General features: G+C 48.3%; 1 protein-coding gene across 3 annotated transcripts; it reads right to left on the bottom strand.

The window, feature by feature from the left end:
• Positions 1-45,512: 45,512 nt before the first annotated feature.
• LOC131696540 (FK506-binding protein-like) lies at positions 45,513-54,561 on the bottom strand. Of its 3 annotated transcripts, XM_059011022.1 has the most exons (5): positions 54,406-54,561; positions 52,012-52,228; positions 50,881-51,030; positions 49,661-49,972; positions 45,513-48,540 (listed from the first exon to the last, which is right to left on the bottom strand). In XM_059011022.1, the coding sequence occupies exons 4-5, from the start codon at positions 49,943-49,945 to the stop codon at positions 47,965-47,967; spliced, it is 861 nt and encodes a 286-aa protein (XP_058867005.1). In that variant the 5' UTR covers positions 49,946-49,972; positions 50,881-51,030; positions 52,012-52,228; positions 54,406-54,561; the 3' UTR covers positions 45,513-47,964. The 3 variants fall into 3 exon arrangements, with proteins under 3 accessions (XP_058867005.1, XP_058867006.1, XP_058867007.1); XM_059011023.1 differs by lacking the exon at positions 50,881-51,030; XM_059011024.1 differs by lacking the exons at positions 50,881-51,030; positions 52,012-52,228.
• Positions 54,562-72,089: the final 17,528 nt, after the last annotated feature.

Genomic DNA, 72,089 nt, shown 5'->3' with positions numbered 1-72,089 from the left:
AGGGACAGTTTAGCGAGCCGCTGGGACCGGTGCGCGCGCTGGGGTGTAGCCAGGGGCCATTTGGCAAGCTGCTGGGACCCCGCGCTGGGTCGCTGGGCCCCGTGCGCACACTGGGGAGGTGCCAGGGACCATTTGGCGAGACGTTGGTACCCTGCACAGGGTCGCTGGTGCCCGTGCGCATGCTGTTGAGGTGCCAGGGACCATTTGACGAGCAGTTGGAACCCCGTGCGGGGTCGCTGGGGCCCGAGCACGCACTGAGGAGGCACCAGGGACCATTTGCCGAGCCACTGGGATCCCGTGTGGGCCCTGTTCGCACGCTGGGAAGGTGCCAGGGACTGTTTGGCTAGCCGCTGGGACCAGGCGCGGGGTCGCTGGGCCCCATGCGCGTGCTGGGGAGGGGCCAGGGACCATTTGCGAGCCGCTGCGACCCTGCGTGTGGTTTCTGGGCCCTGTGCGTGTGCTGGGTAGGAGCCAGGGAGCATTTGGCGAGCCACTGGGACCCAGCACGGGGTCGCTGGGCCCCGTGCGCGTGCTGGTGAGGTGCCAGGGACCAGTTGGCGAGCCGCTGGGACTCCGTGTGGGGTGGCTGGGCCCTGTGCCTGCGTTGGGGAGTCGCCAAGTACAGTTTAGTGAGCCGCTGGGACCCAGCGTGGGGTCGCTAGTGTACGTACGCGCGCTGGTGAAGTGCCAGGGACCGTTTAGTGAGCCACTGGGACCCAGCGTGGGGTCGCTAGTGTACGTACGCGCGCTGGTGAAGTGCCAGGGACCGTTTAGTGAGCGGCTGGGACCCAGCGTGGGGTCGCTAGTGTACGTACGCGCGCTGGTGAAGTGCCAGGGACTGTTTAGCGAGCCACTGGGACCACGGGCGCGGTCGCTGGTGCCCATGTGCATGCTGGGGAGGTGCCAGGGACCACTTGGCGAGCCGCTGAGTCCCAGCACGAAGCCGCTGGGACCAGTGTGCTCGCTGGGGAGTCGCCAAGTACAGTTTAGTGAGCCGCTGGGACCCAGCGTGGGGTCGCTAGTGTATGTATGCGTGCTGGGGAGGTGCCAGGGACCGTTTAGCAAGCCACTGGGACCACGGGCGCGGTCGCTGGTGCCCATGTGCGTGCTGGGGAGGTGCCAGAGACCACTTGGCTAGCCGCTGGGACCCTCCGCGTAGTCGCTGCCCCGTGCGTGCGCTGGAGAGGCGCCAGGGACAGTTTAGCGAGCCGCTGGGACCCGTGCGCGCGCTGGGGTGTAGCCAGGGGCCATTTGGAAAGCTGCTGGGACCCCGCGCTGGGTCGCTGGGCCCCGTGCGCACACTGGGGAGGTGCCAGGGACCATTTGGCGAGACGTTGGTACCCTGCACAGGGTCGCTGGTGCCCGTGCGCATGCTGTTGAGGTGCCAGGGACCATTTGACGAGCAGTTGGAACCCCGTGCGGGGTCGCTGGGGCCCGAGCACGCACTGAGGAGGCGCCAGGGACCATTTGCCGAGCCACTGGGATCCCGTGTGGGCCCTGTTCGCACGCTGGGAAGGTGCCAGGGACTGTTTGGCTAGCCGCTGGGACCAGGCGCGGGGTCGCTGGGCCCCATGCGCGTGCTGGGGAGGGGCCAGGGACCATTTGCGAGCCGCTGCGACCCTGCGTGTGGTTTTTGGGCCCTGTGCGTGTGCTGGGTAGGAGCCAGGGAGCATTTGGCGAGCCACTGGGACCCCGCACGGGGTCGCTGGGCCCCGTGCGCGTGCTGGTGAGGTGCCAGGGACCAGTTGGCGAGCCGCTGGGACTCCGTGTGGGGTGGCTGGGCCCTGTGCCTGCGTTGGGGAGTCGCCAAGTACAGTTTAGTGAGCCGCTGGGACCCAGCGTGGGGTCGCTAGTGTACGTACGCGCGCTGGTGAAGTGCCAGGGACCGTTTAGTGAGCCACTGGGACCCAGCGTGGGGTCGCTAGTGTACGTACGCGCGCTGGTGAAGTGCCAGGGACCGTTTAGTGAGCGGCTGGGACCCAGCGTGGGGTCGCTAGTGTACGTACGCGCGCTGGTGAAGTGCCAGGGACCGTTTAGTGAGCCGCTGGGACCCAGCGTGGGGTCGCTAGTGTACGTACGCGCGCTGGTGAAGTGCCAGGGACTGTTTAGCGAGCCACTGGGACCACGGGCGCGGTCTCTGGTGCCCATGTGCGTGCTGGGGAGGTGCCAGGGACCACTTGGCGAGCCGCTGAGTCCCAGCACGAAGCCGCTGGGACCAGTGTGCTCGCTGGGGAGTCGCCAAGTACAGTTTAGTGAGCCGCTGGGACCCAGCGTGGGGTCGCTAGTGTATGTATGCGTGCTGGGGAGGTGCCAGGGACCGTTTAGCAAGCCACTGGGACCACGGGCGCGGTCGCTGGTGCCCATGTGCGTGCTGGGGAGGTGCCAGAGACCACTTGGCTAGCCGCTGGGACCCTCCGCGTAGTCGCTGCCCCGTGCGTGCGCTGGAGAGGCGCCAAGGACAGTTTAGCGAGCCGCTGGGACCAGTGCGCGCGCTGGGGTGTAGCCAGGGGCCATTTGGCAAGCTGCTGGGACCCCGCGCTGGGTCGCTGGGCCCCGTGCGCACACTGGGGAGGTGCCAGGGACCATTTGGCGAGCCGCTGGGACTCCGTGTGGGGTCGCTGGGCCCTGTGCCTGCGTTGGGGAGTCGCCAAGTACAGTTCAGTGAGCCGCTGGGACCCAGCGTGGGGTCGCTAGTGTACGTACGCGCGCTGGTGAAGTGCCAGTGACCGTTTAGCAAGCCACTGGGACCACGGGCGCGGTCGCTGGTGCCCATGTGCGTGCTGGGGAGGTGCCAGAGACCACTTGGCTAGCCGCTGGGACCCTCCGCGTAGTCGCCAAGTACAGTTTAGTGAGCCGCAGGGACCACGCGCGGGGTCACTGGGCCCGTGCTCGCGCTGGGGAGGGGCCAGGGACCATTTGCAAGCCGCTGGCACCCCGAGCAGGGTCGCTGGGCCCAGTGCGTGCGCTGGGGAGGTGCCCAGGACCATTTGGCGAGCCGCTGGTACCTTGCGTGTGGTTGCTGGGCCCCGTGCGCAAACTAAGGATGGACCAGGTACCATTTGGTGAGCCGCTGGGACCCCGCGCGGGGTCGCTGTGCCCAGTGCGTGCGCTGGGGAGGTACCAGGGACCGTTTGGCGAGTCGCTGGGTCCAGTGCGCGCACTGGAGAGGTGCCAGGGACAGTTTGGTAAGCCGCTGGAACCCCGTACGGGGTCGCTGGGGCCCGTGCGCGTGCTGAGAGAGCTGCCAGGGACCATTTGGCGAGCAGATGGGACCCCGTGTGGGGTCGCTCGGCTCCGTGCGCGCGCTGGGAAGGTGCCAGGGACCATTTGGCAAGCCGCTGGGACCCCGCGCTGGGTCGTTGGGGCCCGTTCGCTCACTTGGGATGTCTCAGGGAGCGTTTGGCGAGCCGCTGGGACCCCACGCGAACCCGTTGCGGTCCGTGCGTGTGCTGGGGAGTTGCCAGGGAACATTTGGTGAGCTGCTGGGACCACGCGCGGGGTCTCTGGGCCCCGTGCGCGCGCTGGGGAGGGGCCAGAGACCATTTGACGAGCACTGGGATCCCGTGTGGCCCCTGTTCGCACGCTGGGAAGGTGCCAGGGACCGTTTGGCTAGCCGCTGGGACCAGGCGCGGGGTCGCTGGGCCCCATGCGCGTGCTGGGGAGGGGCCAGGGACCATTTGCGAGCCGCTGCGACCCTGCGTGTGGTTTCTGGGCCCTGTGCGTGTGCTGGGTAGGAGCCAGGGAGCATTTGGCGAGCCACTGGGACCCCGCACGGGGTCGCTGGGCCCCGTGCGCGTGCTGGTGAGGTGCCAGGGACCAGTTGGCGAGCCGCTGGGACTCAGTGTGGGGTCGCCTGGCCCCGTGCATGCTCTGGGGAGTCACCAAGTACGGTTTAGTGAGCCGTTGGGACCCAGCGTGGGGTCGCTAGTGTATGTATGCGTGCTGGGGAGGTGCCAGGGACCGTTTAGCAAGCCACTGGGACCACGGGCGCGGTCGCTGGTGCCCATGTGCGTGCTGGGGAGGTGCTAGAGACCACTTGGCTAGCCGCTGGGACCCTCCGCGTAGTCGCTGCCCCGTGCGTGCGCTGCAGAGGCGCCAGGGACAGTTTAGCGAGCCGCTGGGACCCGTGCGCGCGCTGGGGTGTAGCCAGGGGCCATTTGGCAAGCTGCTGGGACCCCGCGCTGGGTCGCTGGGCCCCGTGCGCACACTGGGGAGGTGCCAGGGACCATTTGGCGAGACGTTGGTACCCTGCACAGGGTCGCTGGTGCCCGTGCGCATGCTGTTGAGGTGCCAGGGACCATTTGACGAGCAGTTGGAACCCCGTGCGGGGTCACTGGGGCCCGAGCACGCACTGAGGAGGCACCAGGGACCATTTGCCGAGCCACTGGGATCCCGTGTGGGCCCTGTTCGCACGCTGGGAAGGTGCCCTGTGCCTGCGTTGGGGAGTCACCAAGTACGGTTTAGTGAGCCGCTGGGACCCAGCGCGGGATCGCTAGTGTACGTACGCGCACTGGGGAAGTGCCAGGCACGAAGCCGCTGGGACACACGTGCTCGCTGGGGAGTCGCCAAGTACAGTTTAGTGAGCCGCAGGGACCACGCGCGGGGTCACTGGGCCCGTGCTCGCGCTGGGGAGGGGCCAGGGACCATTTGCAAGCCGCTGGCACCCCGAGCAGGGTCGCTGGGCCCAGTGCGTGCGCTGGGGAGGTGCCCAGGACCATTTGGCGAGCCGCTGGTACCTTGCGTGTGGTTGCTGGGCCCCGTGCGCAAACTAAGGATGGACCAGGTACCATTTGGTGAGCCGCTGGGACCCCGCGCGGGGTCGCTGTGCCCAGTGCGTGCGCTGGGGAGGTACCAGGGACCGTTTGGCGAGTCGCTGGGTCCAGTGCGCGCACTGGAGAGGTGCCAGGGACAGTTTGGTAAGCCGCTGGAACCCCGTACGGGGTCGCTGGGGCCCGTGCGCGTGCTGAGAGAGCTGCCAGGGACCATTTGGCGAGCAGATGGGACCCCGTGTGGGGTCGCTCGGCTCCGTGCGCGCGCTGGGAAGGTGCCAGGGACCATTTGGCAAGCCGCTGGGACCCCGCGCTGGGTCGTTGGGGCCCGTTCGCTCACTTGGGATGTCTCAGGGAGCGTTTGGCGAGCCGCTGGGACCCCACGCGAACCCGTTGCGGTCCGTGCGTGTGCTGGGGAGTTGCCAGGGAACATTTGGTGAGCTGCTGGGACCACGCGCGGGGTCTCTGGGCCCCGTGCGCGCGCTGGGGAGGGGCCAGAGACCATTTGCGAGCCGCCACCAACTGGCAATGTGACAGGTTGTTTGGCGAGCCGCTGGGACCCCGCACGTGGTTGCTGGGGCCCGTGCGCGCCCGGAGAATATGGCAGGTATCGTTTGGCGAGCCGCTGGGACCCCGCACGGGGTCGCTGGGGCCTGTGCACATGCTGGCAAAATGGAAGGTATCGTTTGGCAAACTGCTGGGACCCTGCACGGGGTGGCTGGGGCCGGTGCGCTCACTGAGAAGGTGTCAGGTATTGTTTGGCGAGCCGCTGGGACCCCGTACAGGGTCGCTGGGGCCTGTGCGTACACTGGCAAGGTGGCAGATGTCGTTTGGCGAGCCGCTTGGACCCCGTACAGGGTCGCTGGAGCCCGTGCATGTGCTGGCAAGGCAGCAGGTGTCATTTGTCAAGCCGACGGTGCTCCGCACGGGGTCGCTGGGGCCCATGCGCTCGCAGGCAAGGTGGCAGGTGTCTTTTGGTGAGCCGCAGGGACCCCGCACGGGGTCGCTGGGGGCTGTGCGTGCTCGGAGAAGGTGGCAGATATCGTTTCGCGAGCCGCTGCGACGCCGCACGAGGTGACTGGGGCACGTGCGCGCCCGTAGAAGATGGAAGGTATCATTTGGCGAGCAGCCAGGACCCTGCATGGGGCCTGAGCGAGCCTGGAGAAGGTAGCAGGTATCGTTTGGTGAGCCACTGGGACCCCTCACGGGGTCGCTGGGGGACGTGCACGCTGGCAAGGTGGCAGGTATCGTTTGGCGAGCCGCTGGGGCCCGTGCACACACTGAAAGGTGGAAGGTATCATTTGGCAAACTGCTGGGACCCTGCCCGGGGTGGCTGGGGTCGGTGCGCTCGCTGAGAAGGTGTCAGGTATTGTTTGGCGAGCCGCTGGGACCCTGCATGGGGGCTCTGGGGCCCGTGCGTACACTGGCAAGGTGGCAGATGTCATTTGGCGAGCAGCTTGGACCCCGAACAGGGTCACTGGAGCCCGTGCGCGTGCTGGCAAGGCGGCAGACATCGTTTGGCGATCCGCTTGGACCCCGAACAGGGTCGCTGGAGCCCGTGCACTCGCAGGCAAGGTAGCAGGTGTCTTTTGGCGAGCAGCTGGGACCCCGCACGGGGTCACTGGGGCCCGTGCGCACCCGGAGAAAGTGGCAGGTATCGTTTGGCGAGCCGCTGGGACCATGCACGGGGTCGCTGGGGCCCGTGCGTACGCTGGTAAGGTGGCAGGTATCTTTTGGTGAGCCGCAGGGACCCCGCACGGGGTCGCTGGGGGCTGTGCGTGCTCAGAGAAGGTGGCAGATATCGTTTTGCGAGCCGCTGGGACGCCGCACGGGGTGGCTGGGGCACGTGCGCGCCCATAGAAGATGGAAGGTATCATTTGGCGAGCAGCCAGGACCCTGCATGGGGCCCGAGCGAGCCCGGAGAAGGTAGCAGGTATAGTTTGGCGAGCCACTGGGACCCCGCACGGGGTCGCTGGGGCCCGTGTGTGCTCAGAGAAGTTGGCAGGTATTGTTTGGCTAGCTGCTGGGACCCCGCACAGGGTGGCTGGGGTACGTGCGCTCCCGGAGAAGGTGGTAGGTATCGTTTGGCGAGCCGCTGGGACCCAGCACGGGGTCGCTGGGGCACACAGGGGCAGTGGCAAGGTGGCAGGTGTTGTTTAGCGAGCAGCTGGGACCCCGCACGGCATTGCCGGGGCCGTGCGTGCGGCAGCAAGGTGGCAGGTAATGTTTGGCAAGCTACTGGGACCCTGCACAAGGGTCGCTGTGGCACGTCCATGTGACGACAAGGTGGCAGGTATCATTTGTCGAAATGCTGGAACCCCGCACGGCGTCTCTGGGGAGCGTGCGCGCCCGCTGAATATTTCAGTTATCACTTGCCGAGGAAATGGGACCCCGCACGGGGCACGTACGCACCCAGAGAAGATGGCAGGTATCTTTTGGCGAGCCGCTGGGACCCCTGCACGCGCTGGTGATGTGGCAGGAATCGTGTGGCAAGTCGCTGAGGCCCGGGCGCGCACTGGAACGGTGGCAGGTATCATTTGGCGAGCTACTGGTACCCCGCACGGGGTGGCTGGGGTACGTGCGCGCGCGGAGAAAGTGGTAGGTATCATTTGGTGAGCCGCTGGGACCACGCACGGGGTCGCTGGGGCACGTCCGTGCGACGACAAGGTGGCAGGTGTCCCGTGCACGCGCTGGTGATGTGGCAGGTATTGTGTGGCAAGCTGCTGGGACCCCACACGGGGTCGCTGGGGCCCATGCGCACATTGGCAAGGTTGCAGGTGTTGTTTAGCAAGCAGCTGGGACCCCGCACGGTGTCTCTGGGACCCGTGTGTTCCCAGAGAAGGTGGCAAGTATCGTTTGGCGAGCCGCTGGGACCCCGCACGGGGTCGATGGAACCCGTGCACATGACGGGGATGTGGAAGGTGTCATTTGGTGAGCCGCCGGGAGCCCGCACGGGATCGCTGTGGTCCTTGACCACCCGGAGAAGGTGGCAGGTATCGTTTGGCATGCGGCTTGGACCCCGCATTGGGTCGCTGGAGCCTATGCGCGTGCTGGCAATGCGGCAGGTGTCATTTGTTGACCTGCCGGAACCCCGCACGGGGTCGCTGGTGCCCGTGCGCGCGCTGGCAAGGTGGAAGGTGTCGTTTGGTGAGCCACTGGGACCCCACACGGGGTTGCTGGGGCCTGTGCGTGCGCTGGCAAGGTGGAAGGTGTCGTTTGGTGAACCACTGGGACCCCACACGGGGTCACTGGGGCCCATGCTCGCCCGGAGAAGGTGACAGGTATCGTTCTGCGACCCGCTGGGACCACGCACGGGGTTGCTATGGCCTATGAGCACCCGGAGAAGTTGGCAGGTGTCGTTTGGCCAGCCGCTTGGACCCGGCACGGAGTCGCTGGAGCCCGTCCGCGTGCTGGCAAGGTGGCAGGTGTCATTTGTCGACCTGCCGGAACCCCGCACGGGGTCGCTGGTGCCCGTGCGCGCGCTGGCAAGGTGGAAGGTGTCGTTTGGTGAGCCACTGGGACCCAACACGGGGTTGCTGGGGCCCGTGCATGCGCTGGCAAGGTGGAAGGTGTCGTTTGGTGAACCACTGGGACCCCACACGGGGTTGCTGGGGCCCGTGCGCGCGCTGGCAAGGTGGAAGGTGTCGTTTGGTGAACCACTGGGACCCCACACGAGGTTGCTGGGGCCCGTGCGCACGCTGGCAAGGTGGAAGGTGTCGTTTGGTGAGCCACTGGGACCCCACACGGGGTCGCTGGGGCCCATGCTCGCCCGGAGAAGGTGACAGGTATCGTTCTGCGACCCGCTGGGACCACGCACGGGGTTGCTATGGCCCATGAGCACCCGGAGAAGTTGGCAGGTGTCGTTTGGCCAGCCGCTTGGACCCGGCACAGAGTCGCTGGAGCCCGTCCGCGTGCTGGCAAGGTGGCAGGTGTCGTTTGGTGAGTCGCTGGGACCCCGCACAGGGTCTCTGAGGTCCGGGCAAGCACTGTCAAGGTCGCAGGTATCGTTGGGTAAGCCGCTGGGACACCGCACAGGGTTGCTGAGCTGACCGTGCGCGGGCTGAGAATGTGGCAAGGTATCGTTTGGCGAGCCGCTGGGATCACGCACGGGGTCGCCGGGGCCAATGCACGCGCAGAAAACGTGGCAAGTATCGTTTGCGAGCCGCTGGGACCCCCTACGGGGTCGCTGGGGCCCGTGCGCTCACTTTCAAGGTGGAATATGTCATTAAGTCGAGCCGACAGGACTCCGCACAGGGTCGCTGGGGCCCGTGCGCAAGCTGGCAAGGTGGCAGGAAACGTTTGGGGAGCCGCTGGGATACCGCACGGGGTCTCTGGGGCCCGTGTGCGCACTGGCAAGGTGGTAGGTGTCGTTTGGCGAGTAGCTGGGACCCCGCATGGGGTCGTAGGGGCTCATGCGCGCTGGGAAGGTGGCAGATATCGTTTGGCGAGCCGCCGGGACCCCGCACGGGTTCGCTGGGGCCCGTGCGTGTGCGGCGAAGGTGGCAGGTATCGTTTGGCAAACCGCTGGAACCTCGGACGGGGTCACTGGGGCCCGTGCGCACGGTGGTAAGGTGGCAGGTATCCTTTTGCGGGCTGCCGGTCCACCGCACGGGTTCGCTAGGGCCCGTGCGCGCTGGCAAGGTGGCAGGTATCGTTTGTGGAGATGCCGGGACACCGCACATGATCTCTGGGGCCCGTGCCCACGGTGGCAAGGTGGCAGGTATCGTTTGGCGAGCCGCTGGGACCCTGCACAGGGTAACTGGGGCACGTGCGCGCCTGGGTAAGGTGGCAGGTATCGTTTGGTGAGGCGCAAGAACCCTGTAGAAGGTCGCTTTGGCCCATGCGCGCGCTGGCAAGGTAGCAGGTATCGTTTGGCGAGCCGCTGGAGCCCGCACGTCGTTCTGGGGCCTGTGTGCGTGGTAGCAAGGTAGCAGGTATCGTTTGGCGAGCCGCTGAGACCCCCCGGAGAAGGTGGCAGGTATCGGTGGGCGAGCCAGTGGGACGCCGCACAGGGTCGCCTGCACGCTCTGGCAAGGTGGCAGGTATCGTTTGGCGAGCTACCGGGACACCTCACGGGGCCCGAGCGCACCCAGAGAAGTTGGCAGGTATCGTTTGGCTCGGACGGGGTCGCAGGGGCCCCTGCGCGCTCTGGCAAGGTGGCAGCTATCATTTGGCGAGCCGCTGGGACCCTGCACAGGGTCGCTGGGGCCCGTGCGCGCCCGGAGAAGGTGACAGGTATCGTTTGGTGATCCGCTGGGACCACGCACGTGGTTTCTGTGGCCCGTGCTCGCCCTCAGAAGATGGGAGGTATCGTTTGGGGGGCAGGTAACGGTTGGCAAGCCACCGGGAACACACATGGGGTCGCTGGGGCCCATGCGCACCTGGAGAAGGTGGCAGGTATCGTTTGGCGAGCCGCTGGGACCCTGCAAGGGGTCGCTGGGGCACGTGCGCGCCCAGATAAGTTAGGTATCATTTAACGAGGATCAAGGACCCCATTGTGGGTCACTTTGGCCCATGTGCGCGCTGGCAAAGTAGCAGGTATCGTTTGGCGAGCCGCTGGGAGCCTGCACGGGGTTCTGGGGCCTGTGCGTGTGGTAGCAAGGTAGCAGGTATCGTTTGGCGAGCCACTGGGAGCCTGCACGGGGTTCTGGGGCCCATGTGCGTTGTGGGCACAGAGTCGCTGGGCCTCGTGTGCGCTTAGAGAAGTTGGCAGGTATCGTTTGGCGAGCCGCCAGGACCCCACAAGGCTCGCAGGGACCCCTGCGCGCGCTGGCAAGGTGGCAGATATAGTTTGGCGAGCCGCATGATCCCGCACAGGGTCGCTGTGGCCCGTGCTCACCCGGAAATGGTGGCAGCTATCGTTTGGCGTGCTACCAACACTCCGAACAGGGTCGCTGGGTCCCCTGCACACCCTGAGAATGTGGGAGGTATCGTTTGTCGAGCCGCTGGGACCCCGCACAGGGTTGCTGGGGCCCGTGCGCGCCCAGAGAAGGTGACAGGTATCGTTTGGCGATCCGCTGGGACCACGCACATGGTCGCTGGGGCCCATGCGCACTCGGAAAAGGGGGCAGGTATCAGTTGGCGAGCCGAATGGACCCCTCACAGGGGTCGCTACGGTGCGTGCGCGCCCGGAGGTGGCAGATATTGTTTGGCGAGCCACCAGGACCCCGCACGGGGCCCGTGCGCACCCGGAGAAGGTGGCAGGTATCGTTTGGCAAACCGCTGGAACCTCGGACGGGGTCACTGGGGCCAGTGCGCACGGTGGTAAGGTGGCAGGTATCCTTTTGCGGGCTGCCGGTCCACCGCACGGGTTCGCTAGGGCCCGTGCGCGCTGGCAAGGTGGCAGGTATCGTTTGTGGAGACGCCGGGACACCGCACATGATCTCTGGGGCCCGTGCCCACGGTGGCAAGGTGGCAGGTATCGTTTGGCGAGCCGCTGGGACCCTGCACAGGGTAACTGGGGCACGTGCGCGCATGGATAAGGTGGCAGGTATCGTTTGGCGAGGCGCAAGAACCCCGTAGAAGGTCGCTTTGGCCCATGCACGCGCTGGCAAGGTAGCAGGTATCGTTTGGCGAGCCGCTGGAGCCCGCACGTCGTTCTGGGGCCTGTGTGCGTGGTAGCAAGGTAGCAGGTATCGTTTGGCGAGCCGCTGAGACCCCCCGGAGAAGGTGGCAGGTATCGGTGGGCGAGCCAGTGGGACGCCGTACAGGGTCGCAGGGGCCCCTGCACGCTCTGGCAAGGTGGCAGGTATCGTTTGGCGAGCCACCGGGACACCTCACGGGGCCCGAGCGCACCCAGAGAAGTTGGCAGGTATCGTTTGGCTCGGACGGGGTCGCAGGGGTCCCAGCGCGCACTGGCAAGGTGGCAGCTATCATTTGGCGAGCCGCTGGGACCCTGCACAGGGTCGCTGGGGCCCGTGCGCACCCGGAGGTGGTGACAGGTATCGTTTGGTGATCCGCTGGGACCACGCACGTGGTTTCTGTGGCCCGTGCTCGCCCTCAGAAGATGGGAGGTATCGTTTGGGGGGCAGGTAACGGTTGGCGAGCCACCGGGAACACACATGGGGTCGCTGGGGCCCATGCGCACCTGGAGAAGGTGGCAGGTATCGTTTGGCGAGCCGCTGGGACGCCGCAGGGTCGCTGGGGTACGTGCGTGCCCGGTGAAGGTGGCAGGTATCGTTTGGCGAGCTGCTATGTCCCCACACGAGGTTTCTGTGGCCCGTGCTCGCCCTCAGAAGATGGGAGGTATCGTTTGGCGAGCCGCTGGGTCCCCGCACGGGGTCGCTTGGAACCGTGCGCGCGCTGGCAAGGTGGTAGGTATCGTTTGGCAAGCCGCCGGGAAACCGCACGCAGTTCTGGGGTCCGTGCGCGTAATGGCAAGGTGGCAGGTATCGTTTCGCGAGCCGTTGGGACCCCACACGAGGTCGCTGGCATCCGTGTGTGCGCTGGCAAGGTAGCAGGTATTGTTTGGCAACCTGCTGGGAGCCTGCACAGGGTTCTGGGACCCGTGCGCTCGCTGGCAAGATGGCAGGTATCGTTTAACGAGCCGCTGGGGACCCGGCACTGGGTCGCAGGGGCCCCTGCGCGCGCTGGCAAGGTGGCAGGTATCGTTTGGCAAGCCGCCGGAACACCTCACGAGGCCCAAGCGCCCAGAGAAGTTGACAGGTATCGTTTGGCGTGCCGGCGTGCCGGCGTGCCGGCGTGCCAGCGCACGGGGTCGCTAGGGCCCAGGCATCGGCAAGGTAGCAGGTATCGTTTGGCGAGCCGTTGGGAGTCCGCACAGGGTTCTGGGGCCCGTGTGCGTGGTGGCAAGGTAGCAGGTATCGTTTGGCGAGCCGCTGGTATCCCGCACAGGGTCGCTGGGGGCCGTACGCACCCGGAGAAGGTGGCAGGTATCGGTTGGCGAGCCACTGGGACCCCACACAGGATGGCGTGGGCCCATGCGCACAATGGCAAGGTGGCAGGTTTAGTTTGGCAAGCCGCCGGGAGCCTGCACAGGCTTCTGGGGTCCGTGCACATGATGGCAAGGTGGCAGGTATCATTTGGTGAGCCGCCGGGAAACCGCATGGGGTCGCTGGGGCCCATACGCGCCCTGAGAAGATGAGAGGTATCGTTTGGCGAGCCGCCACAAAACTGCAGGGGGCCTGAGCGCGCCCGGAGAAGGTGGCAGGTATCGTTTGGTGAGCCGCCGGGACCCCACACAGGTTCGCAGGGGGCCATGCGCGCTCGGCTAAAGTTTAAGGTATCGTTTGGCGAGCCGCTGGGACCCCGCACGTGTTCGCTGGGTCCCGTACACATCCGAAGAAGGTGGCATGTATCGGTTTTCGAGCTATTGCAACCCCGCACGGGGTCGCTGTGGCTCGTGCGCGCCCGGAGAAGGTGGCAGGTATCGTTTGGCGAGCCGCCGGGAGCCCACACAGGGTTCTGGGGCCTGTGCGCGTGATGGCAAGGTGGCAGGTATCGTTTGGCGAGCCGCCAGGACCCCACACAGGAGCTCTGGGGCCCGTGCCCACGGTGGCAAGTTGGCAGGTATCGTTTGGCGAGCTGCCTGGACCCTGCAGACGGTCGCTGGAGCCCGTGCACGCCCGGAGAAGGTGGCTGGTATCGCTTGGCGAGCCACTGGGACCCCGCACGGGGTCGCTGTCCCGTGTGTGCTGGCAAGGTGGCAGGTATCGTTTGTCAAGCCGCCGGGACCCCGCACGTGGTCGCTGGGGCTCGTGCGCGCGGTGGCAAGGTGGCAGGTATAAGAACTTAAGAACATAAGAAAGTTTACAAACAGGAGGATGCAATTTAGTCCATCTTGCTCGTTTGGTTGTTAGTAGCTTATTGATCCCAGAAGGATCCCAGGGTGTCAGCTTCAACAATATTACCGGGGAGTTGGTTCCAGACATTCACAATTCTCTGTGTAAAAAAGTGCCTCCTGTTTTCTGTTCTGAATGCCCCTTTATCAAATCTCCATTTGTGACTACTGGACCTTGTTTCTGTTTTCATGTCAAAAAAGTCTCCTGGGTCGACATTGTCTATACCTTTTAGGATTTTGAATGCTTGAATCAGATCAACGCGTAGTCTTCTTTGTTCAAGACTGAAAAGATTTGATTCTTTTAGCCTGTCAGCATACAACATGCCTTTTAAACCCGGGATAATTCTGGTTGGTCTTCTTTGCACTCTTTCTAGAGCAGCAATACACTTTTTCTAACGAGGTGACCAGAACTGAACACAATATTCTAGGTGAGGTCTTACTAATGCATTATAAAGTTTTACTTCCCTTGATTTTAAATTCAACACTTCTCACAATATATCCGAGCATCTTGTTGGCCTTTTTTATAGCTTCCCCACGTTGTCAAGATGAAGACATTTCTGAGTCAACATAAACTCCTAGGTCTTTTTCATAGTTCCCTTCTTCAATTTCAGTATCTCAAATATGATATTTATAATGCACATTTTTATTGCCTGCGAGCAAAACTTCGCACTTTTCTCTATTAAATTTCATTTACCATGTGTCTGCCCAGTTCTGAATGCTGTCTAGATCATTTTGAATGACCTTTGCTGCTGCAACAGTGTTTGCCACTCCTCCTATTTTTGTGTTGCCTGCAAATTTAACAAGTTTGCTTACTATACCAGAATCTAAATCATTAATGTAGATTAGAAATAGCAGAGGACCTAATACTGATCCCTGTGGTACACCACTGGTTACCTCGCTCCATTTTTAGGTTTCTCCTCTAATCAGTACTTTCTGTTTTCTACATGTTAACCACTCCCTAATCCATGTGCATGCATTTCCTTGAATCCCTACTGCGTTCAGTTTGAGAATTAATCTTTTATGCAGGACTTTGTCAAAAGCTTTCTGGAAATCTAAATAAACCATGTTGTATACTTTACAATTATCTATTGTCAATGTTGCATCCTCAAAAAAGTCAAGTAGTTAGTTAGACACGATCTCCCTTTCCTAAAACCATGCTGACTGTCTGCCAGGATATTGTTACCATATAGATGATCAATAGTTTCCATAAGTTTACATATAATAGAAGTCAGGCTTATTGGTCTGTAGTTACCTGGTTCAGTTTTGTCTCCCTTTTTGTGGGAGACAAAAAGGGAGACAAAGAAATGTCTCAAACATTTAACCTCCTCTTTGAATGTTCTCTTGCTGTTATAATATTGGAAAAAACATTTTGGAATTGGTTTTAGCCCCCTTAGCAATATTGATTTCTATCTCTCTCTTGGCCTTACTAACTTCCTTTTTGACTTGTGTCTGCAGTTCCAAGTACTCTTTCTGTGTACTTTGTTTTTGATGTTAACCTTTAGGTGTAATTCGGTGGACGCTGTAGAGGGCGCTCTCTCACTGAGCTTCCAAGTATTATGTTTGTATTCTGCTTCTCTAGCTTCCCTGGCAGCTCTCAGTGGGGGTGGGATTAGACACAAAAATTACTTCCAGGCGAGTGGGGGGTTGCAGTTCAGTATTAATCAAGTCCCAGTCTCTCTGCCAATAGCTCACGCCGCTCTATTTGGTCAGGTAAATAGAAAGGGCGTGACCAGAGCAGTATGGGCAATCCCATTAGGTAGCTTGCATGTCAATCTCTCTTTCTTTTCTTATTTATACACCCAGCGCTGCTTCCGCCCTTTGTCTGTGTTTGTTTTTTGTTGTTTGCTCCTTTCACTGCAGGCCATTTCTCTGCTCAGCGCTCGCAAGATAGTATCAGCTATTTTCCTACCTGCTCAGTCTGCGCCGTTCAAAGCACAGTGACATTCTCAACTTGGTCTGTTTTTTCATCGGAAAGACTGTTCCATCATCACTGCCTCACAGACCATGGTTACCACGGCAACGCCTCATTGAGTGACTACTGGGAGTAGTAAGTTGCTACGGCGACCAGGCAGCTTTAACAGGCGATGCGAACCTGTGCCTCACTGCGGCAATCTTCTGGCTCCTGCTGCTGCGCTTTTGCACCATGAGAGCTTCAACTCGCAGATTTCTGACATCTAAATACTCCAGGCTCCTCTTCTATACCAACGTTAACTTACTTATATCATCAGTAACTGTTCTAAAGCAAATGTTTTATACATAGACGAGGATTTTAATGCTATCCTGCTTCACTGAAGGCAATGGTTTCAATTCCAATCACAACCTCTAGATGGCAGCATAACACTACAAGCTCTACATAATTTTAGCTGATTTGCTATTGCTGCGAATCTCGCACACTCCAAACTTTCTATCAATTCCTGCAGTTCGTTGTCATTCCAAGGGATTCTCAGTACCCTCCTGCCTCAACCTCTTTTGCTACATTATATTAAATTGAATTTTTCAAATCCAAACCCCTCCCCTTTAGGACCTCGTCATGAAGCCAAGCTTATCAGCTTTCTGAGACGTTAAGAATCCATCGTCACATTAATTTCCAGCTTCCCCGCATCAGGCCATTCCTGCAACCTTCTTGTTCCCGGATTTGCACTTCCTCATTTGCCCCCAACTTCATCAAGGCTAATACAATTTTCAAAGTCCATTTCATTCAATTTGAGCTACCAGGCACATACGGAAAACATGTCCTACGATTATCAACATTTCAGTCAAAGCATCCTTCTACACCGCAATAGACAATACTCTTAGACTGCTCCTGATCAAATCAATAGGTTTTGCAGCAGCCTTCCGAGCAACGCATTCTCTTCCTCTCAGGTTCTGCAGCGGCCTCAGATCTACGCATTCTTCATCTCTGCCCAAAGGCAGCCCCATCTCTGACATCATCTAAAAACGCCTTAACTCTCAAATACCAATTTCCACTGTTCAGCAGCTCTCTGCTCTCTACAGCAGGCCACTGCACACCACTGACAGCATTCCATCGTTTACTCCCTCAGATCTCTGCCCGTTCAGCAGATCTTGCCTCTACTGTTAATATCCCCTCATTACAGCAAATCTCGGCTCCCTCTTCAGATCTGCTCCTATTGCAGCATACAAAGTTGCTTTGGTTTACAGTTCAAATCTGCAACTGCTCTCCTCCAGAGCGTCCAATGCCCCTACTTTCCTCCAATACCTGGATTTAAAAAAAAAATAATAATAATCTTTACACACACGACGCGCTTGATTTCCTCAGCAATTTAGTCTCATGTCCGCTCATCTTCTCAGATACTACAAGCTTTAATACACGGTACTAGACTGGAAATCTGCTTTGATTTATGATTTAAGGAGTTCCACTATTAGGAGAATGACTGGAGTTGTGAAACCCAAACCTCTGATTACAAGTTCACCTTTTCCATTCCAAACAGACATTATTTATTTCTTAGCAGACGTGATGGTAGCAAACCGCTGATCGATCCCGTATTAACTAACACAGGATGGTCGGCATCTCATCTTTCTGCCTTCGTTTCCAGAAACAACTCGGCAGTCAATGTCATTATTTGTTCAGCTCCAGCTGCCACCTCAGCCTCATCAAACTCTGCAACACCAACATCTGCCGTTCAACTAAATACAACACTCTCCAACCTTCTGCAATCTGCTCATCACTACATGGTCCACTCTTAGCCCCAGCTACCAAATCTTCGTTTACCATTGGATGGAAAACATTTACAACTTTCTGCACTCAAAACAAAATTCATCCCATTCTGATTTAATGAACAGCGGATTGTAGCCTCCATCGCCCATGCAAGGGATTCTCTTCACTTAGCCCCCACTACCGTTAAAGCCTACATCTCCAGAATTCAGTATTTCTGCCGCCTCATCTCCGTCCCTTCTCCAACACTCCTATCCATCCCATCAGTTTGCTTGACAATCCTCAAGAACCCCCCCCCCCGCTCCCTCCTGGCTCCCTATATCAATAGACATCCTTCATTCTTTAATCTCTACCCTCAGAAAAGGCTGCTTTGTCCATTCAATGACCTGACCATGGAAGTACTATTATGTCTAACTGCTCTCGTGGAGCACTTCCTCTGCAGAACTCCTGAAGGATCAGAGTGCACCCTGTGAACTTACCATGACAGCATCAGTTGATTTACCAGCGGAAAAAAAGGGGAAAAAAAAAAAAAAAAAAGAGGCAACAGTTACCAGGACATCAAGGGTAATACAATGGATAGACTTGGAGCGTTAAGCCTATCAACCATGAGGTCTTGTGAACCATTCCGGGCACCCAGATACTGGACTTTGGCCAGCTGTAGTATTTTTCTATGAATACTACACCTGGCAGTTAAAAAAAAAATGCCCAGTGTTAAACACGGTAGAGGGTGTGTGACGGTCCACAAGTTTCACAGCCTGCTCCCAGAAGCAGACTCCAACCCGCAGCAAGTTTCTCCTTTCAATCAACTGGTGTTCCCTAAACTCCACACTCTCCGGCCTCCTCCAGCCAGCCCGCAGCTTCAGAGAATGCCTTCGCCCTTTCCACTCGCTCTTCTTATTCTACTGCCTGGTCTTCCTTTCCACTTTCTTTGCCCAGAATCGAATCTCTCTCACCTCCTGTAACCTTCAGCACCTCCTTGCCTTTCACAGACCTCAGGCTATCCCTTAACCTGGGATAGCCTTCATCCATCAGGAATGATCTCTCAAGATATCCAGCACCAGTTCCTCCTCCAGCCCCCCCCCCCCCCACTTCAGCAAGACAATATTCAACTGAATAACTCTCTCTCCGGCCTCCTTCAATCAGCATGTGGATTCATGGAGAACGCTCTCGCCCCATCTATCCGTTCCTCCTACTCGACGCCTGGTCTTCAGTTACTCACTTTTGCAAGCAAAAATCTGATCTCTCATACCTCTTGCAACCTCCAGCACCTCCTCTCCTTCATCACTCACCTCAGGCTGTCTCTACGTTTAGCCCCCTCCTCTATTTAGATGCTATCTAGCGGGTATCAATTTCGCCTTAAATCTATCTCTTCTCCTCCTCTGTCGTCCGTTCCAGAGATCCGCCTAATTCTCAGAGGCATGGAGAAAAGCCTGCCCCCCTCCTCTCCATCAAGACAACCAATCTCAACAGACCTTCTCCTGCAAGGATGCTTCAACCCATTCGACGACATTGTCATGGAAACCCTGTGCCTGACCGCCTTCTTTGGATTTCTCCGCTGTGCAGAATTCTCAACTCCATCAACTTCCAGCTTCCCAGCTCTAGGCCTCTCTCAAATCCGCAAAAAAAAAAAAAAAAAAAAAAGGGGGCGCTCATCCCCCCCTTAATCATGCAGCTTCTTTGCCACCCGGTATGGATCTTCGTGTCCAATAACGTCATTATTCGGGCCCGCCACATCCCCGGGTCCCTTAACGCCTCTAAGCTTTATCTCGCCTGCAGGTCCTGAAGTTCCACAGCCTAATTCCGGGAGCAGATCCCAACCGGCAGCAGGTGCCTTCGTTCAGCCAGCTAATATTTATGGAGAGTGCTCTAGCCCTTCACGCTCAGCTTACTCTACTGCCTGGTCCTCCGTAACCTCCTTCTATGCACAGAATTGTATTTCTCACTCCCTAGATTTTACTCCAATCTACTTCTGTTAGTCTCTGTTTCATACCTTTATAGTTTGCTTTTTTTTTTTTTATTGTTTATTTTTTCTTTTACATATTTACAATGTGGCAAACAGTATACATTCTTTGTCATACAATGATACAAGAGATATATATATATATATATATATATATATATATGGCAGGAGAAACAATAAATAAAAAAAAATAAAAAATAAAATAAAAAAACAAACAGCAATTGTGATCATGGTAACCTTATGCAGTACTTTGCATTCAATATCCCTTCAATATTAAGGCTGAGAGAGCAGGTCCAATATATTTCAAAAAGGGATCCCAAATTCTATGGAATTGTTCTATCTTGTTAGCCTCGATAAAGCATAACCTTTCGAGTGGCAGCATACTGTAGATGGCTTTATACCACTGCAGAATTGTAGGTGAACTATCTGAAATCCAATTTGCACAAGGATGCCCCCTTATGAGTTTGTCCATTTCACAATGTACATTCAGGGGAGCTCCTAAAATCAGCACTAGCGGGTCACTCTCCAATTGCATACCACAAATGTTCTTGACTTCCCTACATATTTTATCCCAAAATTGCTTTAGAGGAGAACAGGACCACATACAATGTATGTATGTCCCAGGTGCCTTTTTACACCTGGTGCATATGTAACCCACCTTTGGCTACTTCTAATTCTAGGTTCGTATGAGCGGTTAGTATAACTAGAAATTAACAAAAGAATATTCAGTGTGTTTTTTTTTAACAGCTGGCATACATTTATTAAGACAGAAAGGTGTACCATATAAACATATATTCAGTACCTCTTGTCTAAAATAATACAGTTAGTTTGAAATAAGAAGTTCTAATTAAAACCAATGTCCTTGTTGGTGTGTATGTAGTGTGAGTCGATGTTCCTACCACTCTGTAGAACTTCGAGAAGAATGAAAACAGTCCTTTGAAATCCAAAAGAAAAATTCCAGGAAAAGAAAAAAAGTAAATTTCAGGGTAGAAATCTTCAGTGTATCTTCAATAAGGTAGGCTCGCCACTCCTTTGCAGGAGAATTCAACTCCAGAAAAAAAAAACCCGACCTAAGTCAGAAAATTGAGAATCATTCTAACAGGGTTCAAAATTCACAGAACAATAACCAATTACAGCATTTATGTACATTCAGAAATTTGTCTTTTTTTTTTGTTAAGACGCTATAACTACTGCAATAACTACAGCTTTCTTTTAAAACCAAATAAACTACAACTGCAATCCAGCAACACAATTTCAGTTGCGCTTAATTTTTAAATTAACACTTTCCTTTAGCATACATACAAAATAACATTAACTGCTCTTTAGCTTAATATATATATATTTATATATATTTTTTTAAATAAAATATATTGCTATGCAACGTTTAACACAAGCTTTTAACATCCATTGCTGTCTTTGTCTACAACAGTCTGCTATTTACATAATTTTGTAAGCGTGGAACTCCCAACCATTTCCTGATGTATGAACTGATTAAAGCTTCCAGCTTCTCTACTGTTGTCAAAGAAACCTCGTACACAGTCAGTGGCCACAGCAACCTCGGCAGTAGACCAAACTGAAAGCACCAGAGTTTTAGTTTACCTGGTAGAGCGCAGCTGTCTATGCTCTTCAACCCTTCCACTGCTTGTTGTCTTACTTCTCCCACACGAACTGTATCCTTTAGATCCCCGTCGTACCATCTCCCAAGACTCTTCACTGGCTTCTCAGACACTGTTGGTATTGCCTCACCATTAATGAAGAATGTTTTATCTACTACTTTGCCTTTAATTATAGAGATGCTCCTTGATTTAGTGGGCTTGAATTGCATTTGTGCCCATTCAATGTTATTGGTTAATTTGCCCAATAATCGATTAGTGCAGGCTACTGTTGTAGTCATGGTTGTCATGTCATCCATGTATGCTCGAATTGGTGGTAGTCGCATTCCAGAAGCCAAGCGCTCTCCTCCTACTACCCATTTTGATGCCCTAATGATTACTTCCATTGCCATGGTAAAAGCCAGTGGAGAAATGGTGCATCCTGCCATTATTCCAACCTCTAGGCATTGCCATGTAGTGCTGAATTCTGAAGTTGAAAAACTGAATTGCAAATCTCCAAAATAGGCTTTCACTAAATTTGTTATTGTCATCGGTACACTGAAAAAATCAAATGCTGCCCAAAGTAGTTCATGTGGCACTGAACCATATGCATTAGCCAAATCCAGGAATGTCACATGGAGCTCCTTCCTCTCCTTTTTAGCTGATTGAATTTGTTGCCAGATCACATTGATGTGTTCTATACATATATAGAAACTCACCAGGGTTTTTTTTCCTTCTTTAAAAGAAAATCGTCATCGGTCTCTGGTCTAAAGACTTCTTGAATAAAGAGTGCAAAACTTTTCAGAATGAGATAAACTTTAGTTAGTCCAGCAATCTAGAATCCTGAGTTCCCCATGCGACTTTCACAAGATGGACGCTCTCATCTCCTTCTCAGGGTGTCTACAGTCAATCAAGGCGGGACTTCCTGTTAACACTCATTTCTTAATCCCATTGCCTTCTGTACATAAGAATTGTAACGGGGTTAAATCCTCCCCTCTTGAATATATGTGAGTCCCTTCACATTTTCACATGGCAATTACCTAAACAACCTGGTAGGCATCAGGAATCAGACTCTTTATACGTGTATGATGTTCTGATCCATTTAATGAGTTTATAATAGCTGTGCTCAATCCATGAAATAAACACTGTATGACTGAGGAAAGGGGATTCCCTAGTTCTTGGTACTCAAGGCGATCTGGTACTCTGTGCGACCTTGTGGATCGACGTACAGAAGTGTCATTAACGACCAAGCAAGGTGGATTATTCTCTTCTGTATTCTCTGTCTCAATTTCTATGGCTATGTTTCTTGTTCCATTAAACTCTTTTCTTTTCGCATCATCACTTGGATTCACATCAGTTAAGTCTTCCAGTAAGTTTCCTGTAACTTCCTGCTCCTCATCATTAGTTGGATTCATATCAGGCAAGTTTCCGGTGTCATCTTCTTGCTCTTCAGCAGAAGTTGGGTTCACTTCAGGTAAGTCTCCAATGTCTTCTCTCTCTTCAGCAGCATTTGGATGAAAACTTTCAGCATACGGGTTTAAACTTGAACTTGTACAGGGCAATGGGTCATCCGAGTCCTCGGCATGCACTTGTTCTTCTCTAGAGATCGGTACAGCTGTAGGTCTATCTGGGTCATAGAAATCATGAACTTGAATGATTCTTGTATCTCTCATTGAGGGATTCTTGTGCAAATACAATGGGTATTCATCTTCATCCTCAGATTCCACATGTAGCGGTTCATTCTCTCCATCCTGGAAAGGATTCTGCCACGTCCTTGGTCTTCTGACCGGTGTCTTCCCAGAGGTGGTTTCTTTCTCTTCTAGTGCAGGCAAGAACCCACAGGGAAGCAGAAGATCTCTGTGAAGAGTTCGGAGAGGCCCGTCTTTATTCTCTGGTCGAACCACATACACCGGTAATTCACCCATTTGTTTTACAACAACATGGATGTCGGCTCCCCATCTGTCTGCAATCTTTTGTTTTCCACGTAAACTGACATTACGGACCAGGATCCTATCTCCTACTTGCAAAGTAGACTCTCGGACTAGTTTATCAAATCTTTTCTTGTTCGTTTTGGCTGATTTCAAAGCATTCTCTGTGGCAATGTGGTAGCTTTCTTCCAAATATGATCTCAGATTTTTAACATACTGCGAGTGTGACTTGGGTTCTATTCCTCTTGGCTGTAGGCCAAACGCGATGTCAATGGGCAACCTGGGCTGTCTTCCGAACATCAGTTCATATGGCGAGAATCCAGTCACCTCATTCCTCGTGCAGTTATAGGCATGGACTAATGGTTTCACAAAATCACATCAGTGTGCTTTCTCTTTTTCCTTCAAAGTCCCTAACATACTCAGAAGCGTCCTATTAAAACGCTCTACAGGATTCCCTCTTGGATGGTATGGTGTGGTTCTTTCTTTCCGTATTCCAGCAAGTGCACACAGTTAACGTATAGTATGGGATTCAAAATCTCGTCCTTGGTCACTATGTAGACGTTTAGGAAAACCATAGTGAACAATTCTGTCACTTTCTTCTCGTGAATCAATGTCATCCTCCAAGGTCCCGTGGGGTCGTCTTGAGAGTCCATCTGCATCCATGTTTTGTTTTCCTGTCCTATACTTAATGTCGAATGAAAAGGTAGAAAGAGCAGACAACCATCGGTAACTGGTTGCATCCAACTTTGCAGAAGTTAATATATACGTTAACGGGTTATTGTCAGTTATAACAGAGAAAGGCGCACCATACAGGTAATCATGAAATTTCTCTGTTACCACCCATTTCAGGGCAAGGAATTCCAATTTATGGGCTGGATACCGGGCTTCACTTCGTGATAATCCCCTACTAGCAAAGGCAATGACACGCATCTGTCCCTCTTGCTCCTGGTAAAGTGCAGCTCCCAACCCACTTGTGCTTGCATCTGTATGGAGCATGTAGGGTAGTCTTGGATCAGCAAACCCAAGGACAGGAGAAGAGGTAAATTTTTCAATGATTGAATCAAACGCTTGTTGACAGGCAGGTGTCCAGCGATCAGCAAACGGCTCTTTGGGATTGAAGTATTTACAACCTGGCTTTGTCCTCTTACTCCCTTTTCTGATGGGAGGGTATCCAGAAGTCAGCTCATTCAAAGGTTTACCTATCTGAGAATAATCTTTGACAAACCTTCGATAATAACCCGAGAATCCAAGGAAGGATCTTAATTCCTTCAAGTTATTGGGCTGTGGCCAGGTTTTTAAAGCACACACCTTCTCTGGATCAGTTTCAACTCCATTCTGGGTCACTATGTGTCCTAAATAACGTACAGATGTCTGGAAGAACTTGCATTTCTCAGGTGATAGTTTCAACCCATATTCCTTGAGACGATGTAGGACACGTAGAAGTCTATTTTCATGTTCCTTCAATGTCTTGGAGAAAACAATGAGGTCATCTAAGAAAACCAACACCTCCTTCAAATTCATGTTCCCCATACACTTCTCCATTAAACGTTGGAATGTACTGGGAGCGTTCGTTATTCCTTGAGGCATGCGATTAAATTCCCAGAATCCAAGGGGACATACAAAGGCAGTTTTTGGCTTGTCATACTCTTCCAACTCAATCTGGTAATATCCTGATTTTAGATCCATAACGGAAAACCATTTAGATCCAGTTAGAGCAGAGAAAGTTTCTTCTAAGTTTGGTAGTGCATAGGCATCTTTTATAGTCTGTAGATTCAGTTTCCTATAATCAATGCACAACCTGACATCTCTGTTCTTCTTTCGAACAACCACAATTGGTGATGCGAATGGAGATTCAGATTCTCGGATTACATCTGTATCTAGCAGCTCCTGAAGATGTTTCCGGACAGCCTCAAAATCTTGTGGGTGGATTGGACGTGGTCTCTGTTTAAAAGGAGTCTCATCTTTTAAGTTTAATGTGATGTTTCACTTTAGAGGTGTGTCCAAAATCCATATCATGACATGCAAAAACATAAGACATCTCACCCAATTTCTGTGAAATTCTGGTTTTCCAATCTTCAGGTAGTGGAGAGTCACCAAAATCAAAAGTAAGTTCAGTCTTCTCAGTTGTTTTCTTTTGACTAGCAGATGCACTGTAACTGGTTGCTAGTGAACCTTCAGTCTTGTTACACTGATTTCCTTTGTCAAAAGTGCCATTGATCACACGGTGCGGTATATTTAAGTCAGCAATGATGCAACTGGCAGGGAGAATCACATCATGGTCGGTCTCATTTTTTAAAAAGACAGGTAACTTATATGGAGGGTGTGTTGGTAGAGAGAGAAGACAGGTACTCAGGAAAAGCCCACCTGGTAAAGAAGACAAGCGTGGCTGTTCTAATAATGCCCACTTTTCAGTGTTTATGCTGTTCACACACGCAAAGCCTTCTAAGAGAACTTTCTGACCTGCGGGAATGACCTTCTGTTTCTTGCTTCACAACTTCACCCATCCAAGTCTGCCACTGCTGTTCTGGTTCCTTCTCAACTTAAGAGTTTTCAGGATCTCCTTATAGCCATAGAGAGCTGAGCTATTTTTAATAGTTCTTCTTTCACAGCACTGCTCATAAAGTACATCAAGGGTGTTCGTTCCAATCAATATAGGCAGTTGGCTATTTGAGCGAAGGTCAGGAACTACTAAGGCTAGAGTTAAGATTTTGGTTTCGATCCCTGTAATCGCCTTAGGAAATGTCATGTTTACTTCAACATATCCCAAATATGGGACAGACTGACCATTTGCACCCTCAACTTCTAGAAGATTGTTCAAAGGCTAAATTGTATGGTTTGGCAAATTCTTCTGATAAAACGACAATGATAGTGTGCTGACCTGTGACCCCGTATCTAGAAGGCAATTACAAGCTACACCAGCTACACGGATACTAGCTGTACATTTTGGACCAACCAACCCTTTAGGCAGTTTGACTTCTTGCTGTGCAAGATGCGAATGTATCGTCGATCTGTGTTTTTTTCCTTGGTGGGGACGTGATGGTTGACAAGTTCCTGTTTGTCCCTCAACAGAAACTGATCCTAGTTTAAATGTGGAGAGTTAGAGAAGCTGTGCTGGGCTTCCCAAGAACGCTGCTTCTCTCTCAATTCCTTCTTTTTCATTTCAACAAGCAATGCATTAGGTACATCGCTACAAGACCTCGCAATGTGTCCATCTTTCCCACACTTAAAACAGTACCATGGTCTGGGTTTCCCATCTGCTACTGCACTTTGCTCATGGCTTCCTGCAGCCACCATTTCTTGGTGCTTGTTCACCTTGGGTCGGGACGCCTTGAGAGAAGCTTTCTTGCAACTCTCGTCATTTGCAGCTTTCAAACTTGTTAGCTGTTTCTGAAGGTCAGCAATTTGTTTCCTTAGCTCTTCAGTCCCCATTGGATAGACCTCGGGACCATGATCAGTAATGTCATGTTCATTTAAATAGGAAGCATATACAGACTGGGGGTTAGATATTGTTTTTGTTCTAGAAAGTCCAAGGTGTTGCTTCATTCTGCCAACTTTTGCAGCTTGTCTATCCTCCTCAGTGCGTAGCAAAAGCAAAAGCTCTGAAAACAAAGGTGGGGCATTTTTTTTCTGCTCCAGTTGAAGGTTAACAATAAACGAATTGTCCCAGCACCCTCTGCAAAACTGTTTTAGCAACTGTCGGTTAGATTTGCCTGGAACAATGCCACCTCTTTTCACTGCGGCATTCAATATTGATTGCAGTCTGTGTAAGTAATCAGAGGGTTTCTCCAGAAACATTTTGGTGTGTATTTAGAAACTTAGCAAAGAGCTCATCTCCATCCTCAACAGTACCAAAAGCAGAATCCAATAGATCTAAATAGGCTCTTGGAGTTGCTTCTGCTCCTAAGGGCTTAACAATTTCAATTGCTGGAGGTAGAAGACTCTCTAGAATCCTTCTGGCTCAATGCACATCTGAAACAGTAGGGTCTTTCAATAGCAGCGCAACATTGTTGCTCCATGTGTCATAATCAACTTCATGGTTCGGCCGAGGGCATTTACCCGAGAAGGTTCTAAGCTTAGTAGGTGCGGGGAATTGAGATGCAACTTCCCCACTCTTTACAATATGCTCCACTACTAATCTTTGGACTTCAGGAGGGTTCATTTCATCAGAATTCAATGAAATGGGTCTATTAGCGACATCCCCAAGCTTTAATGGAGTGTGGGTTACATCAATAAGGGGGTCCCTTAGGATGGGCACTGCTGTTAGCCCAGCACGGGGGCTTACACTGGGTGGCACTGCCAATAACAGATCATCAGGTTTTGGTGATGGGCTAAGCACTGCAGCTTCTTCACTGCTGTAAGTTGATGCTCCTATAGAACCTTGCATCCTCGCTAATTCTTTTTGTAGGGCATCTTCAAAACTTAAACCACTCAATTTTGCTATTCCCTGTAATTCACGGAGGTAAGATCGTGTTGTATTGTCACCAATTTTACTGGTGTAAACACTCGTCAAGGTCCTCAGGTGGTAAGTGATGCATGGATCAATAGAACTTGTCCTGTGGCATGGTAGATCAGGGTCAAGAGCTTGGATTGCAAGCCCATGCTCATATTCAACAATGACCTGTCCACTAAACTCAGGATCAAGATCAGTGACTTTTATTACTCTTGAAATTGACCCATAAGCTTTTAGGAAATCAGCTATTTCTTCATCCAAATCAGCGCTAGTCAGTCCACTAACTATAACAGAATTAGGGATTTTGATATTCTCTTTATCTATGGTATTCATTTTCTTAATTAATAGCTAGATATTATTAATTGCAAAATTAACTGCGCCTCTGGTGAGTTTCCTTACAATGAAACACTTCAGAAGGGTAACACATGTAATATAAGTAGCACAATTATTAGGGTCAGTCGGCTGCTTAAGCAAAACACACTGAGCATATATGTTTTCTGACAATTGTCAATTATTCACACTTCAAATTATTCTAGTAACCCTCTCCTGGCTGGGATCGCCAAGTTTTATGTAACCCACCTTTGGCTACTTCTAATTCTAGGTTCGTATGAGCGGTTAGTATAACTAGAAATTAACAAAAGAATATTCAGTGTGTTTTTTTTTTAACAGCTGGCATACATTTATTAAGACAGAAAGGTGTACCATATAAACATATATTCAGTACCTCTTGTCTAAAATAATACAGTTAGTTTGAAATAAGAAGTTCTAATTAAAACCAATGTCCTTGTTGGTGTGTATCTAGTGTGAGTCGATGTTCTCTGATGAATTTTAAATGTACAGCCCAATTATAAAATTTAAAATTAGGGATTGCCAGACCACCCATTTTTATTGGTAGTTGTAATTTTTTGAGCTGGTATCTTGGTTTCTTCCCCGCCCATAGAAATGTTCTCACTGCCTGATGTATATTTTTTAAATCCTTGCTCAGAAGTGGTATAGATATCATTTGAAGGGCATATAAGATTCTGGGTAGCACATTCATTTTAATTATTCCTGCTCTTCCCATAAGGGACAGAGGTAGGCAAGTCCATCTTTCTAAATCTTTTTTAATTTTATGAATTAATGGGGAAACATTATCCCTACATAAATTTCCCAAGCATGGAGATACCCATATTCCCAAATATGTCATGCCTCTTGGAGACCACCGAAAAGGCACCATAGGCAGGGGGTTAGCCTGAGTTTATTGGCATAATCAATGATTTATTAAAATTAATCTTGTATCCCGCAAAGGCTCCAAAGGATTCAATCACCTCCACAAGTCTAGGTATTGATATATGAGGTTTAGTCAAAAAAAGTATGATATTGTCTGCGTACAAAGATAGATGGTGTTGTGTTCCACCAATCTGAACACCATGAATATTGGGACCTTATGGCCTCAGCCAATGGTTCAATTACCAGAGCAAACAATAGAGGCGAGTGTGGACACCCCTGTCTTGTACCCCTGCAAAGAGAAAACTGTTCAGAACATAGACCATTCGTGATTACAGAAGCCATTGGATTCTGGTACAGAACTCTAATATATTTGATATATCTCTCTCCCAGGCCTATACATTGCAATACTTCAAGCATGTATGGCCACTCCACCCTATCAAACGCCTTCTCAGCGTCCAAACCAACTATAACAGTTTCTACTTTGGTATTTTGTGAGTGCTGTATTGCATTCAACAGTGGTCTCATGTTGCTATTAGAGTGTCTGTTTTGTATGAATCCTGTCTGATCTGGATTAATTAGGTAAAATACGCTCAAGTCGTCGGGCTAGCACCTTAGCAAGGACCTTTGCATCCGTGGTCAATAAGGATATGGGCCTATATGATGAAGTGTCTTCGGGATCTTTTCCCTTTTTCAGAATTAAGGTTATATTGGCTGAGTCACGGAGGCAGAGTACCCTTCCGAGATGCATCATTAAACATATTAAGCAAAGGCTGATTAAGAAGAGGAAAGAAAGTTTTATAGAATTCTATTCCAAATCCATCAGGGCCTGGGGATTTGTTATTATTTAAACATTGTATTGCTTCTGTAAGCTCAGTTTTGGATAGGGGCTCCTCCAGGCTACATCTCTCACTGTCTGAAATCTGTGCTATATTGATTTTATCTAGGAATATACTCATGTCATGGGTGGAATTTCCACAATCAGATTTATATAGGCTCTCATAATATTGCTTAAAAATATTATTGATATCTTTTTTTAACATTTTTCTATTTTTATACTTATCTTTAATAGATGATATGAAGTTACTCTCTCTATGTCCCTGCAACAATTTGGCAAGATATCTTCCTGGTCTATTGCCATATTTATAGAAGCGCTGTCTTGCATATAATAACATGGAGCCTGCTTCTTGCGTGAGCAAAGCATCCAGAGAAGCGTGGGCAGCAGTTAATTCCCTAGCAATCTTTTTATTAGGAGACGCTATCATTTTCTTTTCTAGATCCGCTATTTTTTTTCTAAATCTGTCTCTTGTATTTTCCATTGTTTTTTCTTGTGGGAAGAGTATGATATTATCATCCCCCTAGCGTAGGCCTTAAAAGTTTCCCAAAGCAATGATGGGTCTGTATCAGGCAAGTCATTGGTCTCTAGAAATATTTAAATTATATATTATTTATTTAAATATTTAAATGATATATTATTTAAATATTTATATATTATTATGTTTCCTATAGATGCCCTAGTAATTTTTTCTAGAGACTTCTCTGCTGATAAAAAATAATCTATTCTTGAATGAGTCTGATGAACTGTTGAAAAATATGTAAACTCCTTGCTTCTTGGATTAAAAAGTCTCTATATCTAGAAGATCAAACTCTTTACAGATCTCTTTTATGCAAGGGCCTCTATGGCTCAATATTACACAGGATCTATCTTGTTTAATATCCCAGATGCTGTTTAAATCCCCTCCAAGTATAACGTTTGCACAGGAAAAATCCTTTACCTTGGAGAATACATCCATAAAAAAATTAACATCAAAATTATTTGGTGCATATATATTTCCCAAAACAACTGACATAAAGAGAGCCTTTTATTAGTATATATCTACCCTGTGTGTCTTTTACACACTCTTCAATGATAAACGGCACATTTTTATGCATTAAAATGATCACTCCTCTACTTTTAGATGTATATGAGGAGTAGTAGATTTGCCCGATCCATTCTCTTTTAAATTTCTCATGTTCAATGTCACTTAAATGGCTTTCTTGAAGGAAAGCAATGTGGACATGTTCCTTCTTAAGAACATTTAAAATCTTTTTCCTTTTGATGGGATGATTGACCCCCCTCACGTTCCAGGAACACATCGTAATTCCCTTAAAATCAGCCATTGTTAGTTAGCGTAGCTTGTATTACGGATAATATATCAGACATTAAATCAGTAGTGTATATGTTCCTGAAATGCCCTGATCCTCTTCTGAACTGCTCTTTACATATTTGCCACATGTATCCATGGTAGATTGTAAATTTCTTATAACAAGAACCAACAAATCGTGAAAACAACCATATACAACAAGAACGATCAACAATATCATCTGAAAAACAAAAAAGGGGGGTTGCAGCCCGTATTACAAAATAAAAAACAAAAGCAGTTTAAACTTTTTTTCCCGCACTCGTCTCTAGGACAGCGCAATCTCACGGCTGCAGTCCAACAGAGTATGTGACAAAGCAAACAGGCCCACAGTAAAACATACGCAGGCATCCGTACTCTGCACATCTAAGGAATTTAACGCTCCCCGATCGCCCGACCACTTATTAACTATATATAAAATATAAACATATTTTTCTTAAATCCAGATCCGTCTGTCGATATACGCAGCAAGCAAAAAAAATATATATATACATACATACACATACACACATATGCATATATATATATATATATATTGTAAGGCAGTGTGTTGTGTGAGACAGCAGGGAGGGGGTTAAAACCTCCCTGAAGGAAAAAATGGCACTTTTTGTATTTAGTTAATTAGTTTTTGTTAATTGTTTTATTATTAATTATCCCCTGCACCTGGTAGCTATTGTTAAATTGGGACCAGGTGCAGGGTATTTAAGAGGTGCAGTCAGTCTGCTCCAGGCTGCTGAGTAGAGGGAGGCAGAAAGAGGTGCTCTGCTTCCCAGCAGTCATAAAAGAGTAAGTGCTGTGTAAACCTGTGAGTTTATGTTTGTGTCAGTGCCAGGTAAACGGCTTAGCCGTCCTGCAAGTTAGTCAGGGAAATTACCTGTTTAGTTAGTACTCCAAAACGGAGTTAGGTGTTTGTTTGTATTTTGTTTTGTTTTGTGTTTGATTAAAAGTAGCGCAACCGCGCTGAAAACTCCATTTCTCTGTGCTGGGTCAGTTATTAAAGGGGCAACAAACCCGTGAGAGGTGCAATCGTTTCACACACATATGTGTGTGAAACGATTGCACCTCTCACGGGTTCGTTGCCCCTTTAATAACTGACCCAGCACAGAGAAATATATATATATATGTATATATATATATATATATATATATATATATATATATATACATACATACACACATATATATATATATATATACATACATACACACACATTCTAACTGTATGTGTCAATGCCTAATGGCAGTACACCATAAGAAAAAATATACATTATTAAAAATAAAGTAGACATTGTCTTGAAAATGCTATTGTACAACTTAAAGTGAAGTCCATAACTAAAGCGATGCAGCTGAACTGGCGTGTGTTACCTTATTCCAGTGTTCAAAGTCTCACTTGACAGGCCCAGAAGCATGCAGTTCATCTAGGAAGGCCTGAGCTAATTGCGGAGTTTTGAAGAATCTTGGTTTTCCATCCTGAAATATTCGGAGTGTACAGCAAAGCAAATCGAATGTTGTCATCTCGTAATTGCTTGCGTATTGAGTCAAACTCTCGGCGGTTCTTCTGAACGGCAAACGAAAAATCCTGGAAGAACATTATTTTCCTCCCGTTGAATCTCAGATCGCCCTTCTTTCTTGCAGCTTCCAATACGGCTTGTCTATCCCTGTAGTTGTGGAATCTCACGATAATGGGTCGCGGCCTTTCTTCAGCTCCAGGTTTAGGTGCGAGCGAGCGGTGAGCCCTCTCTATTTTAAGGATTCCATGCTTGGCTGTAATATCCAGTTGCTCGTGTATCCATTTTTCAAAAAAGTGTATTGGTGATTTACCCTCTGTGCTCTTAGGCAGACCTATGATTCTGACATTTTTACGCCTCCCCTTGTTCTCGGCATCCTCCACTCGCTCTTGTAACTCTTTTATCGCCTTCTCAGCCGTCACTATACGCTTATCTCGATCAGTTTCTCTGTCCTCAATAAAAGATATACGTTCTTCTGTTGCTTGAATCCTTTTACCGGATTCAATAATTTCTGCCTTTAGAGTGTCGACTGAGCTGATAATTCGTTCAACCTTTGTGTCCAGTATACTTTAGATTCGTGTAGAGACATCTTTAACTATCTGCGAGATGAAGGCTTCAGGTATACAACAGCGGTCGCCATCTTGTCCCTCATCATGTCAGAGTAGCACTCCTAGTTTTGGGATTTTTCTTCGTTGATTTTGTGTTTATCTCGGTCGAATTCGCCCAATATTCATCCAGGGACATTGTTACTGAAGGTTTAGTATTTGTTACTGGCGAAGTAGAACAGGAGGGGGTCAAATGGTGGCAAAATACGATCAGGTTATGCGGAGCTCGTCTCTTTCACATCCACTCAGTTTAAGCGTCACATGCTCCCCCATAGTTTGCTTTTCTAAAATTGTAAACCTTAGCTTTAGTCATTATTTTGGGGGTTTTAAAAAACACTTCAAATGAGATCATGTTGTGGTCTGAGTTTGCCAATGGCTCTCTGACCTCTGTTTTAGTTATTTTGTCTTCGTTATTTGAAAAGACTAAATCAAGGCATGCCTCCCCTCTAGTCGGTGCCTTGACAAATTGCGTTAGGAAACAGTCATTTGTCATTTCCACCATTTCAATTTCGTCCATCGTGCTCCCCACCGGGTTCTCCCATCTTATATGGGAGGAAGTTGAAATCCCCCATTAGTATGGCTTCTCCTTTTCTACACGCATCTGAATTTGGCGATCTATAGCATGCTCCTATTATTATGCCCTTTGAATTTTTGTCCATTATTCTGACCCATATTGATTCGGCATTGTTTTTTTGGTCCAGATTTAACACCTGGGCTTCAAGACTATATCTTATGTATAGCGCTACCCCTCTGCCTCTTTTGTCCTGTCTGTCTTTCCTATACAGTGTGTACTCACTAATATTATATTCGTCTTCATCACTCTCAGACAACCACATTTCTGTAACACCTATCACATCGTAGTTACTTGTTAGTGCATTAGCTTCAAGTTCTAACATTTTGTTTCTCAGACTTCTACCATTAAGATAAATACATTAATAGCTGTCTTACCTGAGTTGTTGCCTTTGTTTTGATGTGGTCTCCCTTCTGTTTTTTTTTGTTTTCTCCCCACTTCCTTTCTAGTTGAAATACTTCTGGACCTCCTCAAGGATTCTATCTCCGAGTAGATTGGTTCTCTTTTTGTTTAAGTGCAGTCCGTCCCGCCTATATAGATAGTCCTTGTTGTAGAATGTGCTCCAATGTTCAACAAAGGTGAAGCCTTCCTGTGTGCACCATGATTTCAGCCATGCAATTTGGTTTTGTATTTCCAGCTGTCCATATGGTCCTTTGCAAGGTGCCGGCAGTATCTCAGAAAATACCACAGTTTTGGTCTTGTCTTTTAATTTCCTTCCTAGCTCTCTGAATTTGTTTTGCAGAGATCTTGGCCTGTCTCTTCCAATATTGTTTGTACCGATGTGGACGACTACTACCGGGTCGTCTCCTGTTCGTTCTAGTAGCCTGTACATGTTCTCAGTGATGTGCTTGACAGAGGCTCCTGGAAGGCAGCACACTGTTGTAGTAAGGGGGTCCAAACTGCAAACTGAACTTGCTGTGTTTCTCAATATGGAGTCCCCAACAATCATGACCTCCCTTCTTTTTGCTGCCTGGCCACCACTGTTTATAGGGTCAGGGATGTTGTTCCTTTCGTTCTCTTGATGTTGGTTTTGGTCATCTAAATGTTGAAGTGGCTCAAATTTCTTGGATGTTTGGATTTCTGGTGGCTGTGTTTGACAAAGTTCATTTTTTCTCTACTTCTGCCTATCTGAACCCAGCTGTTTCAACCCTCTTCCATCTCCCTGGTGGCTTTCAGTCTGCTAGGGGTGCAGACTTCCAGGAATTGTGGGTGTGTCAGCTCCTCAAGCTCCTGTTGCTGTCTCATTTCCTCCAGCTCCATTTCTAGCACACTAACTAGTTTAAGCAAGTCCTGGTTTTTGCAGCACTTTACACACACTTGGTTGAGCTCTGTTGGAGAGCAGCCAGGACCGCGCACAGCAGCTCTGGGGCCCGTGCGCGCAGTGGCAAGGTGGCAGGTATCGTTTGGTGAGCCACCAGGACACCGCACGGGGTCGCTGGGGCCCACGCGCGTGCTGGCAAGGGGACAGGTATTGTTTGGCAACCCGCTGGGACTGTGCAAGGGGTCACAGGGGCCCATGCGCGCGCTGGCAAGGTGGCAGGTATCGTTTGGCGAGCCGCCTGGACCCGTGCCTGCCTGGAGACAGTGGCAGGTATCGTTTGGCGAGCAACAGGGACACTGCACGGGGCCTGTGTGCACGCTAACAAGGTGGCTGGCATTGGTTGGCGAGCTATTGGGACCCTGCACAGGGTTGCTGGGGCACATGTGTACCCAGAGAAAGTGGCAGGTATCGTTTGTCGAGCCACTGGGACCCCACACAGGGTTGCTGGGTCCCGTACGCGCCCGGAGAAGGTGGCAGGTATCGTTTGGCGAGCCGCCGTGACCCCGCACGGGGTCGCTGAGGCCCGTCCGCGCCCAGGGAAGTTGGCAGGTATCGGTTAGCGAGTCACTGGGCCCGTGCGCGCGCTGCAAGGTGGTATGTATTGTTTGGCGAGCTGTCGGGAACCCGCACAGGGTCGCCAGGAGAAGGTGGCAGGTATCGCTTGGTGAGCCGCTAGGACCCCACATGGGGTCGCTGGGGCCTGTGCACGCGATGGCAAGGTGGCAGGTATCATTTGGTGGCCCGCATGGGGTCGCTGGGGCCCGTGCGCACCCGGAGAAGTTGGCAGGTATCGTTTGGCGAGCCGCTGGGAGCCCGCACGCGGTCGCTGGGGTCCGTGCGCACCCGGAAAAGGTGGCAGGTATCGGTTGGCGAGCCACTGGGACTCCGCAAGGGGTTGATGGGGCCCGTGCGCACCCGGAGAAGGTGGCAGGTATCGTTTGGCTAGCCGCTGTGACCCTGCACAGAATCGCTGGAGCACGTTCGCGACCGGAGCAGGTGGCAGGTATCGTTTGGCGAGCCACCGGGACACCACATGGGGCCGCTGGGGCCTGTGCGCACCCGGAGAAGGTGGCAGGTACCTTTTGGTGAGCCGCTAGAACCCCGCATGAGGCCCATCTGCACCCGTAGAAGGTGGCAGGTATCGTTTGGCAAGCCACCGGGACCCCACATAGGGCCCGTGCGCACCCAGAGAAGGTGGCAGGTTTCGCTTGGCGAGCCGCTGGGACCCTGCATGGGGTCGTTGGGTCCCATGCGCACCCGGTGAAGGTTGCCATTATCATTTGGCGATCCGCTGGGACTGCACACGGGGTCGCTGGGGCCCGTCCGTGCCCGGGGAAGTTGGCGGTTGGCGAGCCACTGGGACCCTGTATGGGGCAGCTAGGGCCCGTGCGCACCTGGATAAAGTGTCCGGTATCGGTTGGCGAGCCACTGGGACCCTGCACATGGTTACTGGGGCACCTGCGCGCCCGGAGAATGTGGCAGGAATCTTTTGGCGAGCAGCCGGGACCCCGCACGGGGTCGCTGGGGCATGTGCGTGCCCTGAGAAGGTGGCAGGTATCGTTTCGCAAGCCGCCGGAACCCCGCACGGAGTTGCTGGGGCCCGGAGAAGGTGGCAGGTATCTTTTGGCGAACTTCTGGGACCCCGCACCGGGTTGCAGGGGCCCCTGCGTGCTGGCAAGGTGTCAGGTATCGTTTGGCAAGCCGCATGGACCGTGTACTGGGTCGCTGTGGCCCGTGTGCGCCCAGATAAGGTGGCAGGTATCGTTTGGCGAGCCACCGGGACCCCGCTCGGGGTTGGTGCGCGCCCGCAGAAGGTGACAGGTATCGTTTGGTCAGCCGCCGGGACTCTGCACGGGGTCGCAGGGGCACCGTGCGTGTGCTGCAAGGTGGTATGTATCGTTTGGCGAGCCGTCGGGAACCCGCACGGGGTCGCTGGGACCCGTGCGCATGCTGGCAAGGTTGTTGGTATCGTTTGCGAGTTGCAGGGACCCAGCACGGGGTCCCTGGGGCCTGTCCGTGCCCGAGGAAGGTGGCAGGTATCGTTTGCAAGCCGCTGGAACCCCGCACAGGGTCGCTGGGCCCAGTTCGTGCCGGGAGAAGGTGGGACGTTTCGTGTGGTGAACCGCTGCCACCCCGCACGGAGTCGCTGGGGCCCATGCACGCTCGGAGAAGGTGGCAGGTATCGTTTGGTGATCTGCTGGGACCCCGCACAGGGTCGCTGGGGTCCGTGCGTGTGTTGGAGAGGTGACAGGTATCGTTTGGCGAGCCGCCGAGACCCCGAACGGGGTCGCTGGGGCCCGTGCGCACCCTGAAAAGGTGGGAGGTATCATTTGGCGAGCCGCTCGGACCCCGCACGGAGTCGCCGCGGCCCGTGCGTGCCCGAGAAGGTGGCAGATATCGCTTCGCGAGCCGGGGGGAGCCCGCACAGGGTTTTGGGGCCTGTGCGCGTGGTGGCAAGGTGGCAGGTATCGTTTCGCAAGCCACTGGGACCCCGCACGGGGTCCCTGGGGCTCGTGTGCACGCTGGAGATGTGGCAGATAATGTTTGGCGAGCTGGCGGGAGCCCGCACGGGGTCGCTGGGGACCCTGCAATAGCTGGCAAGGTGGCAGGTATGGTTTGGCGAGCCACCGGGACACCGCACAGGTCCCGAGTTCCCCCTGAAAAGGTGGCAGGTATCGTTTGGCGAGCCGCCAGGACCCCGCACTGGGTCGCTGGGGCCCGTGCACGCGATGGCAAGGTGGCAGGTATCGTTTGGCGAGCCGCCGGGACCCCGCACGGGGTCGCCAGGAGAAGGTGGCAGGTATCGTTTGGTGACCCCGCACAGGGTCGCTGGGTCCTGGGTCCTGTATTCACTTGAATCCCAGCACGTGAATTCATTACGTACAACCCCGTGCCACACATTATACACATTTTATCTGCACGTGAAGTGATGTGCCATCCTCGTGCCTAAATATAATTATACACTTTAAACACACGTGAAACACAGACCCGTTTATATCCCGTGTACCAATCTATACACCAACATTAACACACGCAACATACAACACATAACACACAAAATACACACAGGGGCGGGCACTTTGCCACATATACCCCCCCCCCTGTGCAAAGCACACATGGCCTCAACGGCCACCTCCCCCCTTAAATACCCAGCAGTCCAGGCCAAAGTCTCGGGCTGGGAAGGGAGGCTTCAGTGGGCCCATGGCTGGAAATGCTGTCAGCTCCCCTGCCGGTAGTGGCACGGCTGACAGCATGCTGGTCCCGTCCTGCAGCGAAAAAGCTGCGGGGGCAGGTGGTCCCCCGACCTCCCCCTTCTTCGTAGCCGGCAGCTCCCTCCTGTGGGGCTCCGGCCACAAGAACTCCTGCAGCGAAACTGCTGCTGGGGAAAGTGGTCTCCAGACCTCGTCCCCCTTCTTCGTGGCCGGCAGCTCCCCTTTCTGGGGCTCCGGCCACCGTACTCCCTGTGGAGGTACGGGCAGCAGAGGCAGCTCCTGCTCCTCTGCTCCGGGCGGTGGCGGAAGCAGAGGCAGCTCCAGCTCCTCTGCTCCTGGCGGTGGTGGAGGCAGAGGCAGCTCCAGCTCCTCTGCTCCTGGCGGTGGTGGAGGCAGAGGCAGCTCCAGCTCCTCTGCTCCTGGCGGCGCTGGCTCTCTCCGCTGTGGCGGCTGGGCTGGTGCGCGCCGTGCTGCCCTCATCAGCATGAATAGAGGCTGCTGGGGGACACCAGCCTCCTGCCCCTCTCCCCCCCAAAAATTTTCAGGGGGTTGAGCCTGTAACTCCTCCCGCTCTTGGGGCTGAACCAGCAGGCATTTTCCCTCTGCTGGTGGCTTGGGTCCCAGGGCTGTGGAAGCCCCGACTTGCCTCCCTTTGGGCTGTGGACGCACCGACTCCTCCCTTTTGGGCTGTGGATGCACCGACTCCTCCCTTTTGGGCTGTGGACGTTCGGGCTCCCCCCACTCAGGCATAGGATGTTCGGGCTCCTCCCACTCAGGTGTAGGACATTCGGGCTCCTTCCACTCAGGCGTAGGACGTTCAGGCTCCTTCCGCTTGGGCTGTGGACGCTCAGGCTCCTCCCGTTTGGGCTGTGGACGCTCAGGCTCCTCCCATTTGGGCTGTGGACGCTCAGGCTCCTCCCGCTTGGGCTGTGGACGCTCAGGCTCCTCCCGCTTGGGCTGTGGACGCTCAGGCTCCTCCCATTTGGGCTGTGGACGCTCAGGCTCCTCCCGCTTGGGCTGTGGACGCTCAGGCTCCTCCCATTTGGGCTGTGGACGCTCAGGCTCCTCCCGCTTGGGCTGTGGACGCTCAGGATCCTCCCGCTTGGGCTGTGGACGCTCGGGCTCCTCCCGCTTGGGCTGTGGACGCTCTGGCTCCTCCCCATAACTGCGGAAGGGACAGTGGGCGAACAGGTGATCCTGGTCGCAGAGGAGGCACCCCGGCGATGGCTTGTTACATCGCCGTGGATGCCTGGCCCTTAGGCGGCACTCCTCCTCCCTGTCCTTCACCTCTTTATCTTTCTGTGCCTCCCGCTTGGGCTGTGGAGGCAAAACCAGCAGGCATTCACCCTCTGCTGGTGGAGATGGGGACAGCAGGTACTCACCCTCTGCTGGTGGAGATGGGGACAGCAGGTACTCCTCTGCTGGTGGTCCTGCTACCTGGGCTTCCGTTTATGGTTGCCTCCAGGTAGCTGAGGACAAACTCCACACCTTCCTCCAAGGTGTTTGGGGTGTGTTCCTGCTGATATGCCTCCCATCTCTCACTGTCCATCATCCACAGGGCGCGGACGACTATGGGCAGAGACTGGGCCTCCAGCCCAGCATTCTCCAGGAACCAGTCCCGCCACTTTGTGGCGTCTTCTGCCATTATATTTTTTTATATATATATATATATATTTTTTTTTTTTTTTTTTTTTTTTTTTTTTTTTAAAACAAAACCCCTCCTGGTCTGACGCTTGGAGGCGCGGCTATCCCACGATGACACCACGTGTCACAAAGACGGCCAGAGTGGGTGGCGTCAGACCAGAAAGGAATACACAGAGACGGTGGTTGTGATGATGAGCCGAGTGCAATGGCTGCACTCAGCGTTTAATAACAAAATAAAAGGTTTAAACAACGGAATACAAAACAGGACACAGCACTTGCGCCAAAATAAATAGACAAACAAAACGTACTAAACACTTAACAAACGGTGCACGGAGAGACAAACAAACACGGTGAGTACAAACACTTATAGATTTCACTTTACTTTCCTTTACTACTTTCCTCCTTCTCCTCACCCGTTCTCCACTCTCGAACACCCAGCCACGAGTGACTATACGTGCATCTATTTATACTGTTTGTGCTGGGATTCAATTAATAATTAATTATTCACTTGAATCCCAGCACGTGAATTCATTACGTGCAACCCCGTGCCACACATTATACACATTTTATCTGCACGTGAAGTGATGTGCCATCCTCGTGCCTAAATATAATTATACACTTTAAACACACGTGAAACACAGACCCGTTTATATCCCGTGTACCAATCTATACACCAACATTAACACACGCAACATACAACACAAAATACACACAGGGGCGGGCACTTTGCCACAGTATCGTTTGGCGAGCCGTCGGGAACCCGCACGGGGTCGCCAGGAGAAGGTGGCAGGTATCGCTTGGCGAGCTGCTAGGACCCCGCACAGGGTCGCTGGGGCCCGTACACGCGATGGCAAGGTGGCAGGTATCGTTTGGCGAGCCACAAGGAGCCCGCACAGGGTTTTGGGGCCCGTGCTCACGGTGGCAAGGTGGCTGTATCACTTGGCGAGCCGCCGGGATCCCGCACGGGGTCGCAGGGGCCCGTGCGCGTGCTGCAAGGTGGTATGTTTTGTTTGCTTAGCCACCGGGTCCCTGCACGTGCGCGCCCAGAGAAGGTGGCAGGTATCGCTAGGACCTCACACGGGGTCGCTGGGGCACGTGCGTACCCTGAGAATGTGGCAGGTATCGTTTGTCAAGCCGCTGGAACTCCGCACAGGGTCACTGGGGCACGTGTGCGCCCTGAGAAGGTGGCAGGTATCTTTTGGCAAGCAGCCGGAATCCCGCACAGGGTCGCTGGGGCCCCGTGCGCGCCCGGAGAAGATGGCAGGTATTGGTTGGCGAGCCGCTGGGACCCATCACGGTGTCGCTGGGGCTGGTGCGCGCCCGGAGAAGGTGGCAGGTATCATTTGGCGAGCCACTAGGACCCCACTTGGGGTTGGTGCGCCCCAGCAGAAGGTGACAGATGTCGTTTGGTGAGCCGCCGGGACTCTGCACGGGGTCGCAGGGGCCCATGCGCGTGCTGCAAGGTGGTATGTATCAGTTGGCGAGTCGTCGAGAACCCGCACGGGGTCGCCAGGAGAAGGTGGCAGGTATCGTTTGGCGAGCTGCTAGGACCCCGCATGGAGTCGCTGGGGCCCGTGCACGCGATGGCAAGGTGGCAGGTATCGTTTGGCGAGCCACAAGGAGCCCGCACGGGGTTTTGGGGCCCGTGCTCATGGTGGCAAGGTGGCAGGTATCGTTTGGTGAGCCGTCGGGAATCCGCACGGGGTCGCCAGGAGAAGGTGGCAGGTATCGTTTGGCGAGCCGCTCTGACCTCGCACAGGATCGCTAGGGCCCGTGCAAACAGTGTCAAGGTGGCAGGTATCATTTGGCGAGCTGCTGGGACCCCGCTTGGGTCGCTGGGGCCCTTGCGCGATCTGGGAAGGTGGCAGGTGTCAGTGTGTGTCTGTTTGTATCTCAGTGTGTGTCAGTGTCTCACTCAGTGTGTGTCTCAGTGTGCGTCTCTGTGAGTGTGTGTGTTATGTATGGTTGTGTTCTTTACCTGCATCACTCTGTGGATGACTGGCTTGGGGTCATGAAGTTCTCTGCTGTGGAGCTGCTGTGTGAGCAGGTAGGAGGCAGGGTCTTCAATCTTCTCATTCTGGACATCTGCATACGAGCGAACCTGAGAGAGGGTCTTCAACACGAACGCTGTGAGCCTGAGAGAGAGGGAGATGAGAGGGAGACTGAGACTGACAGAGAGAGACTGAGACTGACACAGAGAGAGAGAGAGAGAGAGAGAGAGAGAGAGAGAGAGAGAAAGAAAGAGAGGGAGAGGGAGAGACAGAGAGAGAGAAGGGAGACAGAGAGAGAGAGATAGACTGAGACTGATAGAGAGAGACAGGGATACTGAGACCGACAGAGAGAGACAGAGAGACTGGACTGACAGAGAGAGAGAGAGAGAGGGAGACGGAAACGGAGAGAGAAACACGTCCACCAAACAAACAAACAAACAAACAAAGGAAAAATATTTGACTGTTTTATAGATTTGAAAAAATAATTTGATTCAATTTGGCCGAAAGGTCTATTCTTTAAACAACTCCAAGGTGGTCTAGGGAGTAAAGTATATGACATTGTAAAGTGTATTCAGAAAATAAGTGCGATGTGAGAATTGGTAACAAAAGAACAGAATTCTTCACACAAGGATGTGGAGTGAGACAGGGCTGCAGTCTGAGCCCAGCACTGTTCAACATTTACATAAATGAGTTGGCTACAGTGCTGGAACCATCTGCAGTCCCTGGTCTCACTTTATACAAAACAAATATTAAATTCCTGCTCTATGCAGATGACCTGGTCCTGCTGTCACCCACAGAGCAGGGTCTTCAGCAGAGCCTGTCACTGCTAGAGCAGTACTGTCAGAACTGTGCACTGGCAGTAAACCTGGACAAGACCAGAGTTATGGTTTTCCAGAAAAAAAGCCAGATCTCGGGGAAAACAGGTACCGCTTCACTCTGGGCAACACCACCTTAGAGCATAACACCAGCTATACATACCTGGGTCTAACCATCAGTGCATCAGGGAGCGTTAACCTGGCTAGAAAAGCATTACAATTTGTCTTAATTATTGACAGTATTATTGAACTGACTCTTCTCTATGGCAGTGAAGTGTGGGGACCACTCATAAACCCTGATTACAAAAAATGGGACAAAAGCCCAACTTAATCATTACACCTGGAAATTGCAAAAACTATTCTACAGCTACACAGAAACGTACCCAACAATGCATGCAGGGCTGAACTGGGCCGGCACCCATTGCTCATCAAAATTTAAGAGAGCAATAAATGACTGGTTCTGTGTAAACCAAGCTGACCCACGTGCGTACTATATAGCACTGCAGAGCGACACACTGCACCCAGAACAGAATCCTCTCAGCCAGCTGGTACTGGAGGCACACACCTACACGCATCTACCTGACTGTCCGACATAAAAAAATCCTGGAGCGCCAGAGAAAACCGGCTGTGCTGTCACCTCCTGTTACACTGCCCTAAATACAGGCAGGCACTGCCCAGCAAGTCACCCTATCCCTCAGAAGATGCAACAGTGGCTCTTGAATACAGCATGCCTGACAGAGATCAGCCGTGTCTAATGGCCCTGCACACCGAGAAAGGTTTGCTCAACCCATTACTAATCTTTAAAACACTAAAAACATTTGAGCATAAGAGCTCTCTGTAAAAAATAAAAGCAGGGCCAACCCTGAATGCTCTCAGGACTTTTACAAGGTAGGTGTGGTCGACCCTATCAAAAGGGAGACCAATCCCACATTAAAATGACATGTTTCACTCAACGTTAAAAAGTCTCTAACTAAAAACAGGTTATCAAAAATAGATCTTCCTGGGAATAGATCTTCCTGGAATCAGCACATAACAGTGAAACAGATTTCCAGTTCTTTAAAAGGCAGAGGTCTCCTTTCTTGGGCAGCAGTGTGATCACTGCCCTGCGGCAGCTGAGAGGCAGCTCTTTTCTCTCCAGACTCTCCTTCAGCACCTGGAAGAAGTCCTCCTGGATCACCCCCCCCCCCCCCCCCCGCGAAATGATTGAAAAACACAGTGAGGACGTTGTCTATCCCAGGTCCCTTCCCACTGGAGAGCTGTGTGATGGCAGTGGTCAGTTCCTCAAAGGTCAGATCTTTATCCAGTCCATTCTGCTCCTCCTCACAGGCTGTGTAGATATTGGAGCAGGCTCTCCATGTCACCAGAGTTACACTGTTCTTTTGTAAATAGCTGTGTGTAGAACTCCACCGCCACCTCGCTGATCTCCTCTCTGCCACAGGGCGTCCGCACACACCTCAGCTGCTGGCTGCACATTCTCTTCTTCTTCAGGCCAAAGAAATAAGAAGTGGGTGTGTCGATGTCCCTCAGCCCCATGAAGCCAGAGTGCACTACTGCCCCCTTCACCTTCTCCTCCAGCAAGCTGCCCAGCACATTTTTTTTTCTTTTATTTTTTGGAAGGTTTGCTCATTAGAGTGATCTTTGTTATATTCTGTATGTATTATCTATTTCTCTATCTCCCTGTCTGCTTTGTCCAGTGACCTGGTTGCCTCCAGGGTGTAATGAAGAACATAAGAACATAAGAACATAAGAAAGTTGACAAAGGAGGGGAGGCCATTCAGCCCATCTTGCTCGTTTGGTTGTTAGTAGCTTATTGATCCCAGAATCTCATCAAGCAGCTTCTTGAAGGATCCCAGGGTGTCAGCTTCAACAACATTACTGGGGAGTTGGTTCCAGACCCTCACAATTCTCTGTGTAAAAAAGTGCCTCCTATTTTCTGTTCTGAATGCCCCTTTATCTAATCTCCATTTGTGACCCCTGGTCCTTGTTTCTTTTTTAAGGTCGAAAAAGTCCCCTGGGTCGACATTGTCTATACCTTTTAGAATTTTGAATGTTTCAATCAGATCGCTGCATAGTCGTCTTTGTTCAAGACTGAATAGATTCAATTCTTTTAGCCTGTCTGCATCCGGCATGCCTTTTAAACCCGGGATAATTCTGGTTGCTCTTCTTTGCACTCTTTCTAGAGCAGCAATATCCTTTTTTTAATGAGGTGACCAGAACTGAACATAATATTCTAGGTGAGGTCTTACTAATGCATTGTAGAGTTTTAACATTACTTCCCTTGATTTAAATTCAACACTTCTCACAATATATCCGAGCATCTTGTTGGCCTTTTTTATAGCTTCCCCACATTGTCTAGATGACATTGTCTAGATTGCAATTCTCACATTGCACATAAGGCAAGTTTTCACCATTTGGCTGCTGACATACAACATAGTGTACTGTTTTCAGAGTGGTCTTCATTCTTATAGTCTTAACATAAGAACATAAGAAAGTTTACAAACGAGAGGAGGCCATTCCCTTGATTTAAATTCACTGTATAAACAAGCATTTTGTTGGCCTTTTTTTATAGTTTCCCCACATTGTCTTGATGAAGACATTTCTGAGTCAAAATAAACACCTAAATCTTTTTCATAGATTCCTTCAATTCCAGTATCTCCCATATGGTATTTATAATGCACATTTTATTGTCTGTGTGCAGTGCCATTTACCATGTGTCTGCCCAATTCTGAATGCTGTCCATATCATTTTGAATGACCTTTGCTGCTGCAGCGTTGTTTGCCACTCCTCCTATTTTTGTGTTGTCTGCAAATTTAACAAGTTTGCTTACTATACCAGAATCTAAGTCATTAATGTAGATTAGGAAGAGCAGAGGACCTAATACTGATCCCTGTGGTACTCCACTGGTTACCTCGCTCCATTTGGAGGTTTCTCCTCTAAACAGTACTTTCTGCTTTCTACATGTTAACCACTCCCTTTAAGTAAGACCTGTTGTAATTAATACTGTAGTGATCCATGCATTTGTGTTTATGTACCGTACTCCTAGCTGTCTGTTTGTGTTTGCATGCTGTGTGTGTTATTCCCTCCCTGCTGTATTCCGCCATTGCTTATTTACATTTTGTGTCTTTATAAAATGGGTCATTAATTTTCTCTATCCTGATTGGTCAAAAACATGGGGATGTGAATACTACAGTATATTCCAATGGGTTTACACCTTTTTCCAAAAAGGGGCGAATCACTTGTAGATATCCATACACCACTAGAATTTTGAAGAAAAAAAAAGGTAGCCATTTTAAATTTATCATTATTTGTTTATTTAGCAGACGCCTTTATCCAAGGCGACTTACAGAGACTAGGGTGTGTGAACTATGCATCAGCTGCAGAGTCACTTACAATTATGTCTCACCCGAAAGACGGAGCACAAGGAGGTCAAGTGACTTGCTCAGGGTCACACAATGAGTTAGTGGCTGAGGTGGGATTTGAACTGGGGACCTCCTGGTTACAAGCCCTTTTCTTTAACCACTGGACCACACAGCCTCCTAATTTATTAATTTATATTAATAAACATGACTAACCACATTTAATATATAATTATGAAAAAAACCATTAGGCATATTTAAATTCGCAATAAAGATGGCGGACGAGGTATATCAATTTTTATCTTTTGGGAAACCAAACTCGATGAGATTTTGGATGAGTCTGAATCAGACACCAACACTTATTCAAGTGGCAAAAAAATGTAATACTGCTAGTATCGAACTTACCGATGCACAGCTTCTGGACATAGAAAAAAAAAAAGGAAAAAAAAATACACAGAAGTCCACTGCCTGGGCATCGGGTGTCCTTTTTATGCCACTGTCTGAGTATTTCAAAATGCAAACATCTTTGTTGTTACTGGAAATGGTACCGCAAATCTGGCATGAATACCTCCTGTCACTGCTCCCAGATCACAAAGAATGAAATCTTCCCCAACACTGCTTGTGAGAAAGGTTTGTTTTGATGTTCAACTAAATATGGCCAGACCTGGCAAAGAAGGTCAGCATGACTGTCCTGCTCCACTTCCTCAGACAACGACAAGGGCAACTCAAACACCATGGTGCTCGAAATCGCCTGCTGCAGCTCCACCTGCTAAATCTAAAAAAGGGCCTGTAAATCTTCAAAGCTGCCATTTCAATGGCAGTGTTCAATTTAACAGCTATAAATAATGCTCCGGCTTTGCCTCGTGACTTACAACGCACCCGGGGCGTGTGGATATTCGAGTACATCCCACACCGTCGTGCCTTATTGCCTACCGGCCAGACCACAGGGGTCGCTGGTGTACGGTGAGCCGAGGATGCCCTGGCCGACCTAACCCTCCCACCCCCCGGGCGGCACTCGGACAATTGTGCACAGCCCCCTGGGAGCTCCCGTCGTTGGTCAGCAAAGGAATAGCCTGGACTCAAACCGGCGACGTCTAGATTATAGGGCGCATCCTGAATACTATTCAGAATAAATTACAAATTGTACTAAATGACCCAGCCTGGTGGATTATATGATTTTCATTTTTAACCGATAAACTATCAAACACCACCGATACCAAAAAATTATACTGGTGGATAGCCAATAAACACCGGAACAACACTGGAAATTGTTACTCAATTCATGCTGACTTAACCCCTTTCCTGTTTAAAAAAAAAAAACTACATTTCCCAGTGCTGCTGGGCAATGTCCCCTCGTTCCTGACTTGTTTCTATCATTGGTTCGTTCTGAATACTTTAAACCCACCCCAACTACTGAGTGACTGCATATTCTTACATTTCTATTGGACTCCGCTTGCGAGATTTAAAATGAGATTACAATCAGGAATGGAGACTTGTTCACAGGATTTAAAGCTGTATTACAGTTAAGATACAGAGGATAAAACAGAATGGATGATCTCCAGTTCGACACTGTTGTGAGCTCATTGCAATTGACCCTGAGACTTTTGTTGAAATGAATGCTTGTAGGCCTATCACTATTGACCAATCAATACACTACTATAAATGTTTTGTATGAAAAACTTTTAAAAGTGGAAAAAGACAACTCAATTGATTTTTGTACACTTTAAATACAGAACAGCACATTGCTTGCTCATAGCCCTGGCTAGCTGCCCTCTTTCTCTTCTCCTCTCCACCCTCTGTCCCTCTCCTAGTTGAACAGCTTGCTCATAGCCCTGGCTGGCTGCTCTCTCTCTCTCCTCTTCTCCTCTCCTCTCCACCCTCTGCCCTCTCCTAATTAAACAGCTTGCTCATAGCCCTGGCTGGCTGCTGCTCTCTTTCTCCTCTTCTCTTCTCTTCTCCACTCCACCCTCTGTCTTCTATTTGAACAGCTTGCTCATAGCCCTGGCTGGCTGCTGCTCTCTCTCTCTCCTCCTCTCCTCTCCACCCTCTGCCCCTTCTCTCCTAGTTAAACAGCTTGCTCATAGCCCTGGCTGGCTGCTGCTCTCTCTCCTCCTCTCCTCTCCACCCTCTGCCCCCTCTCGCCTAATTGAACAGCTTGCTCATAGCCCTGGCTGGCTGCTCTCTCTCCTCCTCTCCTCTCCACCCTCTGCCACTCTCCTAGTTGAACAGCTTGCTCATTGCCCTGGCTGGCTGCTCTCTCTCTCCTCTCCTCTTCTCCTCTCCACCCTCTGCCCTCTCCTAGTTGAACAGCTTGCCCATAGCCCTGGCTGGCTGCTCTCTCTCTCCCTCTATCCTCTTTTCCTCTCCACCCTCTGCCTCTCTCCTAGTTGAACAGCTTGCTCATAGCCCTGGCTAGCTGGCCCCTCTGCTCCCTCTCTCTCCGCTCCAGGTCTCTCAGTGCCTGCAGAGCTGGTTTCGAGGCTGGTTCCAGCTCCAGGACCCTGCGCAGGTCAGCTCTGGCCTGCTTGAACTCCCCGAGCATGGAGAGGGCCAGCCCCCTGCGGTACAGGGCCTTGGTGCAGCACGGCTGGAGGCCTAGGGCACGAGTGGCGCTCAGTAGGGCATTGTGTGGTTGGCCCAGGCGGAGCTGGCAGGCCGCCAGGTTGGCGTGGAGCTCAGAGCGGACTCGCTGGAATTCTGGGTCCCACTCGGCTGGCACGACCCTCTGCAGAGTGACAGCGAGGCGCGTGGCCAGGGAGTATCTGTGCGCTGCGCCCCACATGTCTCCCTCTCTGAACCTCACACCCCCCTTCTGCTTGTGCCTCGCGATGGAACCCCACTTCTCATCGAAGCTCAGCTCCCAGGAGTCCCTCCCCGGGGTGAAGCTGTGCAGCTGCAGGGTGAGGCGCAGCTCCTGGGTCTGCAGACAGGAGGAGCTCTCCAGGCTGCTGATCACCACCTGAAAAATACAAAATACAGGAATGGCCATAAGACTCCTGCTGCATAGTGGTTTTATCCATTCCTGGTTCTACTATGAGTTTAACAAGACACACCTGAGCTTGTATACACTGTGGCTGACCAGGCTCGTACTAAAACCTGGACTGGGTGAAACTGTTAGGCAGACACTGTTGAAGCAGCAAAGGTCATTCAAAATGATCTAGACCGCATTCAAAATTGGGCAGACACATGGCAAATGAAATTTAATAGAGAAAAGTGTAAAGTATTGCATGCAGGCAAAAAAATGTGCATTATAAATATCATATGGGAGATAGTGAAATTGAAGAAGGGAACTATGAAAAAGACCTAGGAGTTTATGTTGACTCAGAAATGTCTTCATCTAGACAATGTGGGGAAGCTATTAAAAAGGCCAACAATATGCTTGGATATATTGTGAGAAGTGTTGAATTTAAATCAAGGGAAGTAATGTTAAAACTCTACAATGCATTAGTAAGACCTCACCTAGAATATTGTGTTCAGTTCTGGTCACCTCGTTACAAAAAGGATATTGCTGCTCTAGAAAGAGTGCAAAGAAGAGCAACCAGAATTATCCCGGGTTTAAAAGGCATGTCGTATGCTGACAGGCTAAAAGAATTGAATCTATTCAGTCTTGAACAAAGAAGACTACGCGGCGATCTGATTTAAACATTCAAAATCCTAAAAGGTATAGACAATGTCAACCCGGGGGACTTCTTTGACTTGAAAAAAGAAAAAAGGACCAGGGGTCATAAATGGAGATTAGATAAAGGGGCATTCAGAACAGAAAATAGGAGGCACTTTTTTACACAGAGAATTGTGAGGGTCTGGAACCAACTCCCCAGTAATGTTGTTGAAGCTGACACCCTGGGATCCTTCAAGAAGCTGCTTGATGAGATTCTGGGATCAATAAGCTACTAACAACCAAACGAGCAAGATGGGCTGAATGGCCTCCTCTCGTTTGTAAACTTTCTTATGTTCTTAAAGTCGTATTTCCATCCTTGAAATATATATATCCGATACCTTAGGGGGACTTTCCATTGACTTCAATACATTTTATAGCTCAGTTTTGTTTTTGCAGTTTAGGCTGCATCTCCCCGACTCACCTTGCAGCGCTCCCCTGCCCGCATGCCCTCCAGCACCCCCTCGATGATGTCACACTCCCCCTCCCCCATGGTGAGCGGGGTCCAGTGGTTGATGGGATAGGGGAGGAGCTGGCTGCAGAGGGGGTCTGTTGCATCGCTCTCGATCAGGATTCGACAGACTGATCCCCCTCTGGGGGTCTCATCCCCACTGCCTCTCTCCAGAAAGCGCCGCCTCACCACACTGCACTGCCAAGCCGGAACCAGCTCCCAGGCTGTGAGGTCATCACAACCAGCACCGCCCTCCATCGATTATGACGTCATCACCCTCGGAACCTGCGAGGAAGATTATTTATTTTAAAGGCGATTATACTGTTTATTCGACACTATTTTTTAGGAGCACCTTTTCCTTGCCTCCAGAAAATGACACACAAGGCATCTGTATTTCAGAAGTTAGTATTACACTAGTACACTCAAATTATTGACCTGGGGGTGTATAGCTGTCTGTCACAATAAAGGTCTACACACACCGAACGTGATGAAATTTGTTTGTTGATAAAATGGTATTTTCGCTGCGACACTACCTTTCACACCAGTGGCGATTGTCATGGCAAATTTCACCCACCCCCCCAAAAAATATATTAACAAACATTATGAATATGCATAAAAATAACCAGCACTAATGGTGTGTCTGTATGAGACAAAATGAGTTCAAATGTATTAAAACTAGGTTCAATACAATATTACAAATAGTTACGCATAAATATGTGAACACACACACGCATGCATATCTATGGTTTAAATATGTATATCTATATCTATCTATCTATATCTATATAGCAATACAACCATATTTTATGTTTTATTTATTTTACTGTAAAGGTTATGTATTTAATCACATGCAGATCACTGTAATGTAAAGCATCCAGAGATAAGAAAAGTATCAACATAACAATTAAACACTAATAAAACCCACACACATATCTGAGTTTGTGTTGATCCTGTGTTTTTCTGTTGTTATTTAATAAATTACTCTCACATATCATACTGAGATCTTTTTCATTTGTCATTTTTGAAACTATCACGCAACTTCTGGTCAGGCGATAAAGTGTGAAAGGTATTTATGTCATTTCTAGCACAGACAAACATCTGATTTTTGTATACTAATTAAAAAAAAAAAAAGCATGCAATGTTACTATAAGAGCGAAAAAACTGAAATGACAGTGAGGGCAAGAAGAACAGACCATCGCTGGACCAAGAAGATACTAGACTGGATCCCAAGAGACATAAAGAGATCAAGAAGACGACCTCCAGGAAGATGTTAAGATGAACTTAGGAAACACGCCGGAGCAACATGGATGAGGGACGCAGCAGACAGGCTTGTGTGGGGAGGCCTTCATGTATTATAAAAAAAAAAACAGATGGGCTTCAGTGAGTTAAAGGAAAATAATTCCATCTCAGGTTTCTGTGACAGTTTATAAACTAGTCAGCCTAACAGTCTCAGAGTTTATTTTTATGACGTCACATAATTTACCTGACATCAAACTACGAGACCGTATACGTTGTGTTGTGTAATTTATTCTGACCTTTTGTGCTGGCTATTAATTTTGAATTTTTTTTTTCTTACAATCTCTGGTTAGTTACAAATGTATAATATTTTTCAGCACTATAAAATTGGTTATTATATTTTATATATATAAAATCACACATACATTTTTTACACAGCAGAAGAGGTTTTACCCAAAACGTCCTGAAATATGTCATTTAAACCTTTTGTGTACATCCAAAACACCTTTTCAATTACTTTCATATCTTTCATTCTGTAAACTGCACTAGCACCTCCTTCAATCACATACATTAGTTACAGAAAGTACTGATTAGAGGAGAAACCTCAAAATGGAGCGAGGTAACCAGTGGAGTACCACAGGGATCAGTATCAGGTCCTCTGCTATTCCTAATCTACATTAATGATTTAGATTCTGGTATAGTAAGCAGACTCGTTAAATTTGCAGACGACACAAAAATAGGAGGAGTGGCAAACACTGTTGCAGCAGCAAAGGTCATTCAAAATGATCTAGACAGCATTCAGAAGTGGGCAGACATGGCAAATTACATTTAATAGAGAAAAGTGTAAAGTATTGCATGCAGGCAATAAAAATGTGCATTATAAATATCATATGGGAGATACTGAAATTGAAGAAGGGAACTCTGAAAAACACCTAGGAGTTTATGTTGACTCAGAAATGTCTTCATCTAGACAATGTGGGGAAGCTATAAAAAAAGCCAACAAGATGATCGGATATATTGTAAGAAGTGTTGAATTTAAATCAAGGGAAGTAATGTTAAAACTTTACAATGCATTAGTAAGACCTCACCTAGAATATTGTGTTCAGTTCTGGTCACCTCGTTACAAAAAGGATATTGCTGCTCTAGAAAGAGTGCAAAGAAGAGCAACCAGAATTATCCCGGATTTAAAAGGCATGTCATATGCAGACAGGCTAAAAGAATTGAATCTATTCAGCCTTGAACAAAGAAGACTACGCTGCGATCTGATTCAAGTATTCAAAAGTCGACCCAGGGGACTTCTTTGACCTGAAAAAAGAAACAAGGACCAGGGGTCAGAAATGGAGATTAGATAAAGGGGCATTCAGAACAGAAAATAGGAGGTACTTTTTTTACACAGAGAATTGTGACAGTATGGAACCAACTCCCCAGTAATGTTGTGGAAGCCAACACCCTGGGATCCTTCAAGAAGCTGCTTGATGAGATTCTGGGATCAATAAGCTACTAACAACCAAACGAGCATGATGGGCTGAATGGCCTCCTCTCATTTGTAAACTTTCTTATGTTCTTATTTTCTTATGTTCTTATCACTTGTCAAAAATTTCAGATTGAGACTTTCTATGTTGTAATTGACCAGTTATTAACTTGTCTTCGTTACCGACTGGATTATTATTATTATTTATTTCTTAGCAGGCACCCTTATCCAGGGCGATTTACAATTGTTACAAGATATCACATTATTTTTACATACAATTACATTATTTTTTTTTTACATACAATTACCCATTTATACAGTTGGGTTTTTACCTGAGCAATCTAGGTAAAGTACCTTGCTCAAGGGTACAGCAGCAGTGTCACCCACCAGGGATTGAACCCACAACCCTCCGGTCAAGAGTCCAGAGCCCTAACCGCTACTCCACACTGCTGCCCTGCACTCCACACTGCTGCCCTGCCCTATAGGTTGCTGAACGATCGGTTTGGAGTACTATTTGAAAAAACTTGTTGGACATCACTGACATTCGCAAGCGTGCCACTGAACTTGCAGCAGTTTACGCAAATGACTTGGAAAAAAACTTTCCTGATGAACTCGTACAGTTCAAATTCTTTGTCCAGGATGAGCCTAAAGTCCTGCCCAATTGCTGCAAGTTATCAGGCAAAGCGGCCTCCAATCAACATTCCCTAACGTGTACGTTGCTCTGAGAATCTTCCTGACTCTACCAATTACAAATTGTGAAGGAGAATGTTCATTTTCAAAGATGGCAAGGATTAAAAATGAACTAAGATCAACAATGCGTCAAAGGCGTCTGAATGCCTCATCTCTGATGGCAGTGGAGTCAGAACTGGTACGACAAACAGATTTTGACCAGATTATACAGGATTCTTCTTCCATGAAAACTAGGAAGAAACTGATCATTTAAAAAGGTAAGGCATTGTTGTAATTATATTTGATATGTTTGTATTTTTGGTTACATTATGTGATGGCACAGTATTATAAAATGTAGGGGTAATGGGTAGTTACATAAAAAAAAAAATACTGGAGTGCACAATGGAAAATGGGTTTTTATTTATTTATTTATTTTTTAACCGGGTTGTGTAGCGGAAGTAACTGGATATGGATTTGGGTTCAGCAGGCTTCATTCAAGAGCACATCAGTACAAACACGAGCTTGTGTTTACAGTCGTAGTATAATGGCTATACCTTCTTTGTAAATAGTCTTAGTACGGGACTAATTGCGACATCTACTGACACCACGTGCTCTTAATACAATAATGGCTCGCCGGCAACCGCAGTTGTTAATAATTCTCAGGAAATAGTCTGCAAGGTCGCTAAAACTCCAACGTCATCGTTTTCATGTTATTTTTTTTCCCGCGATTCCATTAATCTAAATCAGTTTCCGAAGGCATATATTTGAGCAGTTAATTTATGCATAGTGTATTACTATGCAATTGCTTTATTATTAGTGCTGTGTAAACGGTAAGTCTATGTATTCATGCGTTTTAATATATTCGTGTTTTCTGGGGTTGTTGGGGCCTAAATGTTATTTGTGCCCAGGGCCCCATAATCCGCCTCTGCACACACACACACGTCTGCGTTACCATGTTTCAATACCATTGTTATATTATGCTACACCTTGCTTCGCTATATAATATTGTATCTTTCTTATAACCGTTGTATTATCCCCGTGGGATGCTGCTGCTAGCAACGTAAACTTACTCAGATTTGCAGAGAATTTAGTGCAAATGAGGAGCTTTAGGAGCTACAGTCTGGGGAGGGAACGATAGACATGTTATCAAACCTTTGAGAAACAAAACCGCAGTCTATACGTCATCAATTCATTAAATCACCAATTAATGCGACCGTCTTTTTAACATAAAGGAGGGCGTACTAAAAACTAGACAAGACACAACGGCGCTGTACTATAAATCTCTTCCACAATACTCCTGCAGTGAGTCGTTTCTATTAGTATCATTACACTTCAGACTCACCGTTCTTTTCCTTCGCATCACAAGAGGAAAGCCACTTCCTGTGCTGCTTATCCACTGCCCGCCTCTATTCTAGGTCTCTCCGCGGGGCCACACTGATACCCTGTGGAGACAGCCGGGATAACACAGAGATCCTCCAGTCATTACGCCGCTTCCCTGTTCAATGTATCACAGAAATGCAGTGGTTAAAGTGGGACGGTATACGCCGGAATGCATACCGGTAAGAGAACAACTGTCATGGCATGCTGGTGTTGTGTAACCCTGGCACAATGCGCATGCGTAAAATGCGATCGGCCCACAAGCACGACTATTTTTTTCTGCTCGTGTCTGAGGTGAATTACTGGTGATGTGCACGCGCAGAATACGCGTTTTCGACAGGACGACGTGATTGCTTTGTGATGTACAATCAGCTGTGGTTTGTTTTCATTGAAAACGTCTGTGTTCTTTGAAACGCAATCCTGTTATCACAAGGATACTCTATATTATTGTTGTGTGCGTTATAGTTCCTCGGTTGTTAACTCTACGAGGCTCAACTGTAATTTAGTACTGTGCAAAATAATGCAATTACTTTGAATACTACTTCACAAAATGACTTTGTTTTATTAAAAAAAAGTATCATGTTTACCATACATGAGTTTGTGTACAGGAATAGCAGTTAAAAGGACTATTTTAGATGATCTCGACTACTCTCCTCCCTCCCCTCAACTGTCCTGTTAGGTGACTTCAATATCCATTTCTCCAACCCCAGGAACTCTGCCGGATTCCTTCTTCTCCTTCATTCCTTCGACTTCTGTCTCTCTCCATCCCCTCCTACCCACAAAGCTGGCCGTCAACTGGACTTCACCTTCTCCAGGGTCTGCTGCCCCTCCACCCTCTCTGTCACCCCCCTGGACCTCTCTGGTCACTATTTAATCTCTTTCTCTGTCTCTCCCCTCTCTCCCTGCTCCTCCTACCCCCACTGTCACCTCTCGCCATAACCTCCGCTCTCTCTCCCCCTCTGTCATTGCCTCCACTGCTCTCTCTCACCTCCCTCCTATCGACTCCTTCTCACAACTCTCTGTAGACTCTGCTACCTCCACCCTCTTCTCCTCCCTCACCTCCTCCCTCGACTCCCTCTGTCCCCTCACCTCCCGACCTGCTCGCCCCTCCCCTCCCCTCCCCAACTCTAGCTCTCCTCTGCGCTCCACTCAGCAAGAATCACACTGCGATCTGCTGAAAAGAAATGGAAGAGAACCAAACTCCCTGCTGCCCTAGACCTTTACTGCACTCTCCTCTCCTCCTTCTCCTCTACTCTCTCCTGTGCTAAATGTACTTATTTCCAATCTGTAATCCAAGCCTCCACTAACAACTCACGTAAACTATTCTCTAGCTTCTCCTCCCTCCTAAACCCTCCCCCCTCCTCCTCTATCTCCTCTGATGACTTTGCCTCTTCTATTCTAAAATCTCAGATATCCGCAAACTCTTTAACACCTCTCCCTCCCCCGCACCCCCTCCTGCTCCAACCTCTTCACCCACTGCTTCCCCTACTAACTCACCCTCCTTCTCCACCTTCTCTCCCCTCTCAGACTCTGACCTCGCCTCCCTGCTCTAGGGTCACGAACCCACCACGTGTGCCCTGGACCCCCTCCCCACTCACCTCTTTCAAGCTGCTGCTCCTGCTCTACTTCCCTTCATCTCCTCCCTTCTCAACACCTCTCTCCTTTCTGGTATCTTTCCCTCTGCCTTCAAACAAGCATCTATCACTCCCCTTCTCAAAAAACCTACCCTCGACCCCACCTTCCTCCAGAGCTACCGTCCTCATACCATTTCTATGCTGATGATGCTCAGATTTTCCTCTCCTTCCCCACCTCTGACCCCTCCATCCCCTCCCGTATCTCTACCTGTCTGTCTGCCATCTCCTCCTGGATGCACTCACATCACCTCAAACTCAACCTCTCTAAATCTGACCTCCTTTTCTTTCCCTCCTCCTCCTCCCCCTCCTCTGATATCTCTATCTCTGTTCCTCTGGAATCTACCACACTCTCTCCCTCTTCCTCCGCTAAGAACCTCGGAGTCACCCTGGACCCCTGCCTCTCTTATTCCCAGCACATCTCCACTCTGGCACGCACTTGCCGATTCTTCCTGAGCAACATCCGAAGAATCCGACCCTTCCTCACCAACTATGCTACCCAGCTCCTGGTCCAGGCCCTGGTACTCTCCCGCCTAGACTACTGCAACTCCCTCCTGGCTGGCCTCCCTGCATCCGCCACCCGTCCGCTCCAGCTCATCCAGAACTCTGCTGCCCGCCTGGTGTTCTCTCTGCCTCGCTTCTCCCACGCAACTCCACTGCTCTGCTCACTCCACCTGCTCCCAATCACCGCTCGCATCCAGTTCAAGACTCTTGTACTAGCCTACAGATGCCTTGACCAGACTGCACCCAGCTACCTCCAGACCCTCATCTCTCCCAACACCCCCACTCAACCTCTCCGCTCCTCCTGCTCTAGAAGACTGGCTCTACCTTCTTTATGCTCCCCTGCCTCCAGAGCCCGCTCCTTCTCCACCCTCGCCCCGCAGTGGTGGAATGACCTTCCTACAGATGTCAGGACTGCTCAGTCCCTGACCACCTTCTGGTGCCTCCTCAAGACTCACCTCTTCAGACAGCACCTGTAGAACTCCTCTTTTTTTCCCCTGGGACACTTATCACTCTTCCTTAAATGCGCTTTACTTGCTCTTATCTGCCCCCTATTTTACTACATTTAATCCTGTACTTCAGAGTACTGTAATCTGTCAAGTGTTATTCAATCTGTAGTATTTTGTATTTAATTATATCCTGATGTAACTTTCACTGACACTGTTATCTGCTCTGTTACTGAATCGTATTATGTCGTACTTGCTAGAACAAAAGTCATTTATCTTGCTCTTAACTGTATTATTACTTGTACTGTGATCCTTGAAATGTATTTTTGTTTACGACTGAAAGTCACCCTGGATAAGGGCGTCTGCTAAGAAATAAATAATAATAGTAATAATAATAATACTTGGTTTTTTTGTAGCTCAGACAATTCTTGTTTCGATACCTGTGAATTTCTAGCTTACCCTAACATTGGTATTGCTTAACATTTCAACTATGATGGCCACGCGAAATCAATCTTTATTTTATATAGTGCCTTTCATAGTGGACCACCATCACTAAGCACTTTACAAGATGCAGTAACAACAAGAAAATGAATAATACTTTAAAATACAGAGCAAGGAATAAAACATGATACAGTAAAAAATAATGTATAATACAATACAGTGAAAATGCATAATACATGATATAGTAGCAACAACACAGCAGCAAATAACAGATATCAGGCTTAAAGGGCATGGAAAGCAAGAGAGAACAAGTAGGTCTTGAGAGCTGATTTAAAGCGAACGACGGTGGGAGCATCACGCACCAAAGCTGGGAGAGAGTTCCAAAGAGTCGGAGCCATGAAGCTAAACAAGCGTTCTTCAAGTGTGGTGCACTTTTGCTTGGCGATAACAAGCAGGCCAGAGACGGAGGACCTCAGCTTGCGGGCAGGGACATAACTGGTCAGCAGGTTGATGAAGGGCATTGTAGGTGAGCAGGGGAGTTTTGAAAATAATCTGAACTTTACAGGTAGATGGGCAAGACTGGGGGTGATGCGTTCACGTTTTTTGCATCTGGTAAGGATCCTAGCAGCAGCATTCTGAACTAGCTGCGGATGGTTTGTGGTGCGTGCCAGGAGACCACCATATAGAGAGTTGCAGTAGTCGAGAGTAGACAAAGTATCTCCGCATCCGTGAGGGAAAGATAGGGACGGACTTTGAAGATGTTTTGAAGATGGTAGAAGGAAGATTTGACCATGGAGGAGATGTGGGCATCAAAGGAGAGGTTGCTGTCAAGAAGTACACCAAGGCTTCATACTGTGGGGGAAGGCAGCAGCAGAGAGTTTCCAAGGTTCAGGGCAGCTATATTGAGATTCTTGAGTTGAGTTTTAGATCCTACTAGAAGGAGTTCAAATTTGCTAGTGTTCAGCTGATGAAAATTGGCAGACATCCAGGCCTCGATGTCTTGAATGCAAGCTGAGAGCCGGGCCATGGCAGAGGAGCTTCCAGAGTCGAGTTTTAAGTAGAGCTGGGTGTCATCAGCACAGCAGTGAAACATGAGGCTGTGTTGGCGGATGAGGTGACCCAGGGAAAGCATGTAGATATTGAAGAGAAGGGGCCCAAGAACAGATCCTTGGGGGGGACACCACAAGTGACTGGGTTTGCAACACCACTGCGTCCAGCATAGAAAACAGACTGCAATTGTCCGGATAGGTAAGAGGACATCCAGAGAGACAGGTTCTAGAGATTCCAGCATACTTCTGAAGGCGGTCAAGAAGAATGCCATGATCGATGGGGTCAAAAGCGACTGTTAGGTCAAGGAGGACAAGCACAGAGGAAGCACCAGCATCAGCATTAAGCAGGGGATCATCTATGCGGTCCATCTAACAGCACACAGTATTTACCCAGTTTGATGACCATGACAGGATAGCGGCGAGACAGAGACTCAGAAGCCAGAAAACCACAGTACAAAGCACAAATGTGCACAACAAAATAACACACAAGTACAAACAAAAAGGCACAAGGGCAAAAATAAAGGTTTAAACAAAACACAGAATGGAGGCTGGCCGTTCGCCTTCACTACTTGCAAAAATACAAAAATTGTTCAGGCTGGGCACAGCCTTCACTGAACTTTTAAAGAAAACATACAGCAACAACACAGGCTCACTCACCAAACTCCTCTCCCCTAGTGGAGCCCTGGGCTCTCAATTTAGGAGCAGCCACATTCTCACATGCTTCTGTCAGGGGCAGGAATTAACCCCATCCCTGCCAATCACCACCACAACTGTGGTACAATGACGTAAAAAAAAACAACTGAGAAGTGAACTTATATTTAAATCATCAATATGCTGTGACCCAGAAGTAAACTTTGATCTTCACGCGTTGAAACTGCACTAACCTCAACTTCACCGTGTAAAACACTTTTTATGATGCTTTTTGAAAACAACTAGAAATTCACAGGAACTGAAGCCAGACTTTTTTGAGCTAAAAAAAATGTTGTCCAACTAAAATAGTTGTTTTATTTGTATTTGTGTTTTGCACTTTAGGGCCTCAGCACCCATGTTTTCACTATACATTTATTAAACAGAATAGACAACGCTTTTGAGATTGTACACCTACATGATTATTAAAAGACAATCAATACATGAGTAAAGAAAAAACACGCTGAATACATATACAATTATTTTAAACGACGAGGGATCGAACTAGATATGCCAGCTACACTGTGTAGCCAGTACATGTTTTTAATAGCCTAACAATTCTTTCACTTTTTTTCACTGGTTGAAAAACCAACGCAGTTTAAATAACATGAATTTATATATATATATATATATATATATATATATATATATATATATATATATATATATATATATATATATATATATATATATATACACAGTACTGTGCAAAAGTTTTAGGCAGGTGTGAAAAAATGTAGTAATGTAAGAATGCTTTCAAAAATAGACATGTTAATAAATTATATTTATCAATTAACTAAATGCAAAGTGAGTGAACAGAAGAAAAATCTAAATCAAATCCATATTTGGTGTGACCACCCTTTGCCTTCAAAACAGCATCAATTCTTCTAGGTACACTTCCACAAAGTCAGGGATTTTGTAGGCATATAGTCAGGTGTATGATTAAACAATTATACCGAACAGGTGCTAATGATCATCAATTCAATATGTAGGTTGAAACACAATCATTAACTGAAACAGAAACAGCTGTGTTGGAGGAATAAAACTGGGTGAGGAACAGCCAAACTCGGCTAACAAGGTGAGGTTGCTGAAGACAGTTTACTTACTGTCAAAAGTCATACACCATGGCAAGACTGAACACAGCAACAAGACACAAGGTAGTTATACTGCATCAGCAAGGTCTCTCCCAGGCAGAAATTTCAAGGCAGACAGGGGTTTCCAGATGTGCTGTCCAAGCTCTTTTGAAGAAGCACAAAGAAACGGGCAACGTTGAGGACCGTAGACGCAGTGGTCGGCCAAGGAAACTTACTGAAGCAGATGAAAGACACATCATGCTTACTTCCCTTCACAATCGGAAGATGTCCAGCAGTGCCATCAGCTCAGAATTGGCAGAAAACAGTGGGACCCTGGTACACCCATCTACTGTCTGGAGAAGAATGGTCAGAGCCTTCATGGAAGACTTGCGGCCAAAAAGCCATACCTCCGACGTGGAAACAAGGCCAAGCGACTCAACTATGCACGAAAACACAGGAACTGGGGTGCAGAAAAATGGCAGCAGGTGCTCTGGACTGATGAGTCAAAATTTGAAATATTTGGCTGTAGCAGAAGGCAGTTTGTTCGCCGAAGGGCTGGAGAGCGGTACACGAATGAGTGTCTGCAGGCAACAGTGAAGCATGGTGGAGGTTCCTTGCAAGTTTGGGGCTGCATTTCTGCAAATGGAGTTGGGGATTTGGTCAGAATTAATGGTCTCCTCAATGCTGAGAAGTACAGGCAGATACTTATCCATCATGCAATACCATCAGGGAGGCATCTGATTGGCCCCAAATTTATTCTGCAGCTTGACAACGACCCCAAACATACAGCGAAAGTCATTAAGAACTATCTTCAGCGTAAAGAAGAACAAGGAGTCCTGGAAGTGATGGTGTGGCCCCCACAGAGCCCTGATCTCAACATCATCGAGTCTGTCTGGGATTACATGAAGAGAGAGAAGCAACTGAGGCTGCCTAAATCCACAGAAGAACTGTGGTTAGTTCTCCAAGATGTTTGGGCCAACCTACCTGCTGAGTTCCTTCAAAAACTGTGTGCAAGTGTACCTAGAAGAATTGATGCTGTTTTGAAGGCAAAGGGTGGTCACACCAAATATTGATTTGATGTAGATTTTTCTTCTGTTCACTCACTTTGCATTTTGTTAATTGATAAATATAAACTATTAACATGTCTATTTTTGAAAGCATTCTTACTTTACAGCATTTTTTCACACCTGCCTAAAACTTTTGCACAGTGCTATATATATATATATATATAAAATGAGAGGAAACTGATTACCTGCAGCTCCTGCGCAGACGTCAGCGGCTGGCTTGTGGAGGGACCCCCATCTGTAGATACTGCAGCCCGGTGAGCTGATGATCATTTGTTTGCTTCTCTGCCGGACATCGTTGATTGTTTTCGGCACTCTTGTGCAGTTCTTCGAATGCCGGATGAAGAAGCATTCATAGATGCAGCTATCTGTTCCCATGCCTCTTTAACCTGGTTTGCCCTGGGTGCTCGATTGTATATATTATTATTCTCCTCGCTTCACCTTCTGCAAAAATATCTAGTCGGTGGTGTGAAGCGTTACTTTCGTTGTCTGTGAGCTGCCAAATTTCACTTCATGTTTGCACACAGAGCTAGCGCCACTTAGTCTTTTTCTCAATGCATAGTTGCTGAGCGTAGTGGCGACAGCGCAAACAGCTTCTTAAAGGAATGTTACTGACTCACGATTGGGCATCAGATTTCACCTCTCACTTGGCAGTGATTGGCGTAGCGCAAAGACATTGAGTCGGATTACGCTTGCGCCGGGCTCTAAATCTGATCAAAATCACTCTCTGGGCACAGGCCCCTCCCTGCAGGGGTACCTCAGTGACTCGTTCCCTCTCTTGGGACAGCCCCTCCCTGCAGGGGTACCTCAGTGACTCGTTCCCTCTCTTGGGACAGCCCCTCCCTGCAGTGGTACCTCAGTGACTCGTTCCCTCTCTTGGGACAGCCCCTCCCTGCAGTGGTACCTCAGTGACTCGTTCCCTCTCTTGGGACAGCCCCTCCCTGCAGTGGTACCTCGGTGACTCGTTCCCTCTCTTGGGACAGCCCCTCCCTGCAGTGGTACCTCAGTGACTCGTTCCCTCTCTTGGGACAGCCCCTCCCTGCAGGGGTACCTCAGTGACTCGTTCCCTCTCTTGGGACAGCCCCTCCCTGCAGTGGTACCTCGGTGACTCGTTCCCTCTCTTGGGACAGGCCCCTCCCTGCTGCGCTGCCTCAGTGATTCGTTGCCCTTGCGCTTGCAGCCGTGTTATAAAAATCGGGCCCCTTGACTCTGGTCTTTTGTTTCTTTTGTTTAGCATCAATGATTTGAACCGCGGTGCATTTACAGATAAAATATGAACTGTTTGAGTTATTTCATGTTATTGTTAATGTACATTGTTTTTTAAAACCTAAACGAAACTGTGTTTACATAGATAAGTCATGACAGTTTTCCTCACAATGTTTTGGCCGTACTTCTCAGGAATTGCATTTCCATGTAGTTATGATTTAGGACGACAAATCGGGCCGTAACAATGCAAATTACTGCAGTCATAGTGATTCAGCGGAGGGGATATTTAAATGACCCTGTCTGTATACTAATTAGGGAAAGAACGACTTAAAATCATGAGGAGAGCTTACATGCCTTGCCATGAAGATAAAAACATTTAACAAGATACTGTACATGAATTCACGTATTGCCGCGCATTAGCTACTTGTTTGTCTGGTTACCTTTCCAACACACACACACACACACACACACACACACACACACACAATTACATAAAATATAATTTCTACAAGTTTTACTACTTGGAACTGATATTTGTGTTTGTGTGTGTGTGTGTGTGTGTGTGTGTGTGTGTGTGTGTGTTTGTGGAACATCTAAAAGTTACATTTCATTAACACTAGAACCGCCTTTTACAATACATGTTTTTATTTTTAATATAACCAACAATATTCAATTTATTTATAGTGCACAGGTGTAGAGGTGATGTGATTACAAAACAGAAGACAGACAACAAAGTTCACAATCCAAACAACACAGAGGTTTATTTATTGTTTAAAAAACTTTGTGAAGGCTCACTGAACAGAAAGACGCTTACTTGTCTACTGTCAAAGTGAGTTCCAGTATCACACACAGTATCACGAGTACATCTAGTCTGCTGTGTGCTGAACACGCCTTCACTTCTCAAAATACACGAGCAGCTCTTCTGCTACAGACAACAACAATACAACAAAGAATTAAATCAACCAGTTTAGACAGAAATTCACGATCGCTGCAAGCCCATGAACAAGCGAAGTATGTAATTATTATTATTATTATTATTTTGAATAAGCCGCGGTGCTGCTTTTTTGTTGTGCTAAGTATGTAAAGCCTACCACTTGTTCTTGTTAGTTTGCAGGTTTTGGATATGATGGCAATGTTTTTTTATGTTCTCTTCACAATTAACAGTTCATTTCCTAGAAGTGCTTACTGTAGCTGCATATTTATAATTTTATTTAAAAAAAAACTAATTTATTTCAGTCCACAAATCACATTTAAAAATAGATATATCCTATTTAATCTATTTTCTGATCTCTGTATGCTGCTGATCAAGCTTGAACCGCATGTTTTATTTTGTTGGTTGTACAGGACATCCTCGCTATGACGCCCTTCATTATAACAAACCTGGCCCCTGGACCCCAAATAAAAAAAAAAGATAATATAAACACACACTCAACATCCCGGTCTGTACGCAGGGGATGCCACCTCCACAGTGAAGTCAACTCTTATCTTAATAAAAAGATAATATAAACACACACTCAACATCCCGGTCTGTACGCAGGGGATGCCACCTCCACAGTGAAGTCAACTCTTATCTTAATAAAAAGATAATATAAACACACACTCAACATCCCGGTCTGTACGCAGGGGATGCCACCTCCTCAGTGAAATCAACTCTTATCTTAATAAAAAGATAATATAAACACACACTCAACATCCCGGTCTGTACGCAGGGGATGCCACCTCCACAGTGAAGTCAACTCTTATCTTAATAAAAAGATAATATAAACACACACTCAACATCCCGGTCTGTACGCAGGGGATGCCACCTCCACAGTGAAGTCAACTCTTATCTTAATGAAAAGACAATATAAACACACACTCAACATCCCGGTCTGTACGCACGGGATGCCACCTCCTCAGTGAAGTCAACTCTTAATAAAAAGCACACACTGTGTAACTGCCTCCGAAACGAAAATCAATTTATGTTGCAACAAAGCTGGAAACTATAATGATGGTTTGAAAAAAAGTAGTAATGCAGGCATAACTCTGCAGTGAATATAAGTTGACAAAAAGCAAATTTTTTGGCTTGTTCAGCAACCATGCGGCAAAGCAAAATTTGACTTAAAGAACAACAACAACAACAAAAAACCTTGAAGATCTGATGAACTCTTCATGTCGGGTTGATTTTGGATAAAAACTGTTTGGGATTCTTGCAAGCTGGATTAAGATTTGGTGCAGTTTGAAACGATTCGTGTCAGATTGACTTTGAAAAAAAGTTCAGTTTCAATTCGGGATTTTTCTTGTACTGCGTTTTAATTCGTTAATGAATGGGATAAAGCAGGTACATGTAATTATACTTGTATTCACAATCTCATCTCATTAATTCACTCCAACAGTATGTTTTGATTGTCCTTTCTCTAACGAACCCCTCGATATAACAAACAACAGGCTTGGACCCCAACAGGTTTGTTATAGCGAGGGTGTACATGTATTTGTAATTTCTAAATTTTTGACCCTACTAGATTTTGGTGACGGTCTCAATGGGTACATTTCCTAGTTAAATAAATACATTTTAGAACGATTTTACTTACAGTTAAGGATAATAATAGCATCAGTAATAAAACACATTTACATTAGATGGAGGTAGTATCAATTTAATATGCTATTAAAACCGAGATTAACGAAGATTAATTTTTTTTAATTGCGAGATTAATCGAGATTAATTTTTTTTTAATCGCTTGACAGCCCTCGTTTTAATGTTTTGCCTTGAAAATCTGGCAGGACTGTCAGTTTGCGTTCTGTCTTGGTTTCGATCCTATCTCTCAAACAGGTTGCAATTTGTTAAAATATGGGGTTAATTTTCATTGTTACAGCTATATTTATCCCTGAAACAGGGTGACACCTCAACTGTTAATATTTTGAGCTCCTGTCTTGCTGACATAAAAAAGGGTGCTTGAAAACTTTTCAATGCTAAACTAAAGTGATGATTCTGGGATCTCAGAAGTAACATGTCTGATTTAGTCTCTTATGAACTTGCAGACAACATGAGAAACTTGGGTGTGATCTTTGACCCAAATCTTTCTTTTGAGACACACATCAGGAATACTACTAAAATGTCTTTTTATCATCTAAGAAATATCACCAAATTGAGAAGTATTCCCCATCAGATCCTGAGAGACTAATGCATGCTTTTGTATCTTCTAAAATTGATTATTGTAATGCGCTATTCTCTGGTACTCATAGCAATCTTATATCTCGACTGCAACTTATACAAAATGCTGCAGCTAGAACTTTAACCAGGACTAATAGACAAGATCACATGACTCCTGTGCTAGCATCTCTACACTGGCTTCCGGTCTTTCAGGATACATTTTAAGGTGTTGCTTTTAACTTATAAGGCATTAAATGATCTTTTAATACCATATATTCCAGAAGCCCACTCAGATCACAGAATGCCAGGTTGCTTACTGTCCCACAAATGAAAAAACAAAACAACCCCCCCCCCCCCCCCCAAGAAAAAACACAGGTGGTAGAGCATTAAGTTATAGGGCCCTGTGGAAGGGTGGTAGGCAATTCTCTGACACACACAGGAAACTGAAGGTTTAGTTGAAAACACTGCACTGGTGCCCAGTTTTATTATTTTCTGTTTGATTTATTTTAGCCTGCAGATACCGACAACAGTAAACAGGACCACAGTAATACCAATACCGGTAAACAGTCAAATGCTGGCACACTCACAAGTGTTTTGAAATAATAATAAATAACAAAAGGCAAAAGAAAAAGGTAAAATAAAACACAGTAATAAAACTACAAAATAAAGGTGCTGTCTATGCAGTGCCTCCAGTCGCTAAATCGGTCAGCTTGAGTATCCGTGCGTATGGCCAAGGTTCCCCTCTATTTACACACGCCCCCCTAGGGTACATAACAATTTATTTTAATTATAATTTTCTTTATTTATGGCTGGCTGTCTTCTTCAGTGGTGCTTGCCTGTTTCGTTCATGCTCGCCTCCTCAGCAAGCGGCTCTGAGTAACCCATATCTTGGCCAACTGAATGCACAACCAAGCACAGTACTTATGGGAAAGCCAACACAACCTCTTCTCTACCTCTCCGTGTCACTGCCATGACTGACAGTCGGATCTTACGAGGCTGCTGCCTTCTTCCTGCAGAACAATGCATGTGCCAGACAGTCAGCACAGATCTCCCGTTACAAGCCCCAAAACTCTGGAATGATCTGCCTAGCTCAGTAAGGGAAGCACTAAGTGTTACTGCTTTTAAAACAAGATTAAAAACACACTTTCATAATGTAGCATTTTTAAGCTAAAATGTTCCTTTTATTCTCTGCCTTGTTTTACTGTTCTGTGTGTTTCTTTTGTTTTTATTGCTTTTCTTGCATTCTTTTATGAATATTTGTCAGTGTTATATCATGTCAAGGGCTTTGCAGCAATTTTTATTGTGAAAGGTGCTATATTAAAACAAGATTATTATTATTATTAGTAGTAGTAGTAGTAGTCGTAGTAGTAGTAATAAATATAAGTTATAACTATTTTTTTATTATATATATATATATATATATATATATATATATATATATATATATATATATATATATATATATATATATATATATATATATATATATATATATATATATATATATATATATATATATATATATATATATATATATATATTGGTTCCATGTTTATTAACCACTGCAGATCCAGGATGTATGCAGGTGAGTCAAGGTTTGTTTGCAGTTTGGGGGGTAGGGGGCATTTTCATCCATTAGCATGCCTCACAAACATTCCTTGTGTCTGTGAGTGCTTTGAGAAGAATGGAAGATACAGCAGCAAACCACTGCCATCTAAAGGTGTATATATAGTATTTACTTTCATCTTGGTACTGTTTATTTGCAGTATTACTTATTTACTTGTATTGTATATTGGTATAACTTAATTGTTATTTCAAACAAAATACATTACTATATAAGATTGATTCAGACACCGGAAGTAAATGTTCATGTGTGATCAGAGGTTTTGAAAACAATAACTTTGAAAGGTTTTATTTTGTAAATAAGAGGAGGATGATGATGATGGAGGAAGACCTGACGCTGAAATCATCATTTGATTTTGCACTGGAGTATACAGCAAATAGAGCAATCACCCTGCCGTTCATCTCTGTATGCTTTCAATAGAGCAATCACCAAGCTGTTCATCTCTGCATGCTTTTAATAGAGCAATCACCCCACCGTTCATCTCTGCATGCTTTCAATAGAGCAATCACCCCACCGTTCATCTCTGCATGCTTTCAATAGAGCACCACACCACACCGTTCATCTCTGCATGCTTTCAATACAGCAATCACCCCGCCGTTCATCTCTGCATGCTTTCAATAGAGCAATCACCCCACCGTTCATCTCTGCATGCTTTCAATAGAGCAGTCATCCCACCATTCATCTCTGCATGCTTTCAATAGAGCACCACACCCCCCTTTCATCTCTGCATGCTTTCAATAGAGCACCACACCCCCCTTTCATCTCTGCATGCTTTCAATAGAGCAATCTCCCCACCGTTCATCTCTGCATGCTTTCAATAGAGCAATCACCCCACTGTTCATCTCTGCATGCTTTCAATAGAGCAATCACCCTGCCGTTCATCTCTGCATGCTTTCAATAGAGCACCACAACCCACCGTCCATCTCTGCATGCTTTCAATACAGCAATCACCCCGCCGTTCATCTCTGCATGCTTTCAATAGAGCAATCACCCCACCGTTCATCTCTGCATGCTTTCAATAGAGCAGTCATCCCACCATTCATCTCTGCATGCTTTCAATAGAGCACCACACCCCCCTTTCATCTCTGCATGCTTTCAATAGAGCACCACACCCCCCTTTCATCTCTGCATGCTTTCAATAGAGCAATCTCCCCACCGTTCATCTCTGCATGCTTTCAATAGAGCAATCACCCCACTCTTCATCTCTGCATGCTTTCAATAGAGCAATCACCCTGCCGTTCATCTCTGCATGCTTTCAATAGAGCACCACAACCCACCGTCCATCTCTGCATGCTTTCAATACAGCAATCACCCTGCTGTTCATCTCTGCATGCTTTCAATAGAGCAATCAACCCACCATTCATCTCTGCATGCTTTCAATAGAGCAGTCACCCCACCGTTCATCTCTGCATGCTTTCAATAGAGCACTACACCCCGCCGTTCATCTCTGCATGCTTTCAATAGAGCAATCTCCCCACCGTTCATCTCTGCATGCTTTCAATAGAGCAATCACCCTGCCGTTCATCTCTGCATGCTTTCAATAGAGCAGTCACCCCACCGTTCATTTCTGCATGCTTTCAATAGAGCAATCACCCCACCGTTCATCTCTGCATGCTTTCAATAGAGCACCACACCCTCTTTCATCTCTGCATGCTTTCAATAGAGCAATCTCCCCACCGTTCATCTTTACATGCTTTCAATAGAGCAAGCACCTCACTGTTCATCTCTGCATGCTTTCAATAGAGTAATCACCCTGCCGTTCATCTCTGCATGCTTTCAATAGAGTAATCACCCTGCCGTTCATCTCTGCATGCTTTCAATAGAGCAATCACCCTGCCGTTCATCTCTGCATGCTTTCAATAAAGCAGTCACCCCACCGTTCATCTCTGCATGCTTTCAATAGAGCAATCACCCCACCGTTCATCTCTGCATGCTTTCAATAGAGCAATCACCCCACCGTTCATCTCTGCATGCTTTCAATAGAGCAATCACCCCACCGTTCATCTCTGCATGCTTTCAATAGAGCAATCACCCCACCGTTCATCTCTACATGCTTTCAATAGAGCAATCACCCCACTGTTCATCTCTGCATGCTTTCAATAGAGTAATCACCCTGCCGTTCATCTCTGCATGCTTTCAATAGAGCAATCACCCCACCGTTCATCTCTGCATGCTTTCAATAGAGCAATCACCCCACCGTTCATCTCTGCATGCTTTCAATAGAGCAATCACCCCACCGTTCATCTCTGCATGCTTTCAATAGAGCAATCACCCCATCGTTCATCTCTGCATGCTTTCAAGGTGTTCACATTCCTCTGTGCACTCGCACCAGCAACAAACAAGCAAGTACGCATCATATAGGAATAATGTGCATGTTATTGTTAAATAAAGTATTTTTATTCATCACAAATCTTGCATATGTAGGTTTCCTGTTTATAAAAACTTAATTTATATTCTTCAGAAGTCTTATGTTTTGTAGGTATTATACTGTTTACAAATACATCGTTTCTTTTATTATTTATTGCATGTGTTGCTATTGAAAAAAAAAACAGCAATAAAATGTAAAAAAACATTTTCATTTCTATTGTGTATGATGTTGGTGTTCTTGTCAAAAATACACATTTTTTATTGTTCATAAATTCATATCAAATGTGCATGTCTTACTTATTATAATGTTTCCTGGTGTAACAGGTTAAATATATACAGCTGCAGTCAAAAGTTTACATACCCCAATGGAAATTTATAGTTTCTAGAAATTTCTCGAAAACAAAAAGTTACAAGAAATAGATTTACGATTATTTATTTCAGCATTTTCTTTGCAAAACTCCTAAAATGCTAATTCAAAAGTATTCATACCCTGACAAGGAAAATTTAATTAATAACTAGTTGAGGCACCTTTAGCAATAATAACTTCTTTAAAACTATTAGGATATTTGTCAATGAGCTTTGGCATGATTCTTTAGTGGTTGTTGACAATTTCTCAACGCAAAATTCAATTCAATTCCGAAGACTTAAGAACATAAGAAAATGAGAAGGTTTACAAACGAGAGGAGGCCATTCAGCCCATCTTGCTCGTTTGGTTGTTAGTAGCTTATTGATCCCAGAATCTCATCAAGCAGCTTCTTGAAGGATCCCAGGGTGTCAGCTTCAACAACATTACTGGCGAGTTGGTTCCAGACCCTCACAATTCTCTCTGTAAAAAAGTGCCTCCTATTTTCTGTTCTGAATGCCCCTTTATCTAATCTCCATTTGTGACCCCTGGTCCTTGTTTCTTTTTTCAGGTCGAAAGTCCCCTGGGTCGACATTGTCTATACCTTTTAGGATTTTGAATGTTTGAATCAGATCGCCGCGTAGTCTTCTTTGTTCAAGACTGAATAGATTCGATTCTTTTAGCCTGTCTGCATACGACATGCCTTTTAAACCCGGGATAATTCTGGTTGCTCTTCTTTGCACTCTTTCTAGAGCAGCAATATCCTTTTTGTAACGAGGTGACCAGAACTGAATTCAATATTCTAGGTGAGGTCTTACTAATGCATTGTAAAGTTTTAACATTACTTCCCTTGATTTAAATTCAACACTTCTCACAATATATCCGAGCATCTTGTTGGCCTTTTTTATAGCTTCCCCACATTGTCTAGAGGAAGACAATTCTGAGGTCTTTTTCATAGTTCCCTTCATCAATTTTAGTATCTCCCCTATGATATTTATAATGCACATTTTTATTGCCTGCATTGCAATACTTTACACGTTTCTCGATTAATTCAATTCATTCATTTGCCATGTGTCTGCCCAGTTCTGAATGCTGTCTAGATCATTTTGAATGACCTTTGCTGCGGCAACAGTGTTTGCCATTCCTCCTATTTTTGTGTCGTCTGCAAATTTAAGTTTGCTTACTATACCAGAATCGAAATCATTAATGTAGATTAGGAATAGCAGAGGACCTAATACTGATCCCTGTGGTACACCACTGGTTACCTCGCTCCATTTTGAGGTTTCTCCTCTAATCAGTACTTTCTGTTTTCTACATGTTAACCACTCCCTAATCCATGTGCATGCATTTCCTTGAATCCCTACTGCATTCAGTTTGAGAATTAATCTTTGAATGAATCAAGCTTGGGGAGGTTATGTGATTTAAACCTTGTACAGCTCTTATGAGCAATCCCACGAGTTCAGTATGGGACATTTAGAAACAAATTATATTTGAGAATTAAAATAAAAACAATGATACAACATTCCTGGAAATGAAGGACACACACATGACTGCATACTTACTATTAGAATCCACACCAACAGCTGTAAAGAAACAACAAGCCTGTCAGTGACACTGATCCCCAGCGCTGGACACTGAACAACAAGCCTGTCAGTCAGTATGTTTACATGAGATCAAGTTTTCCGAAAACAAATGTATTTGGAAAACTGAATCAGAAAATTGGTTTTCTGAAAACAACACTTTTCTGTGTTTACATGACTTGGAATAGATAATCAAATTACCCTTCAGATAAATTCAAACTGTGTACATGGATTTAATTTTTCGGAAAAACATAGAGCATTTGCTCATTCGCAGTAGTGACTAGGATGGGAACAGACAGGGCTCGGTTCAGTCTGCAGTAAGACTAGGATGGGAACAGACAGGGCTCAGTTCAGTCTGACTAGGATGGGAACAGACAGGGCTCAGTTCAGTCTGACTAGGATGGGAACAGACAGGGCTCGGTTCAGTCTGCAGTAAGACTAGGATGGGAACAGACAGGGCTCGGTTCAGTCTGCAGTAAGACTAGGATGGGAACAAACAGGGCTCGG

The sequence above is a fragment of the Acipenser ruthenus genome, chromosome 41, assembly GCF_902713425.1.
Source record: "Acipenser ruthenus chromosome 41, fAciRut3.2 maternal haplotype, whole genome shotgun sequence".
Lineage (NCBI taxonomy): Eukaryota > Metazoa > Chordata > Actinopteri > Acipenseriformes > Acipenseridae > Acipenser > Acipenser ruthenus.
Note: the sequence above shows the minus strand (reverse complement) of the source record. Positions and strands in the feature narration are given on the sequence as shown.

Bases quoted from the DNA above. Each gene is read 5' to 3' on its own strand.
- LOC131696540 (XM_059011022.1), bottom strand. From the start codon at position 49,945: ATGGAGGGCGGTGCTGGTTGTGATGACCTCACAGCCTGGGAGCTGGTT. The intron at 48,541-49,660 runs GTGAGTCGGGGA...TGTATTTTTCAG, and splicing joins GGGCAGGGGAGCGCTGCAAG to GTGGTGATCAGCAGCCTGGA.